General features: G+C 41.9%; 3 protein-coding genes across 7 annotated transcripts in view; 2 read left to right on the top strand and 1 right to left on the bottom strand.

The window, feature by feature from the left end:
- Nucleotides 1-7,268: 7,268 nt before the first annotated feature.
- LOC133923452 (transcription factor bHLH62-like) lies at nt 7,269-10,402 on the top strand. The gene is made up of 5 exons (XM_062368747.1): nt 7,269-7,935; nt 8,046-8,234; nt 8,375-8,440; nt 9,295-9,363; nt 9,512-10,402. Exons 1-5 carry the CDS (start codon nt 7,324-7,326, stop codon nt 9,809-9,811), a joined length of 1,236 nt encoding a protein of 411 aa, XP_062224731.1. The 5' UTR covers nt 7,269-7,323; the 3' UTR covers nt 9,812-10,402.
- A 13,522-nt stretch (nt 10,403-23,924) lies between these two features.
- LOC133924038 (kinesin-like protein KIN-12A) lies at nt 23,925-31,826 on the bottom strand. The gene is made up of 16 exons (XM_062369406.1): nt 31,331-31,826; nt 31,067-31,228; nt 30,381-30,464; nt 30,158-30,280; nt 30,016-30,075; nt 29,875-29,928; nt 29,696-29,791; nt 29,160-29,255; nt 28,237-28,382; nt 27,021-27,173; nt 26,806-26,935; nt 26,001-26,705; nt 25,823-25,921; nt 25,598-25,750; nt 24,771-25,499; nt 23,925-24,600 (listed from the first exon to the last, which is right to left on the bottom strand). Exons 1-16 carry the CDS (start codon nt 31,676-31,678, stop codon nt 24,289-24,291), a joined length of 3,450 nt encoding a protein of 1,149 aa, XP_062225390.1. The 5' UTR covers nt 31,679-31,826; the 3' UTR covers nt 23,925-24,288.
- A 30,539-nt stretch (nt 31,827-62,365) lies between these two features.
- The window catches only part of LOC133924037 (uncharacterized), a 6,217-nt gene continuing 577 nt past the window's right edge, over nt 62,366-68,005 (top strand). Inside the window, exons 1-8 of one of the 5 annotated variants that reach the window (XM_062369400.1) lie at nt 62,366-62,731; nt 64,545-64,695; nt 65,884-66,045; nt 66,134-66,200; nt 66,277-66,342; nt 66,414-66,571; nt 67,282-67,361; nt 67,542-68,005. The exon at nt 67,542-68,005 is cut by the window's right edge and continues 577 nt beyond it. In XM_062369400.1, coding sequence (XP_062225384.1) covers nt 64,559-64,695; nt 65,884-66,045; nt 66,134-66,200; nt 66,277-66,342; nt 66,414-66,571; nt 67,282-67,361; nt 67,542-68,005 — 1,134 coding nt within the window. In that variant the 5' untranslated portion in view covers nt 62,366-62,731; nt 64,545-64,558. Of the gene's footprint in view, nt 62,732-64,544; nt 64,696-65,234; nt 65,368-65,446; nt 65,780-65,883; nt 66,046-66,133; nt 66,201-66,276; nt 66,343-66,413; nt 66,572-67,281; nt 67,362-67,541 lie in introns of those variants that run through there. The other 4 variants (XM_062369401.1, XM_062369402.1, XM_062369404.1 and 1 more) reach the window with 4 other exon arrangements.

Raw genomic sequence — 68,005 nt, 5'->3', positions numbered from 1 at the left:
GATCAAGGACAATACACCACTCAGTCGGCTTACCGAATCCAGTTTGTGGGAACAATCAAGAAACATAACATGAAGCAAATTTGGGTGGTGAAAACTAGAAGACTTTTACGTTACATCTAAATGAATGCATGCCGTCTATTTTCTTCATCCGGTGGTTTAGATTGGCCCAATGATACTCTATCGCCCACCAGTATCATAGGTATCATTAAAGAGTATCATGGGTATCATAAGGGTAGGATTGGAAAAAAATATGATAAACTTGTAAATTATATGTTTAATTAGGGAAGGTCAAAATGTTAGTTTATTCTTCGGATAAGCTTTCACTTATTCCGTTCATTTCATTTATTAGGGTTTTCACCCTCCGTCGGCCGGTCGATGATGGGTGGCAAAGGTCCGAAGTCCGGTCAGTCAATGACGTAATTACCCCTAAGGGTACCAAGATAATTATAATAATACCTACTAAAATGGACGGTTGGATCACAACAATAATACTCTCCACCATCTAGTATCATGGTGTACTGTAAAGGTTCTCGAAAACTAAACCAAAATGCAAATTCTTTGCATGGGTGCTTTTACAAAACAAAATCCTCACGGTCAACAACTTGGCGAAGCGTGGATGGCCTCATGACCCAACCTGCAAACTCTGCAATCAGGGCGACGAAACTCCAAACCACCTTTGTAAAGACTGCAATTTTACCATAGCAGTTTAGGATGAAATTGTTTCTTGGCTAAGGATCACGGGGATTCCAGGCCTCAAAGATCGTTCCACAATCGAAGGATGGTGGCAAGCGGTGATCAAACAAGTGCATAAAAGCTACATGAAGAATCTTAATGGAGCTATAATCTATTTTTGGTGGAACGTTCGGAACGCAACCGTAGAATTTTTTGACAATGTCTCTCTGTCACAGATCGAAGTTGCATACCGAATCAAAGAGGACATTGAGCAACGAAGATTAGCTTTCCAGGATTACATGGAAGGACCTATTAGTGAGTGGGGAGCGAGCAGGTCTCAAAATGCCCCCACACTCCAGGTTGATTCTTTCTTCTTTTTTTTTCCTTTTTCCCTAGTGTTCGTGTGTCCAGACCAAGGTTTCATTTACCGACCGGAGCTCGGTTACCGAGCTCCGGCGGTAACCGAAAATGCGCGATAACCGCAGTTACCGGTCAAAAATTCAAAAAAATTCGGAGAAAATTCATTTGCAAATTTTAATTTTTTACGAAAAAACCATGTTTTTGCCCTCTCGGTAACCGAGCGGTTTGGGTCGGTTACCGAGCGGTTTGGGGCGGTTACCGAGCGATTTTCTCGCATTTTTGGTTCGGTCGGTTACCGAGCGGTTTGGGTCGGTAACCGCTCGGTTTTCTCGATTTATCGAGCGGTTTTATCGAATTTCAGCATAGTTCAACAAAAAACCTAAAAAAGGGTTCAATCTTGTAAAATCAATAACTAATTCATCCGAGCTTCAAATCAAGTGAAACAAAATTTTTTGGCTTCCTTGTAACATGATCTACATGATAAAAGTATTTATACTCATAAAAAAGTTCAAAATTTTCTATGAGAAATTTTATTTGTTAAACAAGGTAAATGCATAGTTTACTCTTTGCTAATCCAAAAATCATGAAACTAATTTTTTTAGTCTTCTTACATGATCCTATATCTTTTAAAAATATATGAACTCATGAATTAGTTATTGTAACATGCATGATTGTGTAAATGTGTTGCGACTAGATTAATTCATAACTGATCCATCACACCTTAAAAATTAGTGAAACCACTTTCATTAGCTTATTTATATTATGATTTACGTAGAAAAAATAATAGTAGATATGAAAAAATTAATTACAGTGATATTTCTTAACATATTCACTTTATGCTTGTGAACTTTGTAAAAATCATAGAGAATTTAATAAAACTCTAAATAAAGTGAAATCAATTTTAAAGATTCTCTTAAAATACGTTTTATACAAGAAAAATATGTGTTTGCATGTTACACTTTTCCTTAACGTGAGTTAATAATTGAGCCGCGCGCTTCAATTTTTTTCATTTTTTTCAAACTTTCTCCCTATAGAATATGATGCAAACGATATTATTTTTGAAAATTTTTTTCACAGAAGTTCTTAGAATTATGTCTAGTTTTTTTTTAAGATTTGTTTTGAATTTTTTTTAAATTTTTTTATTTTTTCGAATTTTTTGAATTCAAATTTCGGTTACCGAGCGGTTTTTGAAACCGGACCGGACCGGAAAGGTCGGTAACCGCGATTTTTGAGCGGTTACCGACGGTTTTTTAACCCTGGTCCAGACCCTCTTTGTTGTTTATTCTTTTTCTACTTTCTTGCCATGATCCTCGAGGCCTGTTTTGCCATGATCCTCAAGTCCTGTTTTCTTTGTCCGTATTTTTATTCCTTCTAATATTGTTGTCCGTTCGAAAAAAGAAGTGCATTTGGAGAAGGCAGTGCTTCCATTTACCAAATCAAGAGGCCGTGAGACGTAGTAATCTCTCAAGCATATATATAGCAATGCTCGATCGAGTCTCATAGATATGTGTGCTCGACTTGTCCCCGGTGATTTTGCGCTACAAATTAAACAACGGGCGTTTCGCTGTTTCGCAGCGAGCGATGTCAGCCCCGGCCAATGCTGTCACTGTCACGCGCGCCATGCAGATGCAGGCCACAGCGACCTCTGCCGCAGCTTCTTTTTTCGTGGGCAGGCAGGCGTTCTCGTCTCGTCTCGGCAGCTGAGAGAAGAAAAGAAAAAGCCTGAGACCGCGGCGCACACAGTGAAGGGGAGAAGGCGAAGGCGGATCTCGGCCGTCGTCGGCTCGCCTCGCCTCGCCTCGCCTGTCCCCATCTGCATCTGCCTGCCGCCAAAGCACTTTACTAAGCGTACTGTTGTGTTTGTGCTGGCTTAACGCCTAACAGTGCCACGCACCGGTCCACCGGTCCTTCCTCTTGGCTGCAGTACTCGTGAACAAATTAAATCCAGCATAGATTCTACGGAATCTCCCTGCTACAAGCGAGCCGACCATGTCCAGTAATATTTAAAAATTTATACTCTATAATACTATTATAATATTTTTTATTTTTTTCATCTTCAACGGCTACTCTATTTTCTACATTCTATTACTCTTATTTCCATTCAAACCCACATGCATCCACTGCAAACAGTGATGTGGGCAGCTCCAGCGTGCTGCAAATATGCCGCTCCGCGCTCGCGGCCGGATCACTGTAGCGAGCTTATAACTTATCCGTTGGAGCTGCTCTTAGCGTCTAGCGTATTTTTTTTAGTTTCTTTCTCGGCATATTTTCTAGAAACTCCCTCGTTCTTCGAGAGAAAAATATAACCATGTCCATCGCTTTTTTTCCTATGGTTAGGTTACAACGGCGATTAATTGTTGAAGTTATTACAATTGTAAAGTAAATAGAATTCAATTTCAATTGTATATCAAATACAAAAATATATTTAGTCAAACATATTTCTAAATTTAACTGTACGACAAACGGGATATTGAGTTAGTTATTAATGTAAGGAACTGATGAATTTTCTACGAGCAAGTTCTTTTGAGTAGAAGACAAGTTTAGACCAGTGTGAAATATGTTAGCGCAACAACCTCTGACCGGATCTCCCTCATAGCTCGCTTGACCTTCTCTGCTAGGCGATAGATTTAACTCCCGTACATGCAGGTTCCTAAACAACCAATTATTGTAACCAGCGTCATTGCGCTCTATAAATGTACACATACCTGATGAATATAATCATTCATTCGAGTTCTTCACTCTTCCATTGTATCAGCAGCCTCCCTTCTGGAGTTCTTCTCTTCTTCACCATGAGCTCAAGCGATGCATCCTCAGCTGCGACCAACTCAGCCTATCCACCAATTGGACGTGAAGAATACCTTCTTACATGGTAATTTCTCAGAATCTCTCTATTGCCAACAACCTTTAGGTTTTTTAATTCTTTATGTCCTTCTCGTGTCTGCAAACTAAACAAATCACTTTATGATTTGAAACAAGCAACCTGCACTTGGTTTCTTCATTTCTTTTCTTTTCTTCACACGCTTGGTTTTGTTTCCTCCGGAGCCAATTCGTCCTTGTTTATCTACAAGAAAAGGCCTAATATTGCATATCTTCTATTATATGTGGATGATATTATTCTCACTGCAAATACTCCCTCCTTCCTTTGCCATATAATCACACAGCTTAGTGGTGAATTCTCTATGACAAACATAGCTCATTTGCATCATTTTTTTGGGATTACAGTCCACCGTAGTTCTAAAGGTATATTCCTCTCCGAAGAACAATATGCCTTAAATATTATCCATCGTGCGAATATGTCTCACTGCAACCCTTGTGCTACTCCTATTGACACCAAAAATAAAATCTCCAGTCTGGTAGGTACTCCTCTCTCCAATGCCACTCCGTACCGATCTCTAGTAGGCTCCCTCTAGTACTTAACTCTTACCATACCAAACATTAGCTATGCCGTTCAACATGTGTGCTTGTTCATGCATGCTCCACGGAAACCTCACTTTTAGCTCTTGAAACGCAATCTCTGCTATTTCAAAGGCACAACCTTCCTTGGTTTACCATTTCATGGTCCCACTTCATATGACATTGTTGCTTACTCAGACTCCGATTGGGCAGGATGTCTAGATACACTATGCTCCACCTCTAGTTATTGTGTTTTTGTTGGATCTAATCTTGTTTCTTGGTCCTCCAAATGACAAACAACAATTTCACAATCTAGCGATGTAGCTGAGTATAGGGCGGTCGCTAATGCTATTGCAGAATCTTGTTGGCTGCATCAACTTCTTCATGAACTTCATTAGGCGCCAACCAAAGCTATGATTGTGTGATGCGATAATAGCGCCACTTACATGTCGTCCAATCTGGTGCAACACTAGCATACGAAACATATTGAGATCGATTTACGTTTTATAAACGAGAAGATATCCCTTAGTGAAGTAAAGATCCATGTCCCTTCCTTATTGCAGTATGCCGATATCTTCACTAAAAGGCTCTCCTCCATTCTATTTGGAGAATTTTGAGCCAGCTTGCATGTCGATACGCTGCAACTGAGGGGGTGTTAGCGCAACACCTCTGACCGGATATCCCTCACAGCTCGCCTGACCTTCTCCTAAACAACCTGTTGTTGTAAACAGGACCATTGCGCTCTATAAATGTGCACATACCATCGAGTTCTTCACTCTTTCAAAATATACTATGAGCTAACGCAAGCCAGCACGAGCTTAGATACGGCACACCGTATCACGGTAAGTTCGGTCAAACTTATGTATGGTGGCGTGGTACTTCAAAAAATTTGACTTTTAAGTTCTCACTGTACATGCTGGATCGTCAAATTAATTGAATAGAGCTTGGATTGCTCGGTTGCTTTAGTTCCTATCCTCCGATCCAAATTAAAAACATACGGACTACTTGGAAAGAGACAATTGCTACATGAACTTTTAGGTTTTTCCTCAAATTTGAACTAAATCGTAAGGATTGGATTCTAATGCCCGTCACACAAATAAACATTGTGGGGGTGTACGTGTGTGGTGCTGCTTTGGGAGCATTTAGAATTTACATCAATTTAAACTAAACACCACGGATTTGAATCCAAAACCTCTTTATATCCAAATAAACTCTCAGGATTTCCAAGTTAACGGAGCAACAATCCATTAAATCGGGCGGCAACAAGGGAGTGGCATCTCCAGCAGACTAGCCAAATTTCACTCTTCATATCTTCATTTGGCAATTCACTCTAAAATAATTCCTCTTCATATTTCTGTACACTACAGCAAACTAGCTAAATCTCACTCTACATATCCCATTTATCTATACTTTATTTGTAACGACTAGTTTTTTCGAACAACTATTTTTTAAATAACTAATTTTTTGCAATGATTGTTTCTTGCAATGCATGTGGACAGGTGGTGGAGGAATTTACAATACGTGTGCTTATGTGGTAACAGAATCTACCGCAGTGTAACCACAATTATGATCTCGTCACAGGCATGGTAATCGGAGTTAGATTCCGCCACAGGCATGGTAACTGGAGTTACGATCTCACCACAAAAGCAGTTACGATCCCGCGATAGGCATAATAACCAGAGTTACGATTCCGTCACAGGTATGGTAACCAGAGTTACAACCCATCAAAAAACAGTTATGATCTCGATATAGGCATGATAACCGGAGTTACGATCGTGTCACATGCATCGTAACCAGAGTTACGATCCCACCATAAAAGCAGTTACGATCCCACCATAGGTATGATAGCCGGAGTTCCGATCCCGTCACAAGCATAGTAACCGGAGTTACGATCTCATCATAAAAGTAGTTAAATTTGAAGAATTTTTATTTAAAATTTGTAATAGATCTTTAGTAGAAACTAGTTAAAATGGGTTCTCTATTATTTTTCTATCAGCACAAAAATCGGTGTGATTTTAAAAGCTCTATAAAGTTATTTTTTAATTTATGAAAGATGAGAGAAAAAATAGAGTTTTGAAGTAAAAGCTAGCCGGCTTCTCTCTCCTCTCTCTAAAGGAGTCACTACACGAATTTGACGAGTGGGGAGGCGAACACCAAATTTAGCCAACGAGCGGAGCCGGATGATAATGCTACAGGAATAATTAGTTGTTTGGCTTTTTTACTAGAGTCGTGCTTTTCTTTCATATGCTCAAAAGGGCGGTGCGAACCAATAGTGGCCGGCAGCGCGCGTAGGTCACGACGGTGATGTGAATCCCTGACTGAATGACGGTGCAGTACAGGTGATTGGCTTGCTAGACTAGCGGCGCAGATCGCGGCAGTGCTTAGGCTTGCCACGCTACTGGGCTCACACATTGGATCAATTTTGTCACGCTTTGCCTACACGATAATCGGAACCGCATCCTCGGCTAGACCAGTAAAGGGATGCAGGCACCAAATGCGTCCAACTGCAGACACTGATGGAGAATTGGAGATAACGTCGCACTCTGGATGCTATTATTGGAAACAACTTTCTTCCTAGTTTCGCAAATTCAGCTTTTCCCCTATTTTTATTTTTTTGGAATATCAATTGAAATAAATAGAAATAAAATTCAGCAATTAGGTTTACTTGGAGTGTTTAATTTGAAATATTGCTAACTCTGGGCACCGTACACCACCTGTCTTTTTCCTGTTTACCGTGCAAGGCCCGGCATACCCACCAATACGGTTACTTCCCTCCTCTTTTCTTATATAACGGTCAACTACCTCCTCCCTCGCTTCCCTCTTCCGCTTCCTCTCCTCTCCTCTCCTCCTACTACCACCTCCCAGCGTGCCCACGCCGCTGCCGCGCGCCGCGTCGTAATGGCCGACGAGCACTTCTTCCCCGAAGAAGACTTCACCTCCGGCCTCGGCGCCGCGCCGTTCTTCGGCTCCAGCTACTCGCCACCAGGGCTCGACGTCGCAGCGTGCGCCGCCGTCATGGCGCCGGCGGCCTTCGGGATGCTGCCGTGGACCGATCTGCAGCTGCCTGCGGACCCCTCCGCCACCACCGCGCACTTCGACTCCGCGCTCAGCTCCCTCGTCTCGTCGCCGGCCAACTCGAGCGCCTGCGGCGACGACGTGGCCATCGGCGATCTCATCGGCCGGCTCGACAGCATCTGCAACGCTGCCAATGCAAACAACTCCTGCTACAGCACGCCGCTCAGCTCCCCTCCCGGCGGCGGGCCGGCAGCCTTGGCCTGCCGGGGCTACCTTGGCGCCGCCCTCGAGACCGGCAGGCTGTCCCGGGTCGCCAGCAGCAAGTCGCTCGTCGCCGCTCCCGTCGCGACGCCGCCGGCATTGGAGAACTCTGAGGTGGAGACTTGCCCCAAGATGGGCAGTAACACCGAAATGCCGGGCTCGCCGGCAAAGGGCGACGGCGCCGCGCGGAAGCGCATGGCCTCGGCAAAGGGCAAGGCCTCTTCTTCAGCCATGGTACGGCCAACTGCTCCATCAGTTCTTGTCCTGTTAGCTCATTAATCTTGGAATCAAACACCGACCAATTTGTGTTGCAAACTTGAGTCAAATTCCTGGCACAAATGCAGACGGCGGCAACCAATGCGAGCCCGAAGCGGTGGAAGGTCGCGGACGGCGGTGACAAAGGCAACGGGGAGACTGCCGCCGCCGCAGAAGCAGAGGAGAAGAAGGCGGCGGCACCGGAGCCGACCAAGGACTACATCCATGTGAGGGCTCGGAGGGGGCAGGCCACCGATAGCCACAGCCTCGCCGAGAGGGTACGGCACCTAGCTACATTACATTCCCCCATCACTATGCAAATCGATATTAACTCATCGCTAATTATTAGCTATTGCAAACTAATCTCTCCTGCACATTGTTAGTTAATCACTCTTTTTATTTTGTTGTTGATGGGTAGGTGAGGAGGGAGAAGATAAGCGAGAGGATGAAGCTGCTGCAGTACCTCGTGCCAGCCTGCAACAAGGTGCGTGTGAACTGAACACGTTAGAGCAGCAATTTCCTGCTACTCGTCCATCTGTGGAAACTTCAAACACACGTTACATTCTACTAATGATCTCTCTGACTTTAACTGTCAGTATAGTAAAAACTAGAAAGGTTATTTATCATCATCTGAAACCGATAATATTATTACCTCCTTAAACAATAGGGGACCGTGGCAATATGCAGGGTTAGTTAGCACAATGTTACTCGCACCCTCCATTTTGCTGTGGTTGTCCATATTTTCGAGAGTTTCATTTTATAATATTGGTCTATCCATCTTATGATAATAATTGTTCTCTTGTTTCTAATATATTTTAAATATAAAGTGTGATTTTGAAGGGAAAAAACCAATATATGTAGATCAATTAAAGTAGGACTACGTGTTCCAAGGAGTGGTCACATAATTTTAGATGATTTATTGTACTTTTCATATTACTTTTGATTTTTTTTTTGGTCTGTGCATAATGATAGACGTAGATAAATGAAATGGAGGGAGCAGCGAGTATTTCTCTCTACTTAGACTTTTCTGCAAGGGCTGATGCTCCAAAAGTTATTTATAGTGACATCAGTAACTTTGACCGTGTAAGGCTCATATGGTCCAATCCAAGCAACAGCCTACTTACATTAATTTGCGAGGTTGATTAATTTAATCCACCGATTAATCAAGTGCGAGGTGTTCGAGGTTTAGGTGGGATTAGGGCCCAATTATTGCGGCGCCGAGCTGAAAGTCTGAAACCGTGCTACTGCCGCCGGTGGTCAAATTTTGATTTTTTTTAAATATTTTAATTAAATGATTAATTAATCAATTAACACATGCGAGTGTGCGGCGCTGGACAGATCACCGGGAAGGCTCTGATGCTGGACGAGATCATCAACTATGTCCAGTCGCTGCAGCGCCAGGTCGAGGTAATCAAATGCATGCTCTGTTTTTTTTTGTCCCTAAAAGAATAATAATTGGTTAATCTCTCATTCCTACTCGCTTACTTTTTTTCTGTTCCTAAAAAGTTTGTTGCTTGAGAAACTAATTTCTGAGTTCGGTTATCGAATGGCTCAGTTCCTATCGATGAAGCTGGCGACGATGAATCCTCATCTGTACCTGGATGCGCAATACCTGCCCTCCAACAACGATGTGCAATACACGCCCTCCGACCAGCCGGCGTTCTCCTACGCCGACCCGTCCGCCGCCGCCATCCACCCGGCGCTGGAATCGTGCACCAGCGGCGAATGGTTCAGCTGGGAGTCGGCACAGGACCTCCAGAGCACCATGCACCACCACAGCATGGCCTCCGGCCACGGCCACGGTCACGACCAGCCGCCTTCGCCGCACCCTCACCACGGTTTCTACGGCAAGTGAAATGAAATATTTGAAAACCAACATACTACGATTAGCGTTTTTGTCAATGTTTTGTTGAGTGCTCCTGTTTGTCGTAACTGATGATGATGATGCAGGAGGAGGACAGCAGCAGACGGCGGCGACAGTAAAGCACATGAAGGTTGAGCCATAAATGTGCGTGCGCCGTCGTCGTCTGTACATACGCCAGCCACCGTACCGTACCACCCCATTTTTTTCTCTCCTCTCCTCTGCGCCACCAGCAGCAATGGCAAGTGGGGCCCACCGAGGTCACCGTTCCAGGCTTTTTTTTTTTCAGATGCTGCGTTGCATTGGCAAGGGCAGGATGGAGGGAGGCCTCTTTCTGTGTGAAATGAGACAGTGCACGATGAGTGGCTGCATGGCCTATCTGTAGAAAGGACTGTACGGTAATAGCCTGGAAATGGCCGTGGAATGTTTTGCAGAGTGCAACCAAGGATCCATCACCCTCCATTATTAGTTGGAATTATTTTCTCTTTTTGAAGACTAGGCCGGCAATGCTCTTTTGTGCTGAGCTCGTTACTTGCCTTTGATTCACAATTTGCGTATGAATGGATGAGTAATCATGACTGTTAACCATGAGCTTGTTAATCAGTAACCTGCAATGATTTATTTGATTTGACTGAACATAGCTGCTATATCTTAATCACACAAACTGAGTTTCCTTGTGTCACTGTGTGTGGAATCTAGACCCTAGGAGGGCCTGTCTCGGAACGCAGCTGGCGGGTGGGCCCCACACTGACATGGGAAGAAGAGGTACAGTACTTCCTAGTCCTAGCAAGTGCCGCTTTTGGGGACTTTAATCTTCTTTTGTTCCACAAGTCATAGCTAGTGTGATCTGTGATGTGACAATGGGGGGCTACGCTCTGCTTCGGCCAGTCCTTTAACCTTCCTACTCTCGTACCGGCTCCGGCTCCGGCTCCAGCTCCGGCTGTAATGAGAGAGATAATGGAAATGGGCAATAGTAGAGTGAAGAGAGAGATGATGTGTTGTGCGTTGAAACTTGGAAAGGCAAGGCTGGCAAAGCTGATCAAATACTGGTCAGAACCGAAATGATTTGCCTCAGCAGGCTGGGTTGGGAGATTTGGAAGGTTCGGTCAAATCATACAAAAAGATATGGTTATGTCTGTTGGTACCCGTTGCCCAGTTCCTTGCTGTTGTCCCAAGTTTGATTTGATTTCTTCATATGCTGAAGCTTATACAATTAATGAGCTCCCTAAAACTTAGTTACCAAATTTCGGTCTATCTTGAACCTTAATTTTGACGACGACGAACAACTCGACAGCAGTTGTGATGATCCAATGCACTTTCTTATGTTTTCTTCTTTATCTGAACAATCATATGTTTTTCTTCTTCTTTATCAGGACCAGACAGTTTGTCAGATAGACACCAAAGCACTGCAACTGGAGATCGATCCGAGTGGTTTTCTTCCGTGTGAAAAAAAAATCTTTCGGCTTAATTAACCTCTTTCAGGGGATCAGTTCTTAATTATCTAAGCTTAGTTTAAGTGGGTGCTTGCCACCACTCACCGCCCAAATGTACTGCAAAATAAAGGCATCTCTTTGCAAAGTGAAAAAAGAAATGATCATTTGATTATATACCATCCAGATTGTCACATCTTTACTATTTACCATCGGCTAAGTTCAAATTTCTTTTCTCTATACATTGTCGTTACCTGACCTCCGTTTAGGCTCCATTTAACCATCAAAAAGTCCATTTTACCCCTATCTTCGTTACCATGGGCAGCGTCGTAGGCTTCCTTGGAGTGGTGATCTCAGTGCCTCGGACGGCACAACAGGAGCATCACCGTCGGGGGCTCTCTATTCTCCTCCTTGCATTACGCGCTATCACCGGTCGCCTCCTAGTATCTGATATTTATGAGGATCGGTAACGTATAAGGATGTGAATTAAGATATTTAAAAATTAATAGCTTTAAAAATTTTACAAAATAAATCTATCTTAAATCATATTCAAATGTACTTAGATTTATCTCACTACTAAAGAACATGTCATAAATAGTGTCTCATCAGTATCGGTTCGAGTGTAAACTGGTACTGTTAACGTTATCAGTACAAGTACTTAAACTTTCGTGTACGAACCACGATTGAGGCGTCAAGAACCGACACTGATAGGCACTATCAGTGCCGGTTCATAGCGCCTCAATTATTGCTCGCATACGGAAGTTTAAGAACCGACACTGATAGTCACTATCAGTACCAGTAGAAACTAGAAGCAGCACTAATGCATATGTTATATGTATATGCAGCACTTAGCCGCTCTCCTCGTTTACTCCATTAAGCCTGACGGCGCTCCTCCTCCCCGACCGTTGCCTCCTCCCTGTCCACAGCCTCCCTATCGCCCATCGGCTCGTCGCTCCTCATCCTCATTGTGCGTCGGCCCGTCGCTTCCTCTTCCTCCTCGTGGCACGTCGGCCTACAGCTGTCTCCTCGTCGCCTCCTCGAGGTCCCTATGGCGAGCAGTAGCGACAGTGGAGGTGAGGGCATAGATCTAGGCAACGTGGAGGCGGCCACTACATCCTATCCTGCCGTCCGAGTCCGGATGATCACCCTCGTACTCCCAGCCTCTAGATCCTTAACGGCGTCCCCCTGGTCTTCTACATCAGCTTCAGACAACCTTTGCCATCAAGGATCTTGGGGAGTTACACTACTTCCTGGGAATAGAAGTTCAGAATACAAAGACAGGAGTTCTACTCATCCAATCAAAATATGCCACTGATTTGTTGAAGAAGGCAAAGATGGAGATGTGTAAACCAATCACATCCCAATGGCTACCTTAGATAAACTAATGAAGAAAGAAGGTGAGCCTCTAACTGATGAACAAGCCTTCAAGTATAAAAGTATTGTGGGGGCATTGCAGTATCTTACTTTGAGTAGACCCTATATTGCCTTTGTTGTGAATCAGGTTTGTCAATTTCTTGCTGCACCAACAACACTTCATTGGAGAGCTATTAAAAGGATCCTTTGGTACATTAAGTTAACTTTAAAGAAGGGATTGTCCATCAATAGGTCAAAGTCAGATTGTTAAGTGCCTTCTCAAATAATGACTAGGTGGGTTTCCCTGATGGTAGGCGCTCCACATGTGGTTTTGCTATTTATTTTGGTGATAATCTCATCTCTTGGAGCTCCCGCAAACAAGCTACCGTCTCCAGGTCTAGTACATAATCTGAATATAAAGCATTGGCCAATGTCATTACATAAGTAATCTGGATTCAGTCGCTACTTGGTGAGATTGGAGTATCGCGAAGAAAGGCTCCACGCTTGTGGTGTGATAATTTAGAGAAGATCTACCTTTTGGCTAATCTGGTTTTTCATGTCAGAACCAAACATATAGAAGTTGATTACTATTTCGTGCGTGAACGTGGGCTCTCAAAGCATTGGCTCAAGCTGGCTCATTAATTGAAGAGCTAAAATATTGGCTCGACTCGCTACAAAATACATCAAACTGAGCCGAGCTAAGTTAAGCCGGCAACGAAAGTTAACTCGTGAGCTTAGAGTTTTTCATCCAACCCTACTCATTTTCCTTCCATGCTGACTGCTCCCCGTGTTAGCCGACATTTGATGCACTCCCATGTTGGGCGGAGGGGCAGCGCTACCAAATAAAGGCCGTGGAGCTAGGAGCAGCCCTCTCAGGCCTCGCCGTCGATGCTTATGAAGGCCGAGCGCCCGTGCGAGCGACAAGGCAAAAGCCCTCCGCGCCCGTGCGCGAGTGGAGGCGGAGCCCTCGGTGAGGTGCTCATGCCGGAGGGCCAAGGACTGGGATGACGCTCGCCGGAGAAGAACCAACTAGTTGAGCAAAACGGTGGAGAGGATACAAGTCTGATGTGTCATTCCTTTTCAATCTGTGGCATACATAGTGGTAGACAGGGCAAAACGGTGGAACTAGGCTGCACTAAAAGAGTAATCCGAAAGGCTGAAGTGGTATGTTTGCAAACCGGCTCCAAAATAATAGTGGTATATAAGCAATTTTCCTAATTAATTTTGTCACCGAATCAAACAAACAAAAGCTTTTGATCGACCGATCGGTGCTTCGTCAATTCAATTCACACGATGGACGCGTACGAACGATCATGGTCCACGCTAGCATGCATAGCATATATAGCGATGGATGGATCGGAGGCGGCTGCTTTCTAGCTTAGCTAGGGTACTGCACTAACACTACTAGCTAGATAGCGGATCAGATCGATGGAGTAGCACAGGACGCTGCATGCATGCATGCACAGTGGTTTCATTAACGACCGTTACAGCGTCGTCTTCCTCCTCTCGCTGCCTGCGGCGATGCATGTCATGTTACGCGCACTGTTATCCGCACTGTGCGTGCTCTTGATCGGGGCCGGGGCCGGGGCCGGCCGGCCGGCCGGGCTCGTTTTCTAGCTTCTGCCATGGTCTCGCGCGCCCTGGGTCAATGCGCATTCTCCGTCAGCCAGTAAATCTTTGGTCCTTCCCTCATAGCTAGGTGTGGTGGAAGATACTGGAGTAGTATCTGCATACAGTGGCAGATCTACTGTGGAGGCAGGGCTCAAGCCCCCTGCCTCTACGGCGCATTTGAGAGCCTCCCAAGTCACTCACTTTTTACAATAAAAGAAGAGTGTAATGAGGTGAGAGAGCCGGAGGAAGATAAGAGCAGCTTCCCCTACTTGCTTCCTCTGCTTCCGCCACTGGGTGCATACCGTACGTCATCACACAGCACGGGTAGATGGATGTGCAATAATGTAGCAACATGAGCAAGGGGCTACGTACGATATGGTCCCTGTATATTGCCTATGGGTGAACAGCTGATTTTATGAATTTGTACGAATAGTAGGAAATATTTTGTAAAGATGAAACACACAATATACATAAGGTTTTTATACAGATTCAGATCCCTTTTGGATAATAACTATATATCTTGTTGATCTTGTATTGCGCTCTAAGACTGTTTACAAGGGGTGACTGGCTAGCATAGATAGATATAAACTTAGTAGGAAGGACTTCCTCATACATAGTCGAGGAGAGTAGTTAATATAGATTTAAGTTGCAGAGGGTTCGAAGGTGCAGGGCTTCTGCATGCTTAATAACGTCAATGGAGTTATATTAACTTCTAATAGCTTGTTTTCCATAAGGTTTTCTGGCTCCATATATATAGAGGGATCGTTGTAAGGTTTTTAAAGTCCTTTTTTATTATTTTTAAGATAAATTTTTCTATTTACCAGATATCCTAATATCTACAGATAGTTTTTATACGTCTAGGAATCTTTCTTGGAGATAAAGATATACCCTGATTCAAGCAAGCATCCTAGAAAAAAAGATCTTTTGACAATGGGCTGAGGCAAAAGTCTCATGTTGCCTATTTTCTAGCTTGAAGTACTATAAGAACCTGTCCAAAAAATTCTCCCCTACTATCCATAAATAATAAACCTAGACCTTCTCTTGAGCGACAGGTAGAATATAAAGAGAGCGAGGGAAGAGGGGGCTGCCCTCGGATATTACTCCTTTCTGATAAAAAAAGTTGTCTCTCCATTCCAATAATAATTTTTTTTAAATATTCTGATATAGTAATTTTATACTACTCATTATCACTGTAAATGTACGGTCTAACCTCTATTGTTCTGACATCTACCACCTTAACTATTGCCTTTGTTGCGTGATGATGGTGGCAGCTCGACTTGCTGGTTGTTTCTTCTTTTCTTTTTTTTTTCTTTTTTTAACTATACACGACCATTCAACCAGTTAAAAATAAAAGATGACGAATCCGTAACTCTATTATAAGTCGCTTGGTAGTTTTCATCCTATAACTATATATATTCACTACTACAAAATATGTCATAAGTAGCATCTCATCAGGATCGGTTCTAACGTAATCGGTACTATTAATATATTAGTACCATTTCTTAAACTCCCACGCGTGAACCATGATTGAGGCGCTAAGAACCGGCACTGATACTTCAGTGTCGGTTCCAGTCACAAATCGATACTGATAGTGTCTATCAGTGCCGGTTCTTGGTGCCTCAATTAATGCTCGCGCGTGAGAGTTTAAGAATCGGTACTGATAGTCACTATTAGTATCAGTTCTTGGCTAGAACCGGTACTGAAGTATCAGTGCCAGTAGAACTAGAACCGGCACTGATGTCTCTGTTATATGTATACCTAGTACTTAGCCGCTTTCCTCATGTACTCCATTGAGCCTGACACCACTCCTTCTCCTCGACCGCCGCCTCCTCCCCGTCTGTAGCCTTCTCGTCACGCGTCGGCTCATCGCCTCCTCGTCCTCGTCGTGCGTCGGCCAGTTGCCTCCTCCTTCTCATCGCACACCAACTGTCGCCTCCTCATCCTCGTCGTGCGTCGGCCCGCTGCCGCCTCCTCGTCCTCGTCATGAGTCAGCCCACCGCCGCCTCCTCGTCGCCTCCTAGACGTCCCCATGGCAAGCATGAGCGGTACTAGAGGTGGAGGACGTAGATTTAGGCAATATGGAGGCGGCCGCTCCATCCTATCCGGCCACCCAGGTCTAGATGACCACTCTCGTACTCTCAGCCTCCAAATCCTCAACAGCGTATCCCCTTCCTACCCGGAAGGGCCACGAAACACTGGGTTAGTTCTCAAATTCAAGTTAGCAAATTGTATTTAGCAAATTGTAATTAGTAAATTATAGTTAGCAAATTGTAGTTAGCAAATTTTAGTTTGCCAATTTAGGTCCTGAAATTATATATGTATTTTAGTTCAAAATATGTTGGCTTATTATTAGATGTGTATATCATGATATTAGATGTGTATCGTTATATCTGTGTTTTAGATGCTACCACCTCTTCCCAGTGAGTAACTAGTTTGGTACTTCTTTGTTCTGCAATCGATGATTTGATATAATTATGAGATTATCCACATGTGTCGATTGATATATTATTGGTGTTTTTACTCTGGGCATGAAGACATACCTATGACTTGTCATAGGTACATCTGAATGCTCAGAGGTGAAAATTCCTTTGCTATAAATTATAAAAAGGTCAGTTAATATTGTAGCTTGTAGTTAACAAATTCAGAAACTAACATGCCGATTGATGTAGATGCTTCCTCATCTACAATGGCTACGAAGCAGACCAATGACTTATAGCTGAAAGATCTGTTGTCTATGCGCTTCTACAATTAGTTAACCTGCAACTTGGATATATGTTTCTGGACTATAGGTATTTCAAATTGAACGCGCTTGAGTAGAATGAGGATGTGCTTGCAATGACTCCTAGGCTATCGCGGTTACATACAGCTGAAACAGTTTGTGACATAAACCTGTAGTTTGTAGCTAGGATTATTTCAATAATATTAATTTTTTCTCTATATTATTGCTCTTTGTCTGTAGGATTTTTACTGAAACACTCGGTTGCAGATGGATCGTAGCTTGACTTCAATCTTACGTCTTCTTGCCCAATAGTGGGGGTACATATTACTTGGTCCTCAATGCAGGAAGGTTCAGGAAGGAAAGTACCAGTCACACCTTAAGTTTCTGTGTAATAGTAACAGTTTCGTATTTATGGAAGTTCAATGGAACTTCCATTTGAAGCAAGAGCTAGTGCACCCATTTATGCACTGAATCATTTCGATGTAATATTTGGAGTTGAAAATTTAGATATTAACTATTCATGTAATGGTATTTAATGTAATTTTAGAAATGCTTGTAGTTTGAATTAATGTATTAAGTGTTTATCGTGACTTAAACATTAAAAGAATGGATGCATGTGCATGTGATGTATTTTGGATTGTGCAAATTTTTTGGCTGCCGAATATCTATTAGTGCCGGTTTTATTTTAGAACAGACACTGATAATCAGTATCAGTGCCGGTTTCTAACAAGGAAATGCCACTGATAGTTCATTATCAGTGCCAATTCGTGGATAGAACCGACAGATAATGATTTTCAGTGCCGGTTTCATACCCAACACTGATAGTCACTGACTATCAGTGTCGAGTAATTAGTGTCGGTTCAAAACCCGTCATGTGACGGGTTTTGAACCGACACTCATGAGATATTCTGCAGTAGTGATTTGTTCACTGGTATCATAAGTAAATAAATATGTATCTCTACTGTATAAAATATAAGTTAGTTTCTAGCCACATCTTCTTGTTTTTACAGTCGACGAACTGATCCCCACAATCTTCATCCAATGGCTCGCCCGTTTCTTCTTCCTCAAGAGCCAGGCCTTCCCACAACATAGTTCTTCAATGACACGCTGGCATGACTCACTCTTCCTCCCCACCCACCTACTATGTTTCCAATGATGTCCCTGTTGCCAGATCCGGGCATCCCCTAAGCACATGGAGCACATCCTAGACCCCAAAACCCTGCTGGCGGCAAAAAATGCAGTTGATGTAAAATCTCCTATTTTTAGCGGCTGGAGAATAGGAAATGCGAAAAAAAGCACTTAGTTGGACCAAGATCCTGGGTTCCCCTATGCCTCATGTATCAATTCCTGAATCAGTAACTGATACGCATAGATTACAACACAATAACATCATAGTCATTCTTCGATTAATATTATAGCTTAAAGATCTGCCATTACAAATATCTTAATCCATAGGATTTATTACATTCATGGCCAACCGGCCAATCAAAAGATAGTGGAAACTAATTAACGGTCTAATGCCACATGCAACTTGGGTGCGAAAGTAACCTCAAACTACTACACATCATCTCCATCTTCAGCGAAGCTGAATACAGGCTCCTTATTTGATCATCAAGCGAGAGTAAGTACGAAAGATACTCAACAAGCTCTAATGCTACTCAAGAAGTTGATAGATGCTTAAGAGGTTAATAAGGTTTAAGGCTATATGGCAGAGCTTTGAACTTAAAGCAGGTTTCGATGTAGTTCATTAAGTCTTATATCTAGTTGAAACATGTAACTACCAATCCAAGATTTTAAGTCATAATTAAGGAATTGGGCCTTGGGAGAAGTTATTCCATTCTCCATAGTTCCCATCTCTTAGGTTGGTAGACATATAGGATTCAACCAGACTATGACCCACAACCGCCATTTACCAAAACATGGTGTCACAACCCACACACTCACGCATCAAGGATTACTCATGCTCCAAGTCTAACCAAGGTGTGGCCAAGCTTCGTATGTCCATATCTCGGACACAACTATTTGAATAGATTAATACTCTACATAGGTGTATAACTTTACTCACATGATATACTCAGCCTCCAACCATTACAAGTGGTGGAACAAAAATAACAAGTCTCAACACCAAGCCTTCTTCACCAGACCCCCACCTACAGAATACTCCATGGGATCATGACTTTAATTTCATCACATAGTAGTCTCCAACTATACCCCAATCACCACATATATCACTTGAGTCTCTCCTGGTCTCCCATTGCTCTCAATCCTCTAGGTAGTTATCTAGTTAGGTCATAAAATGTTAGATCCAAGCCCTTTACTATAATCAGAGACACGTGGTTGCACTAGGGTGTCTTAGCATGACGGCACAATGATTCAATCCTTATATGGCTGGGGAAAGCATCTTTAATAGCGATGAATACCACAAAAGTAGAATCATTCATAAGGCAGCCTCGACCTTACTCACCCCCGCCAAAATGGGTTTTCATAATTTTCACCACACCATCCCATCTTTTTCGTACACACGCCATTAAGCACCACCCTTCATTCCACTCATTTTGCATTGATCATGTGTGAACATCTCCGACTAGAGAGTAACCTTCCTAAGTATATTAGTTGGCAATGTATCACCCATCTTTATTATAGCTAATGATGGAAGTAAACTAGGTCTATTATGTAATATGGTAAATAAGTATTCAAGGCATGGCATGGTAAATTAGGTTATATCTAACACAAGTATTTTAATCAAGGATAGTATAAGGCATGCAATATTATATCATGTCCTAAGTTTGATGTTTTAGTTTATGAAACTCAGGTCCAACATGGTCAAGGAATTATGACTTCGCTTCTTCAAGGTCCTTTTGTCCTTCCTCGCAAGCCGGGTCATTAGGTTTCTCTGCAAACTCATCTTCTTTTGCAAAGTGCACTTTACAGCAATAAGCGGATCTATACTAATGAAGAATCAAATAACACCAAATGAACCCTAACAACTACCAAACATGACATGGAAGTAGATTATGATTTTATATGGATTTAGGTGAAAGAATCACCAAAATTGGAGTTGAAATGACTAAGTTATGGCCTCCAGAATATTGATCGGGAAATTAAATCAGGAAAAAGAAAAGGGGAGCCATATTCCTAATATATTCCCTAGATTTAATTTAATTTTAAAAAATAGGAAAATTGATATTACGTATCCGTTGACCACGAGCATGTGCCTTCTCATAGGTTGGTCTAGACTCTCACCTCGGACTATGGGAAGCTAAATTTAAACTGTGTCGACATGTGCTACTCGTTCGAGTAGTAGATCTTGCCGAGGTTGATGCTTCTACCCATTGTTGCACGTTGGTAACAATCCTAGTGATGTCTTCCAACCAATGCGTCCCTTCTAGAGTATCAGAGGTATTGAGCCGTACTAGAGGCAAACTATTAAATGACGAGGCAACACCTGTTGATTCCCATGATGTTGATCTCCATTGCTATCGTGAGCCGATGAGGGGAGTTTTTGATGGACTCGAAACCCTTCGTGGAGCAATATCATCACTTTTTGTGATGGGACTTTCATGCTGAGGGCTAGCATCTGCCTGATCTCCTGGAGAATCATAGAGAGCACATTGGTCTCGTAATCCTCCATGTCTTCTCCATCTGTAAATGCATGGAATTCTGAGAAGCGAAGTTCATCCTCCAGAATATCCTTCTCTATATTGAGGCCAAAGTCGTGGTCGGGTCTTCCAATTCACAAGCCATATGATTACGTGAGTAATCATCTTGACCAGCAAACCCTAAGACTTGTTAATAAAAAATCGCCATCTCGTCTAGGAACTTCCGCTAACTTGTCGAGCTTCATGTAGATGTTGGGTCTGAAGTCATAGTAGAACCCGTTGTCGAAGTAACCCATTGCCGAAGGATTGATACGCCTAGTTGATGAAGATATGTCTTGTCGCATCCTCATGGATGGTACCAACTATTGATGATTGGTAAAGTCAATTATGCAAATATTTGTAAGAAGTAGGGATACTTGTTCCTCAACTATGTGTATAGAAGAAAGAGACATGAGATTTTATGCAGGTTCTGACCTTCCTTAGAATAATAGCCCCACATCATGTTTCACCTTGATTAATCTCTAGAAAAAAAACAATTACAATGGGGGATGTATGTAGATCTAATCCTAAGGATCTCGACTATTCTCTCGTTATCTAAATCTTGAAGCCCTTGTCTGATGAATCTCATTGTGGTATGAGTCAGTTGTGGATCTTAATGGGTTGTCTCTGCTCCTATCCGACTAGGCTTACTATGTATTGCGTGTCCGGCTCCTCACTGAGAATTCGATCTGTCTTGAGATTTCTAGCTCGGGATCTCTGATTTTTCAGTTCGTGCCTCCCTTGACATACTCACTCCCTCTCCTTATATAGTTGGGGAAGAGGAGTTGTACCACACATGGAAATTTCGAGAGTAAACTTCTAAAATTGTATTACTTCCAAATATATAGGAGACTCTTTTATTTCAGATTTCTGTATAAAACACGATGAAACTATCTGAAATATCGGCACATACCTTCTTTACCCCCAAGAAGTTTGTGAAACCTATTGTATCAGGTTAAGGACACGTGTTCAGTAAGTATCCATTCTTAGGATATACCTTATTTATTAAATATATATAATTATTCATTATTTATTTCTCGTCAGTCGTCAATGGTGCGTACATATACATGCAGTGCCAAATGTAGCTTTCAAGCATCCCAAATCCTTTTGTCTTATAACATCGATCGGCTGATGTTCTTTTTTATTTTTCAGAGGAAATCTTGTGATGTGCATACAACCTAGTTTGAAGGAAGTATACGGAGGCCTGAAATGATGCCAATATGGAAGGTAAAGATGGAGCCTAAATGCAATTTTTTTTGCATGGCTGTTGCTGTACAGGAAAATTTTAACAGCCAATAATCTTGTGAAGAGGGGATGACCCCATGATCCAACATGTAGGCTATGCAAAGCAGAAAATGAGACCTCAATCCATCTGTGCAAAAGTTGCTCCTCTACGAAAGAATTGTGGAAGGAAATCACCACATGGCTAAACCTCCAAAACTTGCTGGATCTGGGAGAGCACATGACAATTAAGAGATAGTGGCATCAGGCACGAAAGAAGATCGAACAACAACTACTACAAGTTTTTGACGGCATAGTCATCTATTTTTGGTGGAATATTTGGAAAGAAAGAAACCGGAGAACCTTAAAAAACATTCAACTTTCAGCGACATGGTTGGCTTACCGGATTAAAGAGGAGGTTGATAAGCACCGTTTAGCGTTCATTTTTGTTTCTTAAGACCGGATGTAGCCGCTGTGTAGAATGGGAGTTGCTCTCACTTTGTTAAGTGTCGGACACATCCCGAGACCTTTTGTTTTCTCTTCCATTTTATTCCTTCTAATAAGATCGGCAATCCTCTTGCCGTCCCTTTTGGAAAGAAAAAGAAATCTTGAGCTGATGTTTTGTAGGTTTATAATTGATCATCAACATAAGATAAGATTCTTAATGAAGTGGCAGGTACATCCACAAGAGCTCAGCATTGCCTTTGGCATAAAATCCTCCATGTGGTCAGGTCAGCCCTTGCCGGCTCCTAGTACGTACTTGTCAGATAAACATGCACAATCATCATTTCAGACGGCAAAATCACACCCGATTTCATTCCCAGTAATTAGGTCTGGCGATAATATATACATGCATAATTGTAAAAGCCTCATATTTTTCACCTCTGAACTCTAATCTCAGAGCTGCCAGCACGTCGATTCTGGGGGCTACTCTATACTACATTCCGGCCTGTTGGACCGAAGGGAGATCTCTCATCTCCGGCTTGATTAGTTGGTTGGCGTGTCTCATTAACCCGATCTGTGCTGTGCTGTGCATGTATGTGCACACAGTGCCGGCCCTTCCATCGATCCGCTGGGAAAGGAAGGGAAGGGAGTTGGAACTGGATCGATGGCTGTCCCCTCCCCTGCATCTGCGTGCCGATCGAGATATCTCGTACAGCGACGTCCAAACAAACCACAAGCTAACAAAGACGACAGCTAAGATGCATGAAAGAACAATAATAATACGGAACGAGATCTGCTCCCAGTTTCTTCAGACCACTTTACACATGCGTGCTTCTTTGTCCATGTCAGGTCTTTGCAGTTTGCACAGGTGGCCAATCGAATTAGTATTTGATGAATCCCCTGCTCCCGTAACCCGTGTTTTAGAACTCACTTTGCATTTTGCACTTTTTTCCCCACACACAGATTAAACCTGCATCTCTGCTTAAACTGACACCTCAACAAAGATATATATCCGCCATCACCCACTACAACCAAGTTCTCACATTTCTATTTAACACGGCATCAATTTCTTCTATTTTTTGGAGAACGTGCAAACGGCTTGCACGGTTTTTAAGAGAAGTGGACGACGTCAGCTTCATGTCGAGTCTAGCAAGGACCTCCGCGGCGGATCCACCGGGGGAGGGGGAGAGGCGGCTCAAGCCCCCTATCCCGAGCGCATCTCGGAGCATCCAAGCCCCACTTCAATTTTTCAGTATAGAAGAGTAAAAAGAAGAGAAGAAAAATATGATAAGAAGGAAGAAAAAAAAGAGTCGTCCCTATTCACTGGCTCTGATCCGTCACGGCCTCCACCGTCTGCTGTCTGCCGGCAAGGTTAGGGGGCCGGCCGGCCATAACTGTGCGCACAAACACCGCCCTCTGCAGCGCTAGCTACCGGCCCTGTTCACACGGCCCCAACCCCAGGCGCCATTGCATCTCGATCATGATTCAGACGTGATTAGCACATGGCGCAACCAGCAACCGAGCGCGTGATCCGGTTTGCTGCTGCTGTGGTGTTTGTGAGACGGTGCAGGAACTTCAAATCTTTTACCAACTATAGTAAATTTGCAGTATTATTTCAAAAAAAGCCATTAAGCTTTAGAAAATATTTATATTCGAGCCGTTAGGACAATTTATCAAACAAGTTCATTCATCACATGCTACCAGGACCAGATAACAGTTCCAGTGCTGCACCACAAACAAAAAGGGAGACGCAGGAGATACCTGGCTAGACGCTGCCAGCCATAACTAAGGCTACACACACACATTGGCATGACGAACAACTTGAGCTTTACTTGCAAGATACAGTAACATAACATCGCCGCCGCTCTTGTAACGTAACAAATGTCCATCTAGATTTACAGGACAGCATACAGCTTTTTCGATGATCCGAAGAATCTGCGTGCACCTCACAAGACGGTGAGGAGACACATCTTCAGGGGTCCCTTCTTACAACATACTACTACAACCACCTTTCAATGGTACAAAATAGGACTGGACAGATTAAGCAGTGCATCCTCAAATGTTACATTTGTCGTACCCGTAAAACCACGAGTTGAGGTCCGTGCTCTTGGAGACCTCAAAGGACCTGCCTTGTTGTAAGGTGCTGAATTCCTCCTCCCGCCACTGCTGGTCACCGGGGCTCCCGGCTGTGTCATACCTAGCAGGCTCGAGATCGATAGGTTCTGCTGGCTGTACAGCGTCAGTGTGCTGAGATAACTCTGAAAGACGCTGGTTTAGAGCAACGATTTCCTGGTCATAATTCTTTTTCAAGTTGTCAATCTCCTGGTAGGCTTTCTCCGTCTCTTGCTCCGCCAACAAGGCCCGTCTCTGCAACAAATGCAGAAAACAGCTTTGTTTTATTAGAACTGTAAAATCTAATCCTATACTACTACAACATTTCACATGCTTGGCTAACAAAATACAATGAACCACTGTATGAGCATCCTACTCTTTTGTCTGTTCAAATGTAAGGTCTGAGCAATGTGGGAAAGCCATACCTTGGCTAGTTTTTCGGCTTCCTCTGCGTCCTTCAATCGTACAAGTAATTCACCAGCTGCTTGAACAGCTTCAGCAGTATCCCTTAGCTGACCCTGCAGGCCTTCATTTCCAGCTCTAAGAACTGAAATTTCAGCAGAAAGGGAGTTGATGAACCGTAATTCAGCACCCTTGACACCAGCTTTTGCTGCTCTCATCTTTACATCGTCAACATCTTCACGTATCCTCCTATGCAAAGCAAGCAAGCTAATATGCTTCTCTTGAAGTTCAGCATACTGATCCAGGATTCTTGCATGTGCCTGCATTGCTGTTTGTATTACCTCCTTGAGTTCGTCTGAGCATTTCTTCTCAGAATCCAATTCTGACTGCAACCTTCCAACAAGTGATTTATTTGCTTCGAGTTCAACTCTAAGCTCTTCTGTGAGTGTAATCCATTTACTCTCAGCTTCAGTCCAATCAGGAGCGTCCCCAACATTAGTATCAACATCTTTATCTTTCGTTCCAGGTGAAGTAGTTCCCTGAGACAATCGCAGCGGAAACCGGAGTCTACGAATTGATGAGGATGATGAAAGCATATAATGCATGTGGTTTTTCAGATCCTGTATCTCCTCCTGTAGAACTTCTTTCTCATCAACACAATTCCTAACTATGCCCAATTCCTCCTGGAGTCTCTTTAGCTCAATTTCAACACGTAAAAGTTCAGGATGGTTTTCATATTTCATTTTGAGGATCTGCATTTGTTAGTTGAAGGCAATAGCTGATGAGTAAATGTTGACTTATAAAAAAAAAAGTTAATATAAGGATAGTGGGAATGGAAAATTCAGATCACCTTGTGCTCATTCACAAGTGATAGATACTCTTCATTCATGAATTCTTCAGTTGGTAAAGTTCCATCCATAAGACTTTCAAGCCTAGCAATTTTTCCTTCAAGTGTTTGTGCAATTACAGCATTGCATTCACGTTCATGCTTATACTGTTGCACCTGCAAAAGTAGAATGATTAACACAGAAGAACATATAGTTACTTGTTTTATGCATAGAGAGAAAGCACCCACCAGACGATTTAGTTGTTGAATCTCTGCAGCTTGCTTCACACACTGTTCATCGCGTGCCATCTCTCGCCTGATAGCTCCAGCCAGGACCTTCTCCACAGCCTATATAGACAAAAAGATATGCATCAATAAGCATGCAGTTTAACTGATGCATAGATTCGCACATGGAACTTGAACCTACTTTCAGAACATGTTGCTGTTTTTGTTCATCAGATGGTACTGCCCCATCAGCTGGCACTAATTGTAGATCCCTGCAAGAATTGGGATCCCTACTCTCATTTGCGGAAGCTTCATGCAGACAACTAGGAATTAGAGCTAGAGGATTATCTCTGGCTTCAGATTCTTCAGGATCTGTCTGAATTGCTACATCAACCTTGCAAGGCTGAACATCCATGATTCTAGCATTTAACCCAACCGATGCTCTCCTCCATGCACCATTGTTTTGATGGCTTTCAATAACTTGAAGTCCCCTCTGTATACTGGCGGCAAGGTTCAACTTGCATCTGCCATCTCCACCGTCAGTACCACTGCTAAATTTGTTAGCAACGGAGCAGGACCTTTTTGTGGATACCAAATTCTTATCCCCATCAAGAGCGTCAACATGTGAAGGGCCAGTACGTATCTCCGTTGAAGCTTGCAATAAGCCTTTATATTCTTTACCTCCAGTAGGAGACATTACCATATTTTCATGATTGTACGGCTTCTCAACGTCATTTTCATCAATTTCCATTTCCTCGTCACTATCTTCTTTGATAGTTTGGAATGTTGAAGGACGACCCAAGCTCATTTTAAGCAGGTGCAAACTGCGCCTAGCATTCCATCCAGTGGAAAAACTGCCATTGTTTCCTTCTAAACTCCCATTAGACTTCATTCGGTGAAGTTCGTCCTGCAGTATAGGATATGGAAAATGAAACATTGTTGATGAAACTTGAGTCAGAAGAAACATTATAGAGAAACTTGGTTGTCATATGACAACTCAATCATACCTTCAACTGCCTGATTTGCTCGCGCAGAGCATTTACATCTTCGACTTTTTCTTCATTAACAATAGCATTGTTTTTTATAGCTTTAGCACGTTGAGCAAATCTAAGAGTGCTTAATGTTTCACTCTTACAGCTGTATAACACCAAAGTAAGTGTAGTGAGGAACCAACGCTAAATGGCAAGAGAAGAAATGAATTGCTGTTCAACTCAGATAGTACCTTTGTGATGGCGAAACAGCGCAAATCATTGCAAGCTTTGCATTGCCTCCTAGGGATTCTTGTAATAGAAATGTCAACTTGGAATCACGATATGGCACATGGTGCCTTTGTTTTCCAGATTGTGATATTTCGGCCAGTATATTAATCAAATTTCTGCAGTACCAAAAACATAGTTATATCAGAACCTTCATTTCACAGCTATATCCAATCCAATTACTATAAAGTTACATCAAGTAAATGGAAAAAATAACGGAAGACGAGTCGCTCCATAAGTCACTTTTCTCAAACCACCCCCACCGCACTTTGTTTATTGTGATCCCACTATCCGGTAACATATGGATTAGTATGGAGAAATTTTGTACAAGTCACCTTATGTGGGGAGGGGAAAGGGGCTCCCCGCATCCTCACTTTGCCTCGAATATACATATAATTGCGCAAATTCTACTAATACCCTTCCCTTCGCTTGACTGCAACATCATATTTTGCTTTCTATTGTCCCAAGACATTAGACATCTTATTGAAGGTTAAATTTGGTCAGACATCTTAATTATTGTGTCAAGAGCTAAAATGGTATATAATATGGAACATACATAGAGAATAGTATGTAGCAGTTCAGCTAATATAATATAAATAATATATACATATATTCATAACGAAAACGCAAATAATAAAACATCAAGAACGAGAACAATCAAAATTCTTCATGCTTAGTCAGCAACAATATAAATATATAATGCTACACAAAATACAGGTTTTATTTCATAAGCGACGGTGAGAATGGCTACAGAACTAATGAAAACACAACTAGCAATAAACAGATTAACCAAACAAAACTCTAGCATTGAAGCTCATCATGCAAATTTTAATATCAAGAGATAATTCCTCTAATATCAAATGATGGAAACCATTATATATGGAACATAACTGATGATAGCAATGTGCAATCTGGCATGACAATATTTCAGCTCCAGGAAACATTCATTGGATATAACCATAACTTATGTTCACCAGCTTATGCCATCATTCAGTAACTTGAGAAGTGCTATGAAGCTCTAATTTCAGTACATCAAACGGTGCAGTAAAACCACTTGTATCATTAGTTCAGTAGTCCTTTAACTGAGTTCAGCTATTAGCAGATGTTTGGAAAAAATAGTAAAGATCTGACATAAATCCTTGAATATTTAGCTTTTAGTATAAAGTATACACAGAACTTTACCCAAGCTGTGAAAGTGAGCGATTTATATTTCCAGCTTCTTTTAGTCGATCCCCAGCTGCATGTGTTAGTTTTTGCCGCTCTGATCCAGCAAGATCTACCAAGTTTATCCTGCTTGATCTTGTGCTGCTTGAGCCATCCTCTGGGTTCTATAGAACAATCGCAAAAAAGTAAATAACTAATAGATACATCTAAACTGAAACCAACATGAAAAGACTGCAGAAGCATATTCATCCTATTCATATAAGCAAAGAAAGAAATTTCTGTTTTTAACAAGCAACTTGTTTCTATCAGTATTGAACACAACCAGCTAAAAATCTTTTAAACCCAAATATTGCATGATTAAAAAAGCAGCAACTAACCACTGAGGATAAAAATAGCAAAGGACTGTATGATAAAATATTGCATCTCATGATGATTCATCTTGTTCATTGGAGCAGAAGAGATTGCAAGGATTCAGCACAGTAGTTTTATTACCACACCTTTCAGAATTATGTTTTCACAGAATGTAAAGGCTAAAGCCTAAAGGTGATTCAGTTATAGCAAGGTACATATAAGCAATCAAATGCAAAAATGCATGAAATGGTTCGCAGAGTTACTGTTCCAAGTGTGTGTCAAAGCTATTACTGAATCAGTCCACACAAGCATCTCTGTTTGGCATATGCTTTTGCAAAAATGGAACAAAATAGAAATAGGTTGGAGGTGAAGCAATGATCCAAACTAAAGAACAATCAGCACAAAGAAAGGCGAAAAGACAGAGCATCATTACCAAAAGGACAAGAACACTTATTACACATAAAATAATTGCACTCACAATTACAATTATATTTTTCTAATTAACATGTGCATGCTCAGAAAAGTTGAAGGTTGGGGTTAGCATGACTAGTAAAACTATAAAGTAATGCAAGACCAACTAAAAAAAATACCTTTGATTCACATTTTATGGCACATGTAAAAACACAATGCGAGCGTGAGCTATCTGCATTCACACTTGTTGCCCCAGTCCTCCGATTTGCTAGGCCCTGCATCGTTTTTAATAAATGAGTTCAACACAAAATTATTAAGAAGAAAAAAATAGGATGTATCTGTATGGATTACTAGAATATATTGATCTTGAAGAAATTTGACATGCTGTGATCAAATTGTGGAGAGCCAAGAATTATGCGGTTTGTGTAAATCAAGAATTGTCATAAAAATCTTCCAAGATGGTTATGTTCAAAGACAGTTAAAACTCAGGTAAATTTCAGCCTCTCAACATAATTGACAGAATGACTAGAAACAGTATTATCTAGTATCTACCAGTTCAGTAATTAAATCATCATATGCATAGTTGAGAATCGTATCAGAGTGATAATTACCAAATAGCACTGTTGGAAAATAGAATCAATATCATCAGCACAAATAGATGAGACTGAATACATGTTAGTAAATCTTTTAGATGTCAATACCGAGATACACACACCTTCACCAACAACTGAGTTACATCCTTCATAGTGAAAACGAACTGTTTTGTCAATGATTCAACATAAACACAAGCAGTTCTGACATCCTCTCTAATCTGCAAAGGAATAGGTTATATATTAGCACAATGAGCAGAGGCTATGGTACTATGCAACTAAACTTTGCCATTTGCTTTTTCACCTGAAGATTCTTCTGCGATGGATCTAGCAAATCAGTTATCTGTTCATTGTAGATCTGCACATTATAATAAAATGGGATCACATTTCATGTGGCAAACAAGAATGGCTATGACATGTTCTAGGTACTAAGGGTAGAAATTGCCTCTAGAAAAGAGCAGATGCAGCTGTAAGTTAGCTCTGTATCCGCATGTTTAACTTGTTCCTGCAAATGGGACAGCAAGTTTCAGCTTCGACTAAGAAAAATTCTTAACAGAAAGGAAGTTCAGAAAAATCCATCACATTACTTCTTTAATGCGGGAGAATAACTGCTCAAATACGCGAGGTGTCAGCCCCCTCTCGCTGCTTATTGAATCTTCTGACAGCGCAGACAAAGGGCCCCACATAGTGTAGGTTTTTCCACTGCCAGTCTTTTAAGATGAGATAATAAGAATGGGAGAGTATCAATCAATTTGTTTCCAGGAACCAGACATAGCATGATTTAAATGTTAAACTGAAGATAAAAAACACCTGTCCGTAGGCAAATATCGAGCTGTTGAAACCCGATAAGCAATTTTCAACAAGTGGCAGCCCAACAAGGTTGAAGATATCGTCCTATAACAGTCCATACAAATTAAACACATATAGACACACCAAACAATTAATGCACAGTCAAACAATAAATTAGAAGAACTGTATAATGAAACTAACCAAAGATAAAGAGAAAGTTAATAAACTTAGTAAACGGAATCAAGTAACAACTATGATCTACCAGTAACAAAATCCAGCAAAAGTACACAAAACTGTATGTTTAGCAAACTCACAATCAATCTAACTGCTAAGTAAAAGTGCAAATACGATGGAAATATGCACTACAGTGACAATTAACATTACCTACTTGCACTAAAACCAGGCTTCCTCTGAAAACTACGACCATGCTAAAACCATCAAATGGAGAGAAAAAAATCCAGGTTATATCAACCCGCAGATACATACATCGCCTGAAAACTAAGCTAATAACACCACTCCGGTATCAACTCTCTCAAATCTTACTCCAGACGGACATCAAACCATTTACCGCAAGCATTTAAATCCCTGCGCTGCTCACTGAAATCCCTCAAAAATTGAGCTAACATGTAATCCATACCGAGGCCACAGAAACTCCGAGCGCGCAGAAATTACCCCCAAAACCGCCCCGAAATTTCACCCAACCTCACCTGCGTGGAGATCGCGTCGGCGACCGCATCGAACGTGAAGTCCTGTCCCTGGATCGCGACCGAGTTGACGGCTGTCTTGCGCACGCAGGCCTCAGTCTCCTGCCCATCCTCTCCCGCCTCCTCCTCCTCCATCCGGCACGGCGGCCGTATCCTCACTACCACCTGCGACCAAAACGGCAAAACCAGCAGAACCACCCCGCGTCAAGCCTAGATCTATCGACCCACCACCGAATCCCTAACAACACCACGAAACCCTAGCCGTACCTGGACGCCGGAGTCGGGTGCGGATGCGGCGTCGTGCGCCGGGCCCGCCGCCGCCGCGGAGGAGACGTCGAGCTTCCGCTTGAGCGGGTTCAAGGACGGCGGCCGCGGGGGGAGGCGGTTGCGGGCGGAGAGCGGCTTGGCGGCGGGGGACGGGGAGCGGAAGGGGGAGGCGGCGTGGTCGTTGGCGGAGTGATGGTGGTGCGCCGGGGAGGAGTAGGAAACGGGGTCAACGTTCTCCTTGGGGGTGCGGCGCCGCGGCGGGGTCTCGCCGCCGCCGCCGCCGCCGGAGAAGGAGGGGGGCAGGGGCGTGGTGGGGTGGCGCGCGTTCCGCGAGAAGAGCGACCTCATGGCTGCAGAGGCCGCGGGCGGAGAGAGAGCGAGGAGAAAGAGCGAGGAGAGAGAGACGTTGGGGAGAAGAGGAGGAGAGAGACACAGAGAGAGGGAGAGGGGGATTTGAAATTTTTCGAACGGCGATGGGGATGGGATCTGGCCTCGGATGTGGTGTCTGTCTGCGGGGTGGGATTGGGATTGGGCGACTAGTCAACTCGGCCGGCCGGGCGAAGCACGTGTGGGGCCCATGTGACTCTGGCTGCGGACGTCTTTTCTTTTCGCGAGCGAGCAACAAGGAAGGTTGGGCTTGGCACATACGTGTCTTTTCTTTTCTTAAGCTGCTGGCCGAGGCAACGTCAATCCATTGCTTTGGACCTGGGGGGGGGGGGGGGGGGGGGGAAGCCCGGCGGACCGCCCCAGACGGTGCTTTGGACTGGGCATGGGCAGTAATGGACAACCCGAATCAAACCGGACCTAGGCCGAGCCCTGTCCGAAATATTTCTTTTATTAAATTTTAACTGTAAAACTAATCAGGCAGCCCAGCCCAGCCCTGCTGCTACCCTGCCATTTTAGGCCCCAAAACAACTGGTTTTTTCTTTGGCCTGGCCCATGCTCAGATCTTGTTACATTCATTCATCTCAAACATTGGCCTACAAACATGACCTATCGGTATCTTCATATCCGATTGTTTTTTTTGGTGTAATAGTAATCGTGCACGTGCGACACGTATGAGTTATTGTACATCTATGATTTATGAATTATGTGGACACATGTTATATTCTGAATTAACATAAATTAAGTAACTGAATATGATGATGCATATTTTGAGAGCAAATCAAATTGTGTAATAACACAACTTATGAAGTATAAGATAATCAAATATCTCATTACAACAAATGCAAATAGCACCACTAATTAAAGGAATCATGTGACAGGTAGTAATACTCTGTCACCACTTGCGGCCATGTCTTAAGAGCAAATCAAGTTGTGTAATAACACAACTTATGAAGTATAAGATAATCAAATATCTCATTACAACAAATGAAAATAGCACCACTAGTTGAAGGAATCGTGTGACAGGTAGCAATACCTTGTCACCACTTGCGGCCATGAACCAAACACATTCGAACAACTAGCCCTACTATATAAATCTTCAAACAACATTCATGTACCTCACTCCCAGAGATTCGATCGGATCCAATCTAGAGCCTTGGAACCCTGCATCTTCTTGTGGAAAGTTGGCACTTTCGATATGCCTGTAGTAATGTCAATGATCTCCAAACGATGGGCCAAACCGTACTGATCCCCATACAAAGGCTCATAGAAGTAGATGTTGTTCCTCTTGTATTTGGAGACGCTTAATCCACTGAAGTTGACACTAAAATGCTTCAACATGAATAGTGTCAGGTCATTGACGTCGTTCATCCTGCCCCACTCTGGCATCCGATGCAGGATATTGCGCTTATATGTCACGCTGCTACAGGTAAAGCGTGTGCCCTATGGAACATATCCACCATAGCGCCGACCATATGCAACTCACCATTTAATTCCAGGTAGCTATGATGGCTGAGCTGCGCAAGTGGCGACAGTGATTGCATTAGCTTCATGGTCGGGATTTCATCGGTGGCAATGTTGATCTCTCTGATGCAGTCAATTGCCAAGAAGCTCTCTTTGCAGTTTATGACAGAGTCCATAGAGCATGAACTCCGTGGACCTCATGAGCACCGCCATGGCCATGCACTCTCAACCGTCGGCATCAGACATCGTGGAGAGCACAATCTCATTGAAGAACATTTGCATCATCTTGTCTAGTGTGATGGTACTTGCACCAACCGCGTTACCATAGTCATCGTCATGATGGAGCACCCACTGCCCATCCACTTTAGACATGCGTGTCGAGGAGGACACCGTTGTAATGTGCTCGTCGGTCGATGGGAGCTCGACATGGCACCTTAATGCGCATGTCCGGGAGCAACAAGGATAATGCCTTCTCTCTGAGACATTGTAGAAGGTGATGATGTCCAAGTCAGGGCCAAATGAAAGCAGAAGGAGTGGTATGAAGATCGCAAATGGCACAAAGTCGCACCACGGGGCACAAATAGATCGGTAGGAGGTTGCATCGTGGCCAAAGGCATGACTTCCCATGGACTCGAGGAGTTCCAATGGGAGGCTAGAGTTCATGCCCAACCTCAATCTTCTTGGAGGAGGCTACTCTACCGTCATGGATGCTATACAGCTCTCACACAACAAATGGTGGCTAATAGAGTGCACGATGTGTATGAAACAGGAAACAAACTAATTTATACCACTAAAATCGGAAACTAACACTAATCAAGGAAAGGGTAACAAAACCCACTCTTATTACTCATTTTCATTTTCTTTTCCATCTGTTGCATGCACTGGATGTGAAAATTCTGGTATTTTTGACGTAGAGATTAGGAATTGTTCTCGCCAAGGCACCCTCAAGCTTTTGCACATAGATATATTCTTGCCGGAATTGGTAAATAGCAAAATAGATGGAGATTGTGGGGTATGATTTTGGAAAGAGAATTAGAGAAGGGAAGATAGCACAATCTGGGGATCCTCCTTTGCGGTATTTTGAAAGAGATTGAGAAAAGAGAATAGAGCACAATCATGGGATCCTTCTCTGCATGGCCTTATGCTAACATTGGCAACCAAGCTAGCATATATGGAAACGATACTAGTATTGGTGAGATCCTGAAGTGGGGTACGCTTCCCATTTCAAAACAAAGACAACTCTGATCGATGAGCCATCTGTAAGGAATGAAGTCACATTTTACTTGTGAAATTTAAAAGAGAAGTGGATCTATGATTATGGAAAGGAGTTTCATTCAAAATTCATCACGCACGGGTCATGTAGAGTAGACCTTTTGAGATTAATTTAAAATATGAGAAATATTCCAAGAATATTCTCTCCCTTATCTTTTCTCAATTTAAGCCCAGACCAATTATCTGAAGGCTGTATTTTTTGTTGTTCGAACTCTGATTCCAGTGATTCTTTCACGTAATTTGATCTTAATTCAAGATCTATATTTCTGCCCTAGTATAGTAGCTTTCAGGACCTATTTGATTTTCTAGTTGGTGTTATTTGATTCTTCCATAGCTTAGGTCGTCTTTAGTCATAAGTCTTGTTTTGCAGAAACCGAAGACTTTGTGGAGGACCTGAAGGACCCAGATTACAAGGAGGAGCTATAAGAGAACCCGAATTCATTTTTTCCTATCTCCTTGACCATTTTGAACCCAAGTTCTAATAAACTAAAATGACCAACTTAAAATCTGACTTGTCATCTCATGTGATATATACCTATACTTTTGAACGGCTTGCAATAGTTAAACCCTATCTATCAAATGGCATTCCTTGTATGTCAATATCATGATTCCATGTCGCCCTAGGATAACATATCATTAACTATATTAGTGCCATATGATGCCATGCCAAGTAGCATGCTTAGGTTGAACACACCTCTTTAGAGATGGTGCAATCGATAAACATCAATTAATATATTTTTACCGTGCAAATGGTGATGAATGTGGAGTACTTGGTGAATGTGTGGGAAATGGTGGGTAGTGTGCAAAACAAGTGAAAACTGCTTTGTTGGGGTCAAGTAGAGTAGACCTCAAGGAGGACACTCTTAGGGATCAAGTCACCTACGTGATACTCGTTGCCGATGAAGATGCTTGCCTTGGCCATATAAGGACCGAATCATTGCGTCATCATGATAAGCCACCCCATGAACTACACGTACTATATGGGTAGGGCTTACCCCTAATTGTGTAAATGAGAGTAACTAGGACCCAAGGGGCTAGCAAGTGCCCTATGTGGGGCTTACGGGACCAGGTGCTAGTTTATGAGACCACGGGCTTACCCTTAATAGTACAGCTGAGAGCAGCTAGGACCCAAGGGGCTAGAAAGTGCTCTATGTGGGGCTTATGGGACCAGGTGCTGGCTTACGGGACCAGGTGCTCTGCGGAGGCTAGTGGTCCATATCAAAATGACAATCTATATGAAAGCCAATAGCACTTGAGGTGTCTCACGGTAGGAGTCTGACAAGGGAGAATGAATGAAACATCTCGATATGAATCACTCCTTCGCATGCAATGGTTAGTAGCTGAGCATATCATGTGGGTACAATGTAACACTTCTGGAAAGTGTAAATATATTTGAATAGCCATGTCCATGAAAAGATTTCACCTTACTTTGGTTAGACTTAGGGCGTGAATATCCTTGTTGGGTGAGTGTGTGGGATAGATGGTCGTGTGATGGAATTGCTGGCTTGGAATGCCTAGACTTGGGTGGTACTTAGTGTACACCAGTCTCTTTGTTAGGGACTGCAAAGTGCAAAATAGCCCCTACCAGGACCAAAACCCTCAATTATAGATTGATAACCTGTTAAACAGTTTCAAGGTTACCAATTAGATGATACAATTAATCACCTACATAAAAATTGCTTTATGCCTAAACTATGCCGTAAAGCCTTAACCCTTGTGATATCATTTATGCATCTATCAATTCCTTAAAGTAGTTTTATGACTTGTTGAGTACATGTCATACTCATTTTTACTGTTGTTTGGACGATGAGTTGGAAGCCGACTTCGCTGATGTTGGAGACAAGGATGAAGTATAGTCGTAGTAGTCACGTCCTCACCCAAGATGCATGTGGCTTTGGGTTGATTTTGTAGTTCTGTTGTTCTTTTGAGTTGCCCGATCAACCATGGTTGTAAAATACCATAAGGTTTGAAGAACTTTGTAATCATGCAAAACTTATGCCCCAATCTATACGATGTATGTTTGTTATGCCATAAATGTTGTAACTATGTGCATCAGCCACTTGATCTAGAGAGTGATACATGAGGCATAAGATATCTTTGGACTAGGTCTAATAGTGTGAGTGGGGCTATGTACCTGTGTTTTGGAGAAAATTGAATGAGTATTGTTGAACTTGTTGGAACTGGGTGTTGATCAGTTTAAAAGATGGGAATTGCGGGGAATAAATAGCTTCCCTTAGGGCCAACAAACTCCTTAATATTGATCAAACCTGGCTTTCGTTCAAATGCTTTAAATTGTGTGTTACAACTTAATTCACTTTGCATATAAATTTAGCTTTATGCACAAACTATAGCCCTACGATTTTATCCTTAGTTACCACCCTTATGCATCTATCAAACCCTCTTGAAATAGTGTTAGGATTTTTGGACCGGAGTATAACCTCACTCAGGATGGAGAGGATGAGTACTCAATCTTGCTACTTTTAGATAAAGAGACATAGTACAAACTCGCTAAGGATGGAGATGATGATTAGAAGACTCGAAAGTGTATCTAGGCCCCCCTATGTGGGTTTTGGATAATTGATGACAAATGATTAAGAGACTAATGAGTTTAATAAGATTATGAACAGGTTTTAGCCCCGTTAAAGATGTTAAACAACGTTGGCATCCCTCAAAAGGAACAAATATGTGGCACGTGGGTACTCAATAGTTTTAATTGATTTTATTTTTAAATTTGAGTATAGGTACGCCGTTCTATCAAGAGGATGCATTTAGATTTTCTTGAGGATGTCTTAGTGCTCAAAGTATCATTTTATCCAAAAGATGAGAGATATAAATCATACCACGAACACTGAGTTTTCAAAGTTGCTCTGTGTAACTAGAAGTTCTGGGTAGCCGGAACCTCTGGGTGGAGCTCCGAGCAAGGGTGCTCGGTTTGCTTTTTAAACCAACCCGAAAGTTCTAGGAAGCCGAAACCTTCGGATCGAGTCTATGATGGGGTACTCGGTTAGGACCTCAGTACTTAACCTGGAAGTTCTAGGCTGGCCTGAAAGTTCCAGGTGCCGGAACCTCCGGATTCTTTCCGAGCAGGGGTCCTCGGATACTAAGTCTCGAGCTAACCCAAAAGTTCTGGGTTGAACCCGGAAGTTCTGGGTTAGTGCAGAAAAGCTATATAACGGCTAGTTTTGGGGGGTTAGGTATAAATACCCCCTCACCCCTCCCTTCATTTTCTGCTGAGCAACCACAAAGAAAAAGCATTTGTAGCCATTAAATAGCTCTCTCACTCCCATAGGCATTAAATCTTGCAAGGTTTTGAGAGTTGGGTTGAATGATTGAGTGCTAGTGAGCTCCATTCAAACCTTTGAGCACTCGAGTTTGTTGTCAAGCCGATCGATTTCATGTTCATTACTCTTGGAGCTTTGAGCTTCTAGACGGCTAGGCATCACCCGCGTGAGCACCCAAGCTTGTGGAATGTCATGGGACATTTGTGAAGGTTCATCCTCTCCTCCGCAAGGAAAGATGACTTTGAGTAAGCCCAAGCTTGATCTTCGTGGTTCTTGGTGAGGAATAGGGTTGAAAGTGACCCGACTCTTTGTAAGCACTTCAATAGAGATGTAGGATCGTTGGATCCAAACTTCAGGAAACAAATTCTTGTCTCCTTTGTTTTCTTTGTTGTTCTAGTTGACTTTTGGGTAATTTACCCCGATTTATGTGTTTTTGAGTTTGTGGCTGCAGGTGAAAGGTGGAAAATACTCTACACTTACTTTGGAACATGTGGTAGCAACTAGATTCAACTAGAAGTACCTAGGCATTGTTCGTTTCAATTTTGTTCTATTTAGCCGAACAGTCCGAGTTGAATTGGGAAGTTCGGGTACCAAAAGTTCTGGTACCCGAAAGTTCCGGATTTTGTTAATCTGTTGCAAAGTTTTTAATTTTTAGGAATGCCTATTCACCCCCTCCTCTAGGAAATATCTCATAAATTCAATTGCTATCAGAGCTTAATTTCCTACAAGGCTTCACCGCTTGGAGAATTTGAAGATGTCGACATCCAGGGAGAAGAGTCTGAAGCCTGAAAAGTCTTAAGGATGATACATCGGGCAACAACTAGAACAAAGGAGTTGAGATCGGTTTTAATTATGATAAATTAAATGCATCTAATTCTTACATTTCTGTGCCGTCCAGGCGTGCTCCATATTTTGATAGCACACATTATGCCATATCGAGGCACAAAATGAAATTGCATCTAATATATCTTCACCCAAGTATTTGAAAGACTGTGTGTATAGGTTTTGAACTACCAGATAAAGACATAGAGCTCATTCCCAAACAAGAGCAAAACCTCTACCGCAACGCACAAGCCGCAAGTGTGTTGTTTAGTGCATTGAGCCTCAAGGAGTTTAACAAGGTGGATGTGCTTGAGGAGGCCAAAGTGATATGAGACACACTCCAAGTCGCACATTAAGGCACCATAAGTGTGAGAGAATCAAAGATAGAGTTGTTTTAAGGGAAATTAGGAAGATTCGTGATGGAAAATGATGAAACTCCTCAAGCGATGTATGATCGCATGATGGTGCTAGTGAACAAGATTAGAGAGCTTCGAAGTGAAGAGCTAGATAACCACAAAGTGTTCAGAAGATTATTGAGAGCTTTTACACCAAGGAATCCCACCTTGGTAATACTCATCCGCGAACGAAGGGATTACAAGAGACTCACTCCAAGTGATGTGCTTGAAAGAATTCTTACTCATGAGCTTATGGAGGAGGAAACAAATGAAGTAAAGAACCTTGTTAAGCAAAACTCAACTTTCAAGACTAAAGATGTTGCATTCAAGGCAAGCAAGATCAAGCAAAGTGAAGAATCAAGCTCAAGTGAAGATGAGAGCTTCGATGATGAAGAAATTGCTTTTTTTATAAGGAAGTTCAAGAAATTCATGAAGAATGGTGGTTATAGCAAGTACAAAAAAGGCAAGTTCAAAAGAAAACCATCCAAGAGGGATTGCTATGAGTGTGGCGAGGTTGGCCACTTCATCATCGAGTGGCCTAACAAGAAGATGAACAAGGAAAAGGAAGAGAAGAAGGGAAAACCTTGCAAGAACAACAAGTACAAGACCCATAAGATGGTCCATTCAGGTCAAGCTCACATCGAAGAGGAGTGGGACTCCAACTCTGACTTCGACTCCAATGATGAAGGGGTCACCACTATCGCCATCCGCTCCACCCACCGACAAGCTCACTTTTTAGTGACATGAGCGGCGATGACGGCACTCTCAAGTGTATTATAGCAAAAGGGCGCAAGATAAAATCACAACCTAAGCTCCTAGATAGTGATAGCGATAGTGATAGTGGTTGTGAATCATTGTTAAAAGGTCTAAGTAAAAATTTCATAACTAAAGTAAAAGAACTAATGGAAACAATAGAGAGTGAAGAGGAGATTCTCAAAAAGCAAGAGGATTTGCTCATCCTTTAAAAGGGGAGAAACCTTGAACTCGAGAAGCTCCTTGCTAAAGAGAAGGGGAATGTTGAGGAGTTGACCAAACAATTAAGATTGGCCAATGAATCTATTGCTAGTCTAGAGGGTAGCAATGCCACACTTCAAAAAAATATCAATTGTTTGGATAAAGCTCATAAAGCTCTTGAAGTGCAATTTGATGCCCTTAGGAATAGAACTTCCTCCTCTAATAATGCAACATTGCTCTCTAATGCTTCCACTAGTCAATGTTGCTCTCGTTGCTATAATGTTGATATCAATGCTTGTGCCACTAATGCTCAATCTTTTCAAGCATTACAAAAGAAAAATGAGAGGTTAAATGTCTTGATCAAATATGGGTGTATTAAGACATACAAATCCAAGAATGCTCTATACAAGACCATGGAGGTGAAGAACAACAAGCAAAAGAGAGGGCTTGGGTTATATATATATATATATATATAAGCAAGCTAAATGAGTGTGGTGGTAAATGGCAAGAAGTGCCTCAAATTCATCAAAGGAGGCAAGCAAGTTGATTCTACTACACAAGCCAAGCTACCCATAGGCCATGCACCACAAGCTACATTTTATGCCTCTTATGTTTTGAAAAGGAACCACCTTGGTAAAGTGGTTGCTCTATATGTTGTGTCCGTACAAAGGATCGTGTTGTAAAAAGGAATGTGTGGGAGCCAAAAGTTCTCGTGGCTAACGTGAGAAGACCCAAGCAAATTTGGGTACCTAAAACAAAAGCCTAATTTGTTTTGTAGGTGTACTTCTCCGGTGGATCAAGTTGGGTGCTTGATAGTGGATGCACCAATCATATAATTGGAGAGAAGAGCATGTTCTCATCATTCAAAGAAAATGGAGGTTGACATGAGAAAATTGTATTTGGAGATGATAGAAAATGAGAGGTAATTGGTTTAGGTAAAATTGCTATTCTAAATGACAATTCCATCTCAAATATTTTGTTAGTTAAATATATTAGCTACAATTTGTTGTCTGTATCATAACTTTATGAAATTGGCTACATTATTTTTTTACTAATCAGGGTGTGACCGTCTCTAGAAAACAACACTCTTGCTTTCACCAGTTGCTTGAAGGCCAAGCTTTATCTTGTTGATTTTTCAACGGATGAAGTGAGGCCTAAGACTTGTTTGATTGTTAAGTCTAGTATGGGTTGGCTATGGCACCGCCGAATATCACATGTTGGCATGAGAAATTTATCTAAACTTCTAAAGGGGGAGCACATCTTAAGACTAACAAATGTTTCTTTTGATAAAGATATAATTAGTAGTGCATGTCAAGTGGAAAAGCAAGTTGGAGCTCCTCACATCGCCAAGAATATGATGACAACCACAAGGCCATTAGAGCTTCTCCACATGAATTTGTTTGGACCAATCGCCTACATAAACATTGGCGGTAACAAATGTGGCGGAGGCTTGATGAGTACAAGATATCAAATCAATTTTGGGCGGAGGCTATGAACACCTCATGCCATTCCATCAACCGGTTGTACGTCCACAAGATCTTGAAGAAGACCGTATACGAGCTACTAACTAGTAACAAACCTAATGTATCATATTTTAGAATTTTTGGTAGTAAGTGTTTTATTCTATATAATAAGGCCAAAAGTTCTAAATTTGCGCTTAAAGTTAATGAAGGTTTCTTGCTTGGATATGGATTAAATGACTATGCATATCGTGTTTTCAACAAAACCACCGGTTATGTTGAAATCGCGCATGATGTGCATTTCATGAGACTAATGGCTCTCAAGTAGAGCAAGTTGATCCTAACATTTTAGGTGATTGAAATGATCTAATGGCCATAGAGGGGGGTGTGAATAGGGCTCTAACCAAACCTTAAAACAACTATTGATTTCTAAAATTAGAGGAAATACAAATACTCGAGCAAGCAAGCTAGAACATAGAGAATAAACATGCAAGCATATAACTTGAGAGTAAATTGCGGAATTGAAACTTGCATGAAAGTAGATGCTAGAAGTAAAAGTAGGGAAAGATGACACCATTTTTCCCCTAGGTATCCAAGAGTTGGTACTCTCCTCTAATCCTCGTTGGAGCATCAATACAAAGATATCACTCCCCCTTGAGTCACCAAGGCTCAAGTGCTCACTAGTGATTGCCACTCCTCCAACTTTGGATTATCGGGCATCGAACCAAATACAAGCTCTTCCCAGGGCTCCCACAAGAACTCCAAGAGCTCATCGAGAACACCTCCAATCACCATGACTGGGTAGGTGTTGCCAACCACCAAGCGTAATAAGATAACTGGTTCACTTGATCCCTACCAAGCCTAAACAATAGCTAGATGAACACTCGCTACTCTTGAAGCACTAATGAAGTCCTTATCATTCAATTAGGGACTTGAAAATCCACTCAAGTGCTCTCCCTTGCTTCTTGATGACACACACAGTGTATGAACTCCTCTGGGTTGCAAGAAGGATGAATGAAACCGAGTGAGGGGTATATAGGCTAGAGGTCCAAATTTAGTCGTTGCCCAACCACCCACACTTTCTGTGAAAACTGGATGGTCTGGTGCACACACCATTGTACACACCGGATAATTCGGTGAGTAACCTTTTCCAAAAGCTAGCCTGCCAGCTGTTAGTAGCCATTGCCTGAAAAGCTCTGGTGTTCTTCATACCATATCACTGGACAATTTGGTGAGTTCATTTCCCATGCACCGAGACACCAAGTCTGAAAATTTTCCGGTGTGTTGTACATCTCAACACCGGACCATCTAGTGCCTTGAATTCAAATTCCTCTAAAAATTCCAACATTCTATTAAATGCTCTGGTGGTCATCTTCTATGAACACCGGACAATCTGATGCACTTAACTTCAATTTTCCTCAGAAATGTTTCTTCTGTTAAATACTCCAATGCACATATTTACCATCACCGAATAATCCGATGAGGTCATTTAGCTTCTGCTCAAAACAGAAATAAAGTCCAGTGAGTATAAGTCCTTCAGCATCGGACAATTCGATGAGAACCAAAAACTATAAGGCTCATCCAATTCAATCGACTTTGAGCACTAACTTCTTGACTTCTCACCCATAGGCTTCTTTGAGATACCTAGTGCTACATTTTCGCATGTGTGCATCCAACTAAGTCTAGACTCAACTAGTTCAAGCTACAACATTTAGCCCTCATTTATAGTATGGTCAAAAGACTAGAAAGGAACATCTACTCTAAGTGTCCTTCGTCACCTTATGACACTTAGAACTAGAAGATCCTTAATTTTGACGTAAATGTCCTTTGATCATCCAATAGAAACTCATGAGGGACCAAGAAAACCCATACAATCATTGTGAATTAAGTTTTTGATTCCCTTTAAAATATACACATTAGTCACAATGATACGGTTGTCATTAATCACCGAAACAATTACCACTTACCTAGGGTCGTAGATGCTACAATCCCTCCTTTTTGATGATTGATGACAACACAAATAGGAATATTGTAACACGCGGTTTTAAAGGAACAAAATCAGGTACAACCACATGTATGCCAGGATCAAGTTTTATACATGCGTTACATCATCAGTGTATCATCACAGTGCCACGATTATAATATTATCACAATTTATTACAAAAGGACCTGAGGGTCTAGAAGAAAAGCACAACAGAAAAGGTAAACTACAACACCAGAGGGTCTTCTATCTTCCACAGGCGTCAACCAGGGGCACACCAGCCTAGAACAGGAGCTCCGGGTCGAAGTCGTCTTCATTGAAGGATGTAGCTTTATTGACGGCTTCTGAATAGCAGAGAACAAGTGTGAGTATAATAATGTACTCATCAAGTGTAGGAAAGCATGATATGGGGCTTAAGTCAAGAAATGGTTAGACACTGGTTTACTACACTAAGCAACCTTAACCTATAACTTCAACAACAGGCATCCTATTTACTAGGTGTGAAGACACAACTATAACAAAAGGAATGATTCATCAGATTCCATCCGACTACCAAGGTTCATCAGGTAATTCCATTACCCAACTACTCGACTATCCATACCAAAACCCTGATCCCAGCTAATCAAGAAGAAGTCCAAGCTACTCTTGACCATGAGAACCTTCCCGAACGAAATCAGTGGAAGTGGGTCCACCCCTACAACTCATCAAATCTGCCTTCTTTTCTGTTCTGCGCTGGTATGGTTTTAGTTTAAGGTATACCTCATCCCCGGTTTGAAACTCTCTTTTTCTTTTCTTCCTATTGGCATAGAATTTCATCCGGCCAGTTCACCCTCGGCCTCGAAAACCTGTGCACTCATGTCCGTCAGCGCATCTAATTCACCCGTGCTCTCCACAGCCCAAATTTCACCTAAAAGATGGACCAACAGCATTACGATCTGCAGCTCAAATGGTCCCTTATGAAGCTCCACCCGCTGTTGGGAACTACTAATTCGTTGGGTTTACAACGATCTTGGATGGGCTCCTAACGAGCTAATTTAGCATGGCTGATCGATCAATTTGATACTCTGCAGAGTTTGCATAGCTTTTCCCATGAGTCATGATTCATGTGTTACTTCACACTTCCGAGGTGTGGAGTCGGGGTCTCACTACAAGTCCTTTACAAAGCTCCCACCAACTTACAAGCACCCACTGAGGTTTCACCATTAACAGTGATTAACCTATAACACTGCAGAAGCTCCCTCTTGTGCCACACAACCGTCCACTAGTGCCCACAGAATCAGAGGGGTGTCCAATTAATTGGCCAGGCCATACCCATATAAGCCTCATGGTTGTGCAGTTTTGCCAGGTTACATGCTTCAAGAACCGGTCATTAGGATCTCACACAGGAACAACCACAAACCAACTATGCATTACCCACACATGTGCATTCCTGCACCATCATCACACAAACATCCTGTTAGGATCCCTATACTATGTTGCTACAAAATTACCATACCCGGTTCTTGTTGCATAGACATTAATCAAGTTTAATATTTACCCAACTACGACAGCACTAGCATAACTACTCATCATTACCCATGATTCATCAACGGCGACAAGGATAATCATACATAATCTAGTAAACCCTAACATGGGATTCCAATTTAGACAAGCATGCAATGAAGGACAAACAACTACATAAATATCCTAAAATAGGAGCAAGATGTTCAAAGACACTTGTTTTTAGCTGAGGGTTGCTCGAAGTCTTCAAAAACTTGATCCTAGCATACATGTGGTGTATTTGGTTTTGTTTCTTTAAAACTGGGTGTTTATAAAGATATGAATTGAAGAACACCATATCATACTAGGAAATTAACGACATATAACAATTAAACAAGAGAAAGCCTAGCACTAGAGCAACCTATCATGCTAGTAGAATAAAAAATAAAACTGATCACGAAAGGAAACACAATACGACAATAAGCAAAACACATTAATTAAGAACCAAATAGTTTGTCATTACATCAAAATCCATGAAGAACCAACATTCCGACCTTAGACTACACAAGCTCCCCCTAAGACTACGAACTAGAAAGCTCACTATCCACTCTACTATCTCTATCCAACACAAAAAAACTCCCCCTATCACCTAGACTCTCTCTCCCTTTGGCATCTAAGCACTAAAAAGAGTAACACTCCTAGACATCTAAAACCGGAGGAGAGGAGGAATTCGTACCTCGAACTATGAGCCTGAATCTGTATCTGAATCTGATAGCTCAATCGTAGCGGGCTCAACAACGGGCTAAGGAGGCTGTACTATCTCTGTTGGGGCCTCTAAAGCTGGAGCTGGTAGTGCTGGTACCCTGAGTAGTCATCTCTTGTAATGCTACATCGAGCTCCTCGAAAGTAGACTGAACTGATGGCTGTTGAGACGGTATGGTCGGCTATGGTGAGTCCTCAAAACGAAGAGCACTAGAAGCAACGGAGTATAAAGACAAGGCAAGACTGGCCTCTGCATCGTCTCGGTAGGCTGAGAAAAGATACCAGTACTGAAGAGTGGTGATAGGTGAAAAGTTGACACTGGTGTACCTAAAGACCACTAACACTGCCCAGGAGAGGAATAGGTGTTGTGGATGGTGCCAGAGGAGCTACTAGCAGCTGAAGGCCTGATGCCTGAAAGAGAGAACCAAGTCATTCAGATATGAATGTGAACATGAGGTAATTGTTTTTTTTGTCAGCCTAAAGTGCTGCTAACGTGGCATGCTGCTACTGTTGAAGTGACTGCATCAGCACATGTTGCTGCTCCTGTTGGTGTAGCATGTCTGCCTTTAACTTGGCCTGTTGCTCGGTCTGGACTGTCTGTTGCTGCTGCATCTGCTGAATGATGAGAATGAACTCCGACGGAGGTGCAACAGGGGGCATGAAAGGTGTTGTCTCAAGTGCTGAAGTAACTGTAGTTGTAGGAATAGCCTGAGATGATCCTCCAGCCTCAGCGTTGTGTGACCTAGTGACCAGTGGGAAATACTTGAGATTCAAAAAATCCGAGTCTTTGTAACTTAGGTGAAAAGCATGCAGGAGCTCTGCCTCGGCCTCTGAAAGGGCCTGGTCCTCTGCTGCTACTCTCTCTGTCAGCAGCTGGCACCTGCTCCTGAGCGTGGAGCATCGCATGCTGACCTTGGCATGCTGAACAAACTTTGGGAACTGAATGTGCAAGCAAATGAGATATGAAATGAGTGTATGGCTGCTATCTGGTCATGGTCATCCCCTCTTCAATCACATCCTCAATCTCATACAGGATCAAGTCAACTACATCAAAGTGCTGGTGAGTGAGTATAGATAGAATCATCCACTGCTGCAAGCTGGTGATTGCCTCTCCATATCCAATCCTCGGGAGTAGATCGCATCTCAAAGCCATATGTAACACCTCGCCTTAGGAATTAGCATGTCTGGCACTCGGGTGATCCTAGAACAAAAGGCTGCCTGAAGATCGATTGAATCTCATCGTCTGTTGGGAACACTCCACCAACGAGAGAATGAAGGGGTGGCTGAGTGTGAGGGTGTACTATCTCGTGCAAAGATCGAGAGCTCACCTAAATACTTAATGCCTCTAGAATGTTGTTCTGGTAAAGTCTCCAACTCTCTTCCTGGAACATGAACTGTATGAAGTTCCTCTCGGGTGCTATCCAGACCATGGCATAGAAGACTATCACCCAATCCTCCATGTAATGACTTACTCCGGACAACAACTCTGCAAGCCCTGGAATAGCCTCAAAGTGTGCTCTCATGTCCACACCTCAAGCTGCCAACTCCAAATAGTGCCAGTTGAGCTTCTTATGAACGCTCAAGCTGACCTCCCTCTTGAGGTATGACGCATGAAAGCTCTCCTGGAGAATCATCCAGAATTTTGGGCTAACCCCCTCATCCCTCTATGGGGGGTGAACCACTCGGCAATCGGAATGAATGAGAGCTTCTTGATCCTCAGGGACTTGTATGAAGTCAAGTCCAAAAGTCGATTCTCCCCTTGAGGCTGAGGCTCCTCTGTTTGTGCTGTCTGCTCTATCTTGGGCTCTAGCTGAGGCTCCTGTTGAGCCCTCTTTCGGCTCTCCTGGCTGGATGGAGTTGAACCCAACCTAGTTGCCTAACGGGTGTGGGTGGATTGACACTGTGGAGATACCTCTCGTTCTCTAATATGCAGTCCTCACTGAGAGACAGGGGCATCGGCGGCTGCAATCGCTCGATCCCACTTCTTCTGCTCCTTTGACTTCTTTTTCTTGGGCCGCTCAATGGCCTTGCTCTTGTCATGGCCCTCATGACCCATCTAAAAGATCAAAGATGAATATATGGATGAGCGAGAGCTTTGGGTTAGGAATTTTGAATGAATTTTACCCAAATTTTAAGTCCTAAGCATGATTTTGTGGAGAGTTTAGATGAACATGCTAGGAATTCATGTTTGCGACTCTAAATGAGGAACAATTGCATATGATTGAACTTTAATTGAAGCAATTTGACTTGAATATGCTTGAATTTGAATGAAATTTCATGGAACCTAAGCAAATTTGTGCTAGGGTTTTGCAAATTAAAGGAATCACTGGAGAAGAAGCCTCACCATAATGAATATGTGGATTTGACGATTGGAGGTGAGCTTGCTTGCTGGAGACGGCAAGCTATGGCAGCAGCAGCGCTTATTTCCTGGGACGCGGCAGCGCTAGGTGTTGCGGCGGTGCCGGCTGCGGCAAGCGGCAGCAACGATGAGGCTCGGCGATGGCACGAGGTTGTGGTTCTGAGGCTGCTGCACAGAGGTGCTGACCGGTGGTAGTGGATGGTGAGGTGTCTAGAATGGCAACTCGGTGGCGCGAGAGATCTGGGAAGGAGAGAGCCGGCCGAGCGAAGTAGTTAAATGACATGTGGGTCCCGCTGAAAATTCAATCACAGATGATTAGGTGATAGGCCAAGTGAGCACCGGACAAAGGACCACGCCATTTAACAGAACGTCTAAAAATTTGCTCTAACTCAAATAGTAAACACCGGATAGTTCAACGACTGAGCATACTGAGCATCGAGCCATTTTTGACATAAATATCCATTATGCACATAGGATGGTCCGGTGAGGAAAAATTTGAACCCACTGGACTATTTCAGACCAACTGAATTTCTCTGCCACTGACACAATCACCAGAAGGTCTGGTGAAGCAATCTAAGGAAGCACCAGACAAATTTTCAAAGACCTTAGCAACACCAACAACCGGAGCGCCTGATGGTCCGTTAAGAGGAAACTAAAGATCACTAGACCACCCAGTGAGAAGGAAAGAATTCAGCTGAACTAAAATCTCGCACTGAATCCAAACTTCAAATAACCACTCATCACAAACACATGTTTTGATCAGTTTGAGTGAAATCTTACTCTCTCAAACACTCATTTTCAAATAAACAAATGACTCTCTTATAATAATTTTGAAATAGGCAATAAAAAAACCAAAGAAAGGAGGAAGAAAACTCCAAGGAAATATTTGAGCCATATTTCCTATGAATTCAAAGATTAAGGCTTTAAATTCTCTAGGACATGACTCAATAGCATTAAGCACTTATATTTGTCTAATCACACTGATAGAGGTGTATGTTCACATAGAAAACAAACAACAATCTCAAAGAGTGATATTCTTCTTTGTGATCTCTACCGCCAATGCACATGCAATGCATAACAAGTGCATGAATTTAAACATGAGTGCAAATTATATGACATGTGAATGCATAGCAATAAAATAAACTATCTTGTCATATTACTTCCCTTCTCAAACTTTTTCATGTTGAACCAACTTCATGCCTTGAGCAAAACAAAGTGGCCACCAACTCAAGCAAGACCCATATTCACCACTATCTTGAGAAGGTTAGACAAGTGCTTATCATGATGTGTATCTACATGACAAGGGCATCACATTATGTTAGAAGCTTCTAGAATGTTTAGCTCACTTCGTAACCTACTAAATGTGGCTTCATCTAGAGGTTCAGTGAAGATGTCCGCCAATTGGTCTTCCAACCTTACACCACTAAGAGATATATTATTTGTAGCCACATAGTCTCTAAGAAAGTTGTAACAGATATCTATGTGCTTTGTGCGAGAGTCTTGAACCAGATCATTAGCAAGTTTTACAGCACTCTCGTTGTCACAAAGGAGTAGAATCTTCTCTAGATTTACACCAAAGTCTAACAAGGTTTGCTTCATATAAAGGATTTGAGCACAACATGTTCTGATAGCTATATATTCAGCTTTCACAGTTGGTAAGGCTACATAATTTTGCTTCTTAGAAGACCAAGAAACAAGGGACCGCCCTAACAAGTGGCACTCACCTGAAGTACTCTTACGATCCACACGACATCCGGCAAAGTTCGAATCTGAGTAACCCAACACCTTTGGGATACCATAAGCATATGCTAGGTGTATGCTTAAGATATCTTAAGATTCTTTTTACAGCGCTAAGATGAGATTCTTTAGGATTAGCTTGAAAGTGAGTATACATGCATGCACTAAATATTACTCCCTCCGTTTTGTAATGTTTGTCCATGCCCACCATTGCGTACAAACCAAGGAATATTGAAATCGAGTGAAAAATGACAGTGAGATGACCATGCTACCCCTAATCAATGCAAGTATGAGAGCAAGTAACTCACCAACGTTGGAGTAAATGCATGCATGCATGCACTCAAGGGCATAGCAGGAAAATGGACCATAAAGCATCCTTGGTTACCGCAATGGACAAATAATTTGAGACAGATACTCCCAAGGCTATGGACAAACATTACGAAATGGAGGGAGTATATTGGGTCTAGATGCAGTAAGGTAAAGGAGAGACTCAATAACAGAATGATAAAGCTTTTGGTCAATCGATTTACCTGATTCATCCAAGTTGAGATGTCCATTGGTAGGCATTGGAATGTTGATTGGATTGCAATCATCCTCTTGAATTTCTTGAGAATATCCTTTGTGTACTTCTCTTGATGGATGAAAGTTCGTTCCTTTAATTGCATGATTTGAAATCCAAGTAAGTAGTTGAGCTCGCCAATCATCAACATTTTGAACTATCTTGACATTAAGTCCCCAAATTCCTTGTTAGTTGAACCAAAGATTATATCATCAATATAAATTTTACAAAGGAAAATCTCATTGTTGATTATCTTTATGAATAATGTGGTGTCCACCCTCCCAATCTTGAATCCTTGATTGATAAGAAAATCGCGTAGGTGCTTGTACCAAGCTGTTGGGGCCTTCTTGAGTCCGTACAGTGCCTTATGCAACCTATGAACATGATTAGGATATCTATAGTCTTCAAAATCGGGTGGTTATTCAACATATACAAGTTCATTTATAAAGTCATTTAAAAATGCACTCTTCACATCCATTTTATAAAGCTTTATATTATGATGCGAAGTGAATGCAAGAAGGATATGTATGTCTTCAAGCCTTACCACGGGAGCGAACATTTCATCGAAATTCAAGCCTTCCACTTGTGTGAAACCTTGAGCGACCAATCTTACCTTGTTGTGAACCACCACACCATTTTTGTCTTGTTTGTTGCGGAAGACCCAGTTGGTTCTAATCACATTTTTGTCTTGATGCATCTCTTCAAGAATCCAAACTTCATTACGGGTGAAGTTATTGAGTCCTTCTTGCATTGCCATCACTCAATCTGGATCCTTGAGGGCTTCATCTACATGAGTGGGTTCCACACAAGAAACAAACGAGAAATGCTCACAAAATGAAGTGTATTGATGAGACAAGTTCTTACTCCCCTTGATGGACTCCTAATGATCAAATCAATTAGGTGATCCTTTGAGATATGCGTTTGCTTTACTTGTGGTTCTTGTGGTGTGTCTTGTGGTGGTCCAATATCTTGAGCTTGAGCTTCCTCTTGAGAGATGTGTACATCATGTGCTTGAAGAGATTGTTCATCCTTTGCTTCATCTTGATCCACTTGGGAGGCCAAGGAAGAAGGTATGTCTTTGTCATCCTCCTTAGGCTTGATATCCCTAATGACTATCTTTTTCATCACTTCTCTCAAGGATTCATCACCTACATCATCACAAGCAATACCTTCTCCTTGGGAGCCATTAGATTTATCAAACTCTACATCACATATTTTTTTCAATAAAACCAGTGGCATTATTGAATACTCTATATGCTTTGGAGTTAGATGCATAACCAATAAGAAATCAAATATCACAACGACGCTCAAACTTTCCTAGGTGTTCTCTCTTTTTGAAGATAAAGCACTTACAACCAAACACATGTAAGTAAGAGATATTGAATTTCCTCCCAATGAGAAGCTTGTATGGTGTCTTCTTCTATAGTTGCTGGAAGTACACTCCATTTGAAGCATGGCATGTCGTGTTGATTGCTTCCACCCAAAACTTCTCCGACATACCATAATCATCCAACATAGCTCTTGCAAGTGTGTTAAAAGTCTTGTTGTTCCTCTCCACCATGCCATTTTATTGAGGGGTGTAGGTTGATGAAAACTCATGCTTGATTCCTCTTTCTTCACAATATTCTTCAACTTGAGTATTTTTGAATCCGTCCTGTTGTCACTTTGGATTTTCACTAATGTGACTTCAAACTCATTTTGAGCCCTCTTTGTGAATTTTTTGAAGATCCCAACGGTCTTACTCTTGTCATCTAGAAAGAAAGTTCAAGTATATCTTGTATAATCAACAACAATGATAAAGTAATAGATATTACCACTAAGACTTTTGTAGGTGGTTGGTGCGAAGAGGTCTATGTGTAGTAGCTACAAGGGTCTTGATGTAGACATCATCGCCTTGTAAGGATGTGAGCTTGCAACGTGCTTTCCCGCTTGGCATGCACTACACAACTTGTCCTTCTTGAAAAATCACGTCCTTCAAACCAACCACCAATCCATTCTTGAATGCCTTCTTGAGTTGGCTCATTCCAATATGCGCAAGTCGATGGTGCCAAAGCCAACCAAAACATGTCTCGGTGAAGAAGCACGTTGTGAAGCTAGCTTCATTAAAAAAAATCCACAAAATATACATGTCCATGTCTAAGTCCTTTAAAGATTAGATCATTATGCTTCTTGCTAGTAATGACAACATCAACATCACTAAAAGGACATGTAAAGCCTAAAACACATAGGTGGGCTATAGAAAGTAAATTAAAACTAAGAGACTCAACTAAAAGTACATTGAAGCTAGAGAAATCATTGGAGATTACCATCTTACCTAAACCTATCGCATTTGCCTTTGAATTATCACCAAAGGTGACCTTGTCATGTCTGCCCACTTCATCTTCTAGTGAGGTGAAGATCTTTACATTGTTAGTCATATGTTGTGTAAATTCACTATCAAGCACCCAATGCTTAACACCGGCTTTGTAGTTCACCTAACACATGAGATCAAGCTTTTTGTTCAAGCACCCAAACAAATTTGGTATGTTTGACGTGAGTCACAAGAGCTTTTGGCAAGCATAGTTGCCTAGGAAGCATTCCCTTAGCTTGAATTCCAATGAATTTCCATTACTTTTTCATTTTTAAGTGTATGCAATAAGAAATAGCTATTGTTGAAGGTGGATTTATATTTAGATGGAAAAGTAGGGAGAGGTTTGGAAGGAATTGGACACTTTCTTATGTGGTGATTGATGACTTCACAATGTTGACAATAGGAGCCAACTTCCTTGATGAAGCACTTGTTGATGTCCAGTGAATTGATGATGTTTTCCACTGAGTTTGGGAAACAACCAAGGCCTCTCTTGTTGTAGTACATAGCATTCTTCATGAAAATTTTCTTGTGCTTGTACTCTCCCCTAGTCAACTGGGCCACACATGAGTTGGGACTTGCAATCTCATCCCTAAGGTCTTTCTCCCTTGCATGGTTAGTCTTAAGAGATGATAGATAATCATATGAAGATGAGCATGGTATTTCAAGAAGATCATCACAAGAAGTAGATGCATTGACCTTAACTACTTCAATAGTGGACAATTCATTTAAGCTGCTATTAATAGCATCATAAGAAAGTTCAAGTTCTTGATATTTGCATTTTAAGTCCGCATGCTCAAGTTTTAGCTTCTTGTTGCTAGCCTCAAGTGATTTGCTAGAAGTAACTATTTCATCATATTTCTTATGCAAATCACTGTACTTAGTAAGCAATTCATCATGATTAGAGCTAACCTTGGCATTGACATTCTCAAGAGACTTAATCTTAGTCTTTTGCTTCTTGATGATAATAGCATAATAATTTATTAGTTTAGATAGATCACTAGGAGATAGACCATCATCATCGCTACTACTATCATCATCACAACTCACCTTGTTACTTTTAGCCATAAGGCACATAGGTGGTGGCAAAAGCAGCGGTTCTTCATTGGTGAAGGTGAGGCCTGTGATATTATTGTCTTCATCATCACTTGAATCATTGCTTAAGCTTTCGCTGGAGACCCATTCACCAACAATATATACCTTGTGGCCTCCACCTTTCTTGTTGAAAAACTTCTTCTTTGAGTGCTTGTCTTGGCTCTTCTTCTTGTGCTTGTCCTCATCCTCACTTGCTTCAATCTTCTTGCCCATGTTTTTGCTCTTCTTATTGGGATGAGCATAATCATATGACATGTGGCCAAGTTCACCATAATTGTAGCACATCTTCTTCTCTCCACTACCGAACTTTTCAAATTTCTTTGGAAGAAATTTGTTCTTCTTTGGATCTTAGTTGTAGTCTTTCTTGTTGAACATGGAGATCATTCCTGTAGTTTTTCTCATGAGAAGAGCAAGCTCGGTGTCAGAGTCATCATCATCATGTTTTTCTTCTTCATCACTTTCACTTGATGATGGAAACTTGATATTCTTCTTCTTCTTGTTACCTTTTTCCTTGAGAGCAATGTTATTCTTGGTTAAGGATTCTTCTTGATCACCAAATAAGAACATCTCATGAGCTCTTATCTTTCTAACAACATCGGTGATGGTCATGTCATTGATATCTTGCTCATGAAGAAGAGATATGACAATATTGTATTGTGGCTTAGAAAGCACCATCAATATCTAGCAAATAATGTCTCCATGAGACAATTGAGTTAGTTCAAGAGAATTGATTCCCTACACAAGCATATTCATGCGAGAGTACATGTCACTGCTTAGCTCATTAGGAAACATCTTGGATTGATTGAGAGTGTTCATTAGCACATGATATCTCTTCTCCCGGATTTTCTTAGACCCTGCATAAATTTTACAAAGTTCAGTCCAAATATCATGAGCTAATTCCTTACTCCTCACTCTCGAAAAGATCTCTTCACTAATTCCCTCAAATATGTCATTTCTAGCTTTACCATTCCTCCTAACTTGTTGCTCGGAAAATGGTTGATCAAACCCTATGGAGGTGGCAAGACAAACTTTAGGGGAAATCGCCTCAAGATAGCTCGTTATGCGAACTTTCAAATAAGCAAAATTCTTTCTCTCAAATTTTGGCACACTACCACCATTCCTTGGGGCCATTGCTCTAGGATTTTAAGCCTATCAAGAGCATGAGATTCTGATACCAATTGAAAGGATCTAATGGCCCTAGAGGGGGGTGAATATATGGCTCAAATCAAACCTTAAAACAACTATCAATTTCTAGAACAAGGAGAAGCGTTAGCCTAGAAGAAGGAAATGCAACTACTTGAGCAAGCAAGCTAGAACATAGAGAACAAATATCCAAGCATATAACTTAAGAGTAAATAACGGAATTGAAACTTGCATGAAAATAGATGCTAGAAGTAAATTTCGGAATAGAAAGAGAGTAAGGAAAGAGGACACCAATTTTTTTCCTAAGGTATCGAAGAGTTAGCACTCTCCCCTAATCCTCGTGAGAGCATCCACACAAGGATATCGCCCCCCCCCCTTGAGTCACCAAGACTCAAGTGTTCACTAGTGATAGCCACTTCTCCATCTATGGATTAGCGGGTATCAAATCAAGTACAAGCTCTTCCTGGGGCTCCCACAAGAACTCCAAGAGCTCACCGAGAACACCTCAAATCACCATGACTAGCTAGGTATTACCAACTACTAAGCATAATAAGCTAACTGGTTCACTTGAACCCTATCAAGCCTAAACAACAGCTAAATACACACTTGCTACTCTTGAAGCACTAATAAAGTCCTTAACCTTCAACTAGGGACTTGGAAATCTACTCAAGTGCTCTCCCTTACTTCTTGATGACACACACAACGTATGAACTCCTCTGGTTGCAAGAGAGATGAAAGAAATCGAGTGAGGGGCTATATATAGGCTAGAGGTCCAAATCTAGCTATTGCCCAACCACCCACACTTTCTGTGAACACCGGATGGTCCGGTGCACACACCATTGTACACACCAGAAATCCGGTGAGTAACCTTTTCCAAAAGTTGGCCTACCAGCTATTAGTAGCTGTTGCGTGAAAAGCTCCGGTGTTCTTCATACCACATCACTAGATAAACCAGTGAGTTCATTTCCCATGCACTGAGACACCAAGTCTGAAAATGATCCGGTGTGTTTCACATCTCAACACTGGACCATCCAGTGCCTTGAATTCTAATTCCTCTAAAAATTTCAACTTTCTATTAAATGCTCCGGTGGTCGTCTTCTATGAACACCGGACAATCGGTATACTTAACTTCAATTTTCCTCAGAAAATGTCTTTTCTGTTAAATACTTTGGTGCACATATTTACCATCATCGGACAATCTGATGAGGTCATTCAGCTTCTGCTTAAAACAGAAATAAGGTCTGGTGAGTATAAGTCCTTTAGCACTAGATAATCCGATTATTCCTAAAATGACATCTATCCCCTTGGAATCCATTACCAACAAATTTGCACCAAAGAGTATCTCGTTGATAATAACCGATGCCTTGGTCACACACTAATTAATAAGAATCTTGGCTCCTGGTGCATCTATGAGTAGGGTGTAGGGGTGACACTAACTTTCAGCCCATGTCGCTGAGTATAACTTGTAGCTATGAAGGAGTGAGAAGCTTTGGAATCAAATAGAACCACCGCAGTAATGACGATAGAATTAAAACTCATAAGTAGCATACCCATCAGTACGTTGTCACCCTTGTGAGCCTCCTCGGTGGTGGTGTTGCTAGCTCAGACACGCTTGGGGACGTGCATAGCCTGGGAAGCCTGTGGAGTAGACTGAGCGAGTGGTGGCCTTGGAGCGGTCACCACAGCTCATGGCTTTGGGTAGGGGTAATCTCAAGCATAGTTCCCAACACGGCTACAGTTGTAACATGGGCTGCCGGGACCACCTGTCACACTCCCCTGCGAACCAGTAGGTCATGGAGGCTATCCCTATGAAGCAGAGAAGGACGGGTGCTGCACTATCCACATCATTCGTTGAGTGGTCGAGGCCGACACGTGAGATGATGGAGGCTGACTCTCCATGCAGGCGTGTTGAGAGCTTCCGCCCTTTTAAGGTGATGAAACCCTTTTGCGCTTCTACTCCTCCTGGTGGCTCTTTAGCTTAAACTCCATGGTATTCGCATATGAGGAGAGCGAGCTTCTACTCAATGGTCTGGAGCCAATGGTCGGCATCCAGAGGATCCTCAGCCCGCATGAAAGTGGGCGGCTGAGTCCGCAAGAAATCCAAGAACTTGTCTCAGCGCTAGGCCCCACCTCCTCCATGAGGGGACGTGTTGCGCACGAGAGCCTCAAGAAGCACCGACTGAGCCTGACGGTTCTACTCAATTTGCATGAGCATGTCCGCCATACTTGGCGGTGGAGGCAGTGGAGGGTTGTTCTCATTGGAACCCTCGGGAAGGTCACCTTAGTTTTGACGGGTTCTCATCTATTTCAACAATAAGACGAAGAGGGAAAAGTCAAATTCCAACATAGCCTAAAAGCATTCACCGGATAAGATTTGCTTAGACCCGTAATACCATGTATATAGAAACATGCATGCACATGAGCAACAGGGAAAAATGAATGCATGCTCGACTCCTATCTACTGTTTCTTTCTCGAGTTCATCTCTCCATAACAAACATCACTCTTCGCGCAAGAAAGAATAAGAGGCGCGAACGGTGTGAGCATTACAAGCATTGTTACATACGTTGTTGCCAACGTATTCACGTCCCATACCGTCATCTTACGGGACACCACATGTAAATGCCACATGAGTAGATGACCATATCTACTATCGTATGGTGGATATTCATATGTTATTGCTAATGTATTCACTTTTCCTACATTCATCGTACGGAACACACCAGACCCTTGCCTCGCACCGGTTGAGCCCCCGATATTAACTGCCATCAGAAGGTGTTCCTTACCTCCTTTGTTGATGCAACATAAACAATAAATGCATCAAAATGCGGAAACAACACTTAAGCGCTGCTCTTATCAATGTATTACACTTAGGGTTATAATATAGTATTTTCATACATATTGGCAAGAAGAGGCACACGTAAACTCTAGTGAATTGCTTAGTGAAGTTAACACACTTACTAAACAACTTCTTAGTCATATTTAGGCTACTTAATTAAACCAAGCTCTGATACCATGCTGTGAGGAACTGACCAAACAATATTCTAATTAATCATTAGGAGGATCATTATTCATAATCACAACCTCGACGATTAATCAGAATACCATCCCGGTAGTCCCGGCACGTGTTTTGTGCCCAAGATTGAAACACATGCCTTTCCAACATAAGCAATCTTAACCGAGCTTAATAAAGAGCAAATAATTAAATCATATTACAAGTTTTTAACCATTTACATGTTTAACAATTTACAATAAAAGGGATCTAGGAGGATACTAAAACTGATCAATTCCTAGCCAAAAGAGAAACTATGCAGTGGAAACAAAAGCTAAAGACAGCAAAAGATAGGTGAAGTCATATGCCCATAGGCTTCACTTCAAAAGCGCGACCTCCCACTAGTTGCCTACTCATTCCCTCGCTAGCATCAGTGGGTGTGAAGTAGCCAAACACAGCATCTTCCTCACCTGCAAAACCTGTAGAGTACCTAAGTACGAAGGTACTCGTAAGACTTAATCCATATAGGGTACTTTATAAAATCCAACTCCAAGGATTATGCATTTGTATGTTAGCAAGGATCGGTCACAAGGTTAAGTAAAACATATGCGGTAAGCAACCTAGGCACATATGTATGAGCAACTAAACTCAACCAACAATAATACAATTATACCCTACAATAACCAAGGGTACATAAATGTAACTGGAACCATCATGAACATATATGTAACACGAATCATCATCACCATGACCAACATATCCAGCTACAATCCACAACTCGTGACTCTACAATGGTGCGCATGGACAGAAGGCATGCTTATGACCAAGAGCACGACAGTTTGAACTATTTTTACACCCTGCAGGGGGATAATCCTTTACCCACACGACACGAGGACCATTCGGCTTGTGTCACCCGCTAAAGTGCATCCAAGAGGGTATTCATGACAACATTTTTCAATAAGCCCCAACCATTTAGACCGTGCATCGCTCAGCGCGGGGATATCTAGAACTACTCCCGGAGCAAACTAGATACCCCTATAAGCCTGCCCTCTCACACCATCGATGTTAATGCCCAAATGATCACATCTACAAAGGTATTCAGCTTGTCTTACCATTAGATCAGCATGTGGTGAGTACGGTAAGTGCTAAAGCCAACAGTGGCCAATAGTCGGTACTTAAATGATGCAAAGCGGTCTACGGTGTTTGGGTTCCTCTCCCGAATTGCCCTGAGGACTCCTCCTGAGCAGAAAACACCCCTAACACTGCCCACATCTCGCCTCATACTCACCACTCATCCAACCATCTCAACATCAAAAAGTATTCACAAACCATAAGTGAGCTCTCTGCTCACGAACAACAGCATCACCATCGCTCAACTTCTACCGAGGACCTATGCATTGCTAAGCATGTCGAACAACTCTTAAACTAGACATCAACAATATTACCGAAGAGATAAGGATGAGGATAATCAACAACTCAAGGTAGAGGATATGCAATTCAACATAGGTTCTACTCGAATAAGCCCGACACTTGACTTAATACATGCAAACATACATAAACACATAGTTTTATCAATTTAGACTCCCTTTAATTGAACAGATGGTGCAATATGCTTAGATGCTTACCTTGCTACTATAGGGTTTGTTTGATACTTCTCGCACAACACTCATAGAAGTATAGTAGACTGGCGTTGTCTTCACTTGCTTGAACTTTTGAATCGATGCTCTCTAAAAGAAACATGGTGCAATGCATAAATAAATGAACAATGCAAAAAGGATGCAACATGCATGCTCAAGTAATAGTAGAGTGCTACGACTCGAAAACATCCGCAAAGGATCACTAAATGATAGGGTTTCGAAGTTTGAGACCCCAGATAAGCTAACCTAGCCTCACCTTAGCCTTCACAGGCTGGTGGTCAGACCGACCTTAGGGTGGCGGTCTGATTGATGGCCAGTAGAGAGTTTTGGCCTCTAGCGGTCTGACCATAGGCATGGTGGCGGTCAGACCGCCCACCAATGATCAAACCGGTCTAAGTGGCAGTTAGACTCCTATATAAGTTTTCAACTTGGATTCTCCTATCCTAACTGGTGGTTAGACCGGCTCTAACGACAGTTAGACCGCCAGACCTTGTTGGTAACGCCTTTGCTGGGTCATTGGCGAGGATTCCGGCGAGACCTTCAACAACAAAGGGTACAAAAATGCTCTATGGGACTCGTGGAGTGTTTCTAAAGTGATTTGGACATCATTCACTGAACTAAACTCAAAATACCCCATGGATTGGATCTAGGCTAGGTTGAACATGGGCCTAAACGACACGAGGGTTGAATCAAGCTCGAAAACAACAGGGAAACGGTAGGGGATAGCTCACCTCAGCTTATGGAAGCTTTCTATTGGATTGGAATGCTTTGGGGAGGCTCTGATTCGCGAATTAGTTCCGGGAGTGGTGGTGAAGCTTATGGTCGATAAACGAGTCTCCGGTGAGGGAGAAGAGGGGGAAAACTTGGGGTAGTTCCCACTTCCGATCTCTGGCCTTGGAACACAACAAAAGTGAGAGGGAGAGAACAAAACGAAGTGATCCATCCACTTAACCCGAGCCTTTGTGTGCTGGCGGTCAGACCGCACGAGCGGTCAGACCACAGTAAATCCACGTGGCAACGCACGTGGCGGCACACCTGGCGATTAGACCGTGGGTGACACCAATCAGATCGTGGGTGACACCGGTTAGACCGTGAAGGGGTTCTTTTGCTGAAATTTTCCTAAGTCTCCCCTCATCATCCTCATTCTATTCTTTTCCTTCTCTAAGGTATATAGGAATTCTCCAAAGTGTTCTAAACCATCTCTAAGATGATTGAGACATGTTTAACCAGTTTTTGATAGATAAACATGCAGATTCACATGCGATGACGATTAAGCTCGCCTAATCACGTAATTAGCATTTTGGGACGTGACAGATACAACTAACCATACACTCTTTTTTTAACAAATATGACTCCACTCAGTCTGCCTCCCCTTAGCCTGTATATACGGTCCATGCGGAAACCCATGAGGGCAACCAATCACACCCTAAATGTACGCCTGTAGCTTAGCCTGATAGATGTAGGCTCCTGCATCCGCTCATATATATGGACCCACAATATCACAAAATTACTTTCATGTAAGGAATCAATCACAATCTCAACTCTTGTATCTGCTCATATAGTCACATATTTGGTCAACAAAATATAAACTCAGATCAGCCAGACAGTTACAACCACCCACTCTTCTTTAAAAAAAAAAAGATTCCCCTCAGCTCTCGTCTCTCAACATCCGCTCACTTTGTTTCTCTCAGCCTCCATAGGGTTAATTAGCTTTTTGCTACTGTAGCCAATGACATACTCTCAAAAGCCACTCTCTCGAGATGATGTGCTAAAATACTATCCGAGCCCCACAAAACCTTGCATATTTGCCACTTTGAGCTATTTTTCACCGCCATGTGGCATTTTTCTTTTTTTTTTTTTGGCACCTGTTGACGTGGAAACTAAGGGGAAAAGATGTTTATGCCCCTCAGTCGCTCGTGCAGGCGCCTCGCTATGGTTGGATCCGATTGCTCACGCCATAGTCTGCACCGCCTTCGCTGGTCCAAGCTGTGGTCTCACCCATAGCATTGGCCTCAAGGCCACCGACCCACGCCTGTTGAACGACCAAGCAGCAATCGACATGACGAGTTTGACCGATGAGTCATTCTCTTCCACCACGTCCATCCCAACTTCGTCGCTCCTGCTCCACCAGATCGACCCCACTTCGTTGCCTGTTCAATGACACCCCAACGGTCGATGGACGACATGGTGCTCCCTCTCCCGAAGCCTCCGTGCCTCCGACCAACTCGCCCGATATGGTGCCCGTCGGCCACCAAGACAAAAGATGAGGGGGAAATGAGAAGGAGAGAGAGGGTAGAGTGGCCATTTTCCGTGATAATCCACGTCAGTAGGTGCAAAAAAAGAAAAAAAAATACCACATGATGGTGGAAAATAGCTCAAAGTGGCAAATAAGTAAGGTTGTGGGGTCCAGATGGTATTTTAGCACATTATCTCAAGAGATTGGCTTTTGGTAGTATGCTATTAACTAGAGTGGCAAAAAAGTAATTAATCCATCTCCGTACAGTGGTTGCGCAAAGAGTAGGGAACCAATCACATCCAAAATCAGTCTGCCCTTAGGAGCTATTTGGTTGCGTACCTCAAGTGGCCATAGCCGAAGTTAGGGCAATACCAAATTTTGGTCTAAAAACTAGTGTTTGGCTTATGACCTAGTCAAAGTTAGGGTAGCATGCTTAAATATTCAAATTATAAATATGACATGTAGGGTCCACATGTTATAATTTTTTTCCATCAAAACTTAGTTAACATGAGCCTTGATTTGTATATTTAATTACAAGGAATACCTTGGTTCAAAGAGATTTGAAATTGGATGCATGATTTAGAGAATATTATCATTTGAATCCTTATAATCCATAAAGTATCGTATTTAAAGCACCCAACTACACCCTCGCACGTCAGCTCCTGTTGCCATGCGGCCAAGCCAAAATGCAGGCGAGCGAATCCGCAGCCTGGCCAGCGCTCCTCGTATACTGCAGATGAGCACTGCTAAATCTTTTTAAACTTAGTCAAACTTTAGCCTCCAACCAAATACTAGCCAAATAGTTGAGGCAGAGCCAAATTTTAACTTAGCCTCGACCACCACACCGCAGTGGATTTTCATTTGCCACTTGATGCGCTCGCTCCGTCGCCGCCGAACCCCGGAACCCGCCGCCAGCCCCCTTCCGCCGAAGAACGGCAGCTGCCAGCTTCCTTCCACCGAAGAAGAAGAAGAACGGCAGGCAGCCGGTCGCACTCCCCCCGCCGACGCGTCGATTGCCACGGAGTGGCTTAGGATTCGTTGGTGGTAAGGAACCCTAAATTGCTTGGATGTTACCTATTTCCCCCCTAAGATCTGCTTACTTGTTCTGGGAGATAGATCTCTTACTTGCTTCGGTGGGCAATCAAATCGGAATTTTCCAAAAAGAAAAGAAAAGAAAAAAATACTGGGTGCTCAACTGAACATCCATGCCAACACTACGCCCCTGTTACATAACTGACTCCATGCCCTGTGCATCGGCAAGGGGTGGAGTTCCATTGCTAGTCTCTTAAGATTTCTGGTGTTCTCTTGTTCGCCAAATTTTGTTGTTAGAGTGTTATGTTGGCATACCCGCTAGGGAGTATGACATTGATACCCGCTCAGCAGAGTAACTGGTGCTGGACAGTTCCATTGGGTATATATATATATATACATATATATATATATATACATATATACATACATATATACATACATATACACATACATATATACATACATATACACATACATATATACATACATACATACATATACATATATATATATATACATATATATATATATATAGGACACCTATTCTATACTCCTAGGAGTATGTACTCCCACATGCAATATACCACCTAAACAAACACTTTATACTCTTTTATCATTTTTAGTATACTCTAATACTAATTCTAAGATACTCCAATATGAGTTGTATGAAAAAAAAATCAATGTTAGCCTTTCATTTTTGCTATATACTCTTTTTTATACATAAAAGAAGTATATACGCAAATTATGATAAAAACCATGGAATTTCATAAAAAATTTCGTGGGATTTGTATTGTAGTATCTTATAATTACTAATAAAGTATATTTAAAGTGATAAAGAAGTATAACACATGTGTAAAAGTGGTATATGAGAGGTGGGAGTACATATACCCAGGAGTACATACTAGTTATATATATATATATATATATATATATATATATATATATATATACGACGAGGCTATTCTGCGTCTATACACAGTTGCTATTTGTACTGCGCACGTCCCCAGTTACAATCCAAAACACTGTGAGTTATAAATATATATATATATATACGACGAGGCTATTCTGCGTCTATACACAGTTGCTATTTGTACTGCGCACGTCCCCAGTTACAATCCAAAACACTGTGAGTTATAACTTATTAGGTAGACCAGTTACAACTCCACGTCCAGAAATACATAATTGCAACACGATAAGCTAAACGCTGTGAGTTACAACTTGTTATTCACACTGCGTATATCTCCCAGTTACAACTTCACGTCTATAAATGCATAATTGCAACACGAGAAGCTAACACTATGATTTACAACTTGTTATTTGCACTGCGCCAGTTACAACCCGAAACACTGTGAGTTACAACTTGTGGGGTGTACGTAGACATGAACTACAGTGAGCATACCTGCAGAATATGCATACAGTATATGGTATGAATATACATATACATACAACATGTGTGTGTGTGTATATCAATGCATTCTGATGTGCTTGCTATCTGACCTGAATTAGGCTTTTGTGGTTGTATTCATCATGATGGTTTGCTCCAGGCCATATAAAATAAGTTCAGATAGTGATTTGTTTCCTGTTATGTATAAAAAGATTGCCCTTTTATGGTGTATGGCGACAGCTTTGCAATTGAGTAATATCCCCAATGCCAATTCAGGAATTCAATTGTCATAAATAGATTTGAAGGCTCATTGAATTTTCTTGAGATATGGAAATGCATGCTTGTGGTGCATAAACTATAGTGTCTAGTAAGTTGACCACAGACTTGTGGTTAAGGAATAATAACTTATTGTGCTAATAATTGATTCAATTGTCTCAAAAGATTGTTAATAGGCCATGATGGGCCCGGATCCAGATAGGAGCGGAGGCGCACCGGACATCTACAATCTCTTCTGCCACTACAACACCCTCTACTTCTGTGGCTCCCTCGACGCGTGCGCTGTCTCCTGGGCCGAGGACCCACTCCCTAATCGGTAATAGTTCTTGGTTTGACCCCATGCCTTGAACATTGGCAAGAGCTGAAGTTCTATTGCTAGCCTCTGAGGATTTCTGCTATTCTCTTGTTTGCCGAATTATGTTGTTGGAGTGTTGCCATGCTAGCATCGGTCGATGCCTAGGCTTGTGATGAGAGGAAAGGGAAGATAGAGAAACCAATGTAGGGCATAATTAACATTGATACCTTTGCTAGTTAGCGCTGCTCAGCAAAGTAAATGGTGCCTGACAGTTCCACAAGGTATGAACCATGGAAGGCATTGTTTGGGTGAAGGTTTAAGGCCGAACAATTTCCTGCAGTATATAAATATCAATACATTCTGATATGCTTGCTATATGATGTCAATTTTGCTTTTGTGGTTGCATTCATCATGATAGTTTGCTCCAAGCCATGGAAACTAGTTGAAACAGCTATGAGCACCAACACATAGATTTTTGACGAATTTTTATCTTGTTTACTTCGAAAGTTTATATAATTACAAACTTTGATGTGGGAATTTTGTCCTGTAATGGTGCATAGTGACAGCTTTGCAATTGAGGATCTCCAGTGCCAGTTCAGGAATTCATCTGTCAGAAATAGATTTGAAGGCTCAGCGAATTTTCTTTTGAGACATGGAAATGCATACTTTGTGGTGCATAAACTATAGTGACTGGTGAGTGAACCACAGGTTTGCGGTTGAGGAATAATCACTTTTTATAGTATGAATTGATTCATTTGTGTTGAAAGACTGTTAATAGGCTCATTAAACACTGGCCATTTCCCTTTCTCTTGCACATTGATCATTGATCATTTACCATTTTTTCTTCCATACTTTGGTAATATAATTATAATGGTTACATTAAACACTTTGTACATTTCTTTCCAAAATGTTGCTGCTTCGCTTGCCCCGTGTTCCTTGTGTTGCAGATGAAAGTTTCACCTTAAAGCCACCACATAAAAGGCATAACATTTGTCAAGAAGGCAGAATAAATAAGGCTGAATGGTGCTGGCCCATTCATAGAATCAAACTAGAAAAGTACTAACTTCGCAGGGGTATAACTCGTGTTATAGAATTAGAACTAATTGTATGTAATTTGCCACCCCCTGAAGTATGCATCGAAGTACTCATCAGCTAATGTTACCAGAATGATTGCCGTAAACATTTTTTTGTTTCTTTATCTTCATGCAGTGATGTATGCACGTGCGATTATTATCCTGAAGGAGGTGGCTGTATGATACTTCTTGCCAAGTCCTTGTACGAATGTCATAATGACTCTGATCTGAAGAATGTTTTGCTTCATGAGATGATTCACGCCTATATTTGCATCAAAGACAATAACAATAACCATAGGTACTTGTTCTACAGCAGCTTATATTTTTTAATATGCATCTGAATTTCTAATTTCTTTCTGATTAATTTCGAAATGGTGATCAAGCAGTGACCATGGTGCAAAATTCCAGAAACTGATGAATACAATCAATTTGAGTTCTGTAGCTGATCCCCATGTAAGTTGAATTCATTTATAGTTGTCAGTCAGTCTGTGCTTACAGATTCCTTGTTAACATCATTAATTATATTCAGCGTCCAGTTGGTGGCTATTGCATAACCGTGCTTCATGAGATCAGAAAGAAATATTATCACTACAAAGTAAGGTTCAGGATTGCAATGAGCAAAGTTTTAATTTAAATTTTCACATTAACAGCTAGCAATTTTTGCAGTGTGAAAGATGTGGAGATTTGGTCAAGTCAGTCAAGATCAGGGGACCTTCTCATGATGACTGCATTGAGAGAATTGGTGCCAATGACCACGTTCCAGCCTGCATTATGCCAGCAGGTCCCACCCCCTCTTGTCAAAATTCAAAGTGTCACTGGCATAGGTATTAGCTATACAACTTCACTGCAATTTTTTTCCCTTACTTGCCTACTTGGTATGAATAAGAGTGCATCTGAATGGTGATAGAAATGTAAGATAACAGAGAATCTTTTCAGCAGGGATCATTGTCTTGATTTCCTTTTGCTGGGCCAATCTGTATTGCCTAATGGACTACAACTACAAGCACGCATGTTTGACATAGATTTATACTTGCAAAGAGGCAATTGTTGATGTACTTTTAGGGGCACAAATAGTCAAATTCAAATCAAAAAGTTTGTCAGACCATTTTTGAAGTCGTTTTCAAAGATGAACTGGATGAATTGGATGTGTAGTGGATATGACATATGAATTCAATTAGGATCTTAATTCGGTAGAATTCGAGTGTCGTCCCGAATCAATAGTAAAAGATGAGCAACATGATACAGCTTTCTAACGTAACTAAATAAAGTGTTATTATGTATGTATGTAGTTATTGACTTAAGGATAGTAATATCAGGTTAGTGATTTAGATATCCCAATTTGTCAATACTTTTGGTACCTCATCCAAATTCAATTCCAACCATTATAATTGGATAATATCCAAATCCGAATCGTAGTAACTATTTGGATGGAAAATCTTACCAAATAAGCATGTGTCAGATTCAAGGTTTGAATGTTTCAGATTTTCCATATATTAATGTATTTGGATGTTTGGCATGCTATGTCTTGATACAGACACAAGAAGTGGTGCTCAGGTAGCTATTGTAGTGTTCAAGAATCATCACTTGGAAGTCTGAAACTAAAACCTTCAAAAGGTAATTTTAGCTTCAAACCTGCTAGTTCAAACTATGGCATCATATTAGATTATGAAGTAGGTCATTTTCCCCCTACAAATGCCTGGTTTTCGATGCAGAGCTTGCATAGATAAATTTTAAATTCTAGTGTACTAACTCGTACACAGTAATAAAATTGCTAATTGTTCTCGGCAACTTCAGCTGAAGAAGCTCTCGATGGGGGCAAGGCTGAAGAACCTGCCTGCAAAAGTTGGCACCCCACACCTACATCCAATAAGAACGGATTAAGCAATAAAAATGAACGGGAAGGTGCCTCTTCTGAGTTCCTTGATCGTATTGATAGTCCAGTTGGCTGTTCAGGACTGGATTCCTCTTCGAGAGACAGGTCAAAGAAGCTCAAATTGTCGAAAGATGTCAGTTTTGACCTTCAGACTGCAGAAACTGTTCAGGAAGCACCAAAACGTCCAAGAACAGCTGCAGTACAGTACCAAGAGCGCAGCAGACGTCAGAAAAGGAAACTAAGAAATTGGGATGGATCCTACTCGGTAATAATTGAATGGTTGAATTACTACTGTGTTAGTGAGTCAGATGAAGATGAGGTACCTTTGATCAATAAAAGAACAGAAAGAAGAAAACGGCAAAAGTGGCATGAAATATCTCTGGTC

Source organism: Phragmites australis, chromosome 7, assembly GCF_958298935.1.
Source record: "Phragmites australis chromosome 7, lpPhrAust1.1, whole genome shotgun sequence".
Lineage (NCBI taxonomy): Eukaryota > Viridiplantae > Streptophyta > Magnoliopsida > Poales > Poaceae > Phragmites > Phragmites australis.
Note: the sequence above shows the minus strand (reverse complement) of the source record. Positions and strands in the feature narration are given on the sequence as shown.

Bases quoted from the DNA above. Each gene is read 5' to 3' on its own strand.
- LOC133924038 (XM_062369406.1), bottom strand. From the start codon at position 31,678: ATGAGGTCGCTCTTCTCGCGGAACGCGCGCCACCCCACCACGCCCCTG. The intron at 26,706-26,805 runs GTATGATTGAGT...CCTATACTGCAG, and splicing joins AGCAAATCAGGCAGTTGAAG to GACGAACTTCACCGAATGAA. The intron at 25,500-25,597 runs GTGATCTGAATT...TAACAAATGCAG, and splicing joins CACTTGTGAATGAGCACAAG to ATCCTCAAAATGAAATATGA.
- LOC133923452 (XM_062368747.1), top strand. From the start codon at position 7,324: ATGGCCGACGAGCACTTCTTCCCCGAAGAAGACTTCACCTCCGGCCTC. The intron at 7,936-8,045 runs GTACGGCCAACT...GCACAAATGCAG, and splicing joins AGGCCTCTTCTTCAGCCATG to ACGGCGGCAACCAATGCGAG. The intron at 8,235-8,374 runs GTACGGCACCTA...GTTGATGGGTAG, and splicing joins GCCACAGCCTCGCCGAGAGG to GTGAGGAGGGAGAAGATAAG.